This window comes from Theobroma cacao, chromosome 2 (genome assembly GCF_053813885.1).
Source record: "Theobroma cacao isolate CCN51 chromosome 2, ASM5381388v1, whole genome shotgun sequence".
NCBI classification, from domain to species: Eukaryota; Viridiplantae; Streptophyta; class Magnoliopsida; order Malvales; family Malvaceae; genus Theobroma; species Theobroma cacao.
In genome coordinates this window covers 18,368,651-18,440,739 of record NC_142640.1, presented here as the reverse complement: position 1 = coordinate 18,440,739, position 72,089 = coordinate 18,368,651, and the positions used below count along the sequence as shown (strand labels likewise).

The 72,089-nt window shown below is 34.6% G+C and overlaps 4 protein-coding genes and 1 non-coding gene across 7 annotated transcripts; 2 read left to right on the top strand and 3 right to left on the bottom strand.

Moving 5' to 3' along the window:
- Positions 1-391: 391 nt before the first annotated feature.
- LOC108660664 (uncharacterized) lies at positions 392-1,104 on the bottom strand. Its single transcript, XM_018114921.2, has 2 exons — positions 871-1,104; positions 392-616 (listed from the first exon to the last, which is right to left on the bottom strand). The coding sequence occupies exons 1-2, from the start codon at positions 1,102-1,104 to the stop codon at positions 392-394; spliced, it is 459 nt and encodes a 152-aa protein (XP_017970410.2).
- A 1,608-nt stretch (positions 1,105-2,712) lies between these two features.
- On the bottom strand, positions 2,713-4,874 carry LOC148764127 (uncharacterized). Its single transcript, XM_088803542.1, has 4 exons — positions 4,459-4,874; positions 4,024-4,362; positions 3,804-3,930; positions 2,713-3,489 (listed from the first exon to the last, which is right to left on the bottom strand). The coding sequence occupies exons 1-4, from the start codon at positions 4,872-4,874 to the stop codon at positions 2,713-2,715; spliced, it is 1,659 nt and encodes a 552-aa protein (XP_088659668.1).
- A 14,039-nt stretch (positions 4,875-18,913) lies between these two features.
- Positions 18,914-29,695, top strand: LOC18609047 (mannosyl-oligosaccharide glucosidase GCS1). Of its 3 annotated transcripts, none has more exons than XM_007044015.3 (22): positions 18,917-19,369; positions 19,496-19,569; positions 19,814-20,065; positions 20,910-21,078; positions 21,674-21,760; positions 21,885-21,953; positions 22,064-22,157; positions 22,466-22,548; positions 23,252-23,359; positions 24,111-24,232; positions 24,386-24,493; positions 24,569-24,642; positions 25,498-25,623; positions 26,294-26,361; positions 26,917-27,066; positions 27,153-27,203; positions 27,464-27,520; positions 28,345-28,494; positions 28,680-28,771; positions 28,924-29,033; positions 29,206-29,269; positions 29,360-29,695. In XM_007044015.3, the coding sequence occupies exons 1-22, from the start codon at positions 19,073-19,075 to the stop codon at positions 29,502-29,504; spliced, it is 2,550 nt and encodes an 849-aa protein (XP_007044077.3). In that variant the 5' UTR covers positions 18,917-19,072; the 3' UTR covers positions 29,505-29,695. The 3 variants fall into 3 exon arrangements, 2 of the variants coding, with proteins under 2 accessions (XP_007044077.3, XP_088659584.1); XM_088803458.1 differs by having other exon boundaries at positions 19,229-19,369; positions 19,798-20,065; XR_016024591.1 differs by lacking the exon at positions 29,360-29,695 and having other exon boundaries at positions 18,914-19,369; positions 28,892-29,033.
- A 511-nt stretch (positions 29,696-30,206) lies between these two features.
- Positions 30,207-33,786, bottom strand: LOC18609046 (nuclear pore complex protein). Its single transcript, XM_018116531.2, has 9 exons — positions 33,117-33,786; positions 32,974-33,027; positions 32,662-32,721; positions 32,436-32,546; positions 31,776-31,841; positions 31,618-31,704; positions 31,197-31,298; positions 30,960-31,109; positions 30,207-30,664 (listed from the first exon to the last, which is right to left on the bottom strand). Exons 1-9 carry the CDS (start codon positions 33,537-33,539, stop codon positions 30,548-30,550), a joined length of 1,170 nt encoding a protein of 389 aa, XP_017972020.2. The 5' UTR covers positions 33,540-33,786; the 3' UTR covers positions 30,207-30,547.
- Positions 33,787-38,975: 5,189 nt separating this feature from the next.
- On the top strand, positions 38,976-39,082 carry LOC148764126 (small nucleolar RNA R71). The gene has a single exon (XR_016024926.1). It is a non-coding gene; the product is annotated as a small nucleolar RNA R71 (small nucleolar RNA).
- Positions 39,083-72,089: the final 33,007 nt, after the last annotated feature.

The window sequence follows — 72,089 nt, the reverse complement described above, 5'->3', positions numbered from 1 at the left end:
CCTCTTTCTTGTCTTTCTTCGTCTCTTTCTTTCTTCTTTCTCATGAACGGCCCCCCATCATTTCTTCTATCTTTCTTGTCTTTTCTTCTTTCTCTTTTTTCCAATGTTGGCTTAACTTTTTTTTTCTCTCTTTTATTCTTTGTCTTTTTAGGCTAGCCCCTACTTACTTCTTTCTTTTTCTTCTTTATTTTCTCTTCTCTTTTGTCTTTTTCCTTCACTTTTTCTCTTCACATGCCGACCCCTACCTACTTCTTTAAATGAGAGGGGTGTTACAGTCTCCCCCACTTGAAAACAAATTCGTCTTCGAATTACATCAACATAGAAACACTTAACGGTACATTTAACCTTTAAATAAATATGGATATTCTGCTCGTATTTCCTTTTCCGGTTCTCAAGTCGCCTCCTCTACCGAGTGGTCTTGCCATAATATTTTCACTAAGGTGATGTCCTTTGAGCGAAGCCTTTTTACTTGATAATCCACTATAGCTACAAGTTGCTCTTGGTACTTCAACCCATCTTCCAACAGTATCGTATCATGTTGTATCACATGCGAAGGGTCTTGAACATATTTTCTAAGCATGGATACATGAAACACTGGATTAACCCCTTCAAAATCCTGTGGTAATGCCAATCAATAAGCAACAGTTCCTACGTATTCCAGTATTTCAAACAGGCCAATATATCGAGGACTAAGTTTTCCTTTCTTGCCAAATCTTCGTACTCTTTACATGGTGAGACTTTTAGAAACACATGATCACCTACTTCGAACTCTAGAGGCCTGCGTCTATTGGCGGCATACTAATTTTGTCTACTTTGAGAGGCCAACATTCGTTCTCAAATTATTTGTACTCCCTTTACTGTTGCTTGTACCATCTCCGTCCCCAACAATTTCCTTTCTCCAACTTCCAACCACCCAATGGGTGACCTACACTTTTGCCCATACAATGCCTCAAACGGCGCCATCTTGATACTCGTCTGGTAATTGTTATTGTATGCAAATTCTGGCAAAGGCAAGTATAAGTTCCAAGAAACTCCAAAATCCAACACGATTGCTCTTAACATATCTTCCAATATTTGCATCGTGCGTTCAGACTGACCATCCATCTGAGGGTGATATGCTGTACTAAAGTTCAATCGGGTCCCTAATTCATCTTGTAACCTCTTCTAAAATCGACTAGTAAATTGTGGTCTCCAGTTGGACACAATAGTCACCAGTACGCCATGGAGTCTAACAATTTCATTAATGTAAATTCGAGCATATTGTGCCCCCCCAAACCTTGTTTTGACTAGGAGAAAATGTGCTGACTTAGTCAACCGATCTACAATTACCCATATGTAATCGTATCCTCCTTTGACTCAGGGCAAGCCTGTTACGAAGTCCATGGTGATATGTTCCCATTTCCATTCAAATACCGGTAACGGTTGTAATAATCTTGAAGGTCTTTGATGCTCTACTGTCACTTGTTGTCACACCAAACATCTCGAAACATATTCCCCTACACCCTTCTTCAATCCATGCCACTAATATACAGATCTTAAATCATGATACATCTTGGTGGCTCCCGGATGTACTGCATAAGCAGCAACGTGTGCTTCCTCTAGAATTTCTTCCCTTAATCCATCCAAGTTTGGCACATAGATTCGAGATCCGTGTCTCAACAATCCATCAAACCCAAAATCAAACTCAGAAACTTGCTCACCCACACTCCCCAAAATCATCATTACAAATGTATCTCTTGCTTGGGCATCTCGAATTTAATCTATTAATATTGGTCGGACCCTAAAATGTGTCGATAGTGCATCTAACCCACTGACCTTAAATTTAACTCCCATATTACCCAGATCCTATAATTCTTGCACTATTGATCTTCTCTCCACTGCAATGTGTGCCATATTGCCCATTGACTTTCGACTCAATGCATCAGCTACAACATTCGCCTTGCTGGGATGATAGAGTATCGTACAATCATAGTCTTTCAATAATTCCATCCATCTACATTGCCTTAAATTTAGATCTCGCTGTTGAAATATATAGTTCAAACTTTTGTGATCCGTATATATTTCTCATGTTTCCCCATACAAATAATGCCTCCATATCTTTAAGGCAAACACGATCGCTGCCATCTCCAGATTATGTGTAGGATAATTCTATTCATGCCTCTTAAGTTGTCTTGAGGCATAAGCGATGACTCTACCATGCTGTATCAAGACACATCCTAATCCAACCCTCGAAGCATCACAATAAATAGTGTAGCCCCCAGACCCACATGGCAGACTTAATACGGGTGTGAAAGTCAAACAAGCTTTTAATGTTTTAAAACTGTGTTCACAAGCTTCTGACCATTGAAATGTTACTCCCTTTTGAGTTAACCTCGTTAGCGGAGAGGCTATCTTAGAGAAATCTTTCACAAATTGTCGACAATACCCAGCCAATCCTAGAAAACTCCTGATTTTCGTAACTGTCGTGGGTCTAGCCCAATTCTCAATTGCCTCAACTTTATTGGGATCTACTTGTACTCCATCCTTAGATGCAATATGTTCCAGAAAACCAACACTACTCAACCAAAACGTGCACTTAGAAAATTTCGCGTACAATCTATGCTCCCGTAGGGTCTGTAGCATAATCCTTAAATGTTGTGCGTCCTCTTCCCAACTTCTCAAGTATATTAAAATGTCATCAATGAAGACAACCATGAATCTATCTAGGTATGCTCAGAACACCCTATTCATCAAATCCATGAAAGCAGCAGGGGCATTCGTCAATCCAAAAGACATCACCAAAAATTCATAATGTCCATATCTCATACGAAATGCGGTTTTGGGCATATCCTCTTCCCTAATCCTTAATTGATGATATCTAGACCTTAAATCAAACTTCGAAAAACATTGAGCCCCTTGCAGCTGATCAAACAAATCATCAATTCTGGGAAGTGGATATTTATTTTTTATTGTAACTTTATTAAGCTGCTGGTAATCTATACATAGCTTGAGACTACCATCTTTCTTCTTTACAAACAGCACTAGCACTCCCCAAGGTGACACACTCGGGTGAATAAAGCCCTTGTTAATTAAATATTGCTGTTGTTCCCTTAACTCCTTTAACTCTGCCAGTTTCATTCGATACAAAGGCATCGATATTGGTTGCGTTTCTGAAATCAAATCAATATGAAATTCAATTTCCCTTTTGGGAGGTAATCTGGGCAGTTTTTCTGGAAACACATCTACAAATTCATTTACTACAGGTGTAGCTTTTAAATTTTCTTCTTCACTCTGTACTTCTTTAGTAATCGTAGCCATCACACTAACGACCAAATGGCTGTTGTGACCATAAATAACAAATGACGGCTCTCCAGAAAATTTAAACTTCACCAACTTACGATAACAATCTACATTAGCATAGCAAGACGTCAGCCAATCCATTCCCAGTATCAAGTCGAATCTTAGTGTTGTCATTAACACTAAGTCCACCCAAGTGTCCTTATCTTTAATCTGGACCACACAAGAACGAAACACATACTTCACAACATACGATTCTTCCAACGGGGTGGTTACTACTAACGGTTCATCCAAATATTCATAGTGCTTGCCTAATTTAGGCATGAAATTTAAAGACACAAAAGAATGGGTGGATCTTGGGTCAAATAAAACTGATGCTTCGTAACCACAAATGAAAAGATTACCTGTTACCACTGCATTTGAGACATGAGCATCTTGTGGTGTCAGAGTGAACACTCTAGCTTGTCCCATTCTAAAAGCACCTTGTTGAGTTGTCCCTGTGATTTAGCTTATGACGAGGAAGCTACCCCTTTTCCTTTATCCCTCTTGACATTTCTAGTTGGTGCGATAGCAAAATCAGGTCTTATTGAGCCACGAGCCATCTCTTGGCTATGTCTATGGGTAGGACAATCCCTCTTCACATGACCAATTCCCCTACACTCATAACAGAATGTCGTCGTCTAGTTACATGGCCCTGTATGAATCTGACCACAAAAAGTGCAGAAAGGACCCCACTGACCACTCTACCTAGGATTTGAATTAGTCATCCCACTGCTCATAGCCATTTTGTAATTAATCCCACTAAAATCATTGTTACGTGGAGGACTACGAAATTGAAAATTTCTTCTTTGATTCAGTGGTCTAGAGAATGCTGACCCTTTGAGTAAGTTACCATCGCTTCGACCTGGTTGTCCAACTATATTAGTATCTTTACCGCTACTGGGGTCTCTGTATCTGGACGATCCCTCACCTCGATTTCTTTTACTCCCTTCTCTTTCCACCCCAACCTCTCTATGTCCCGCCTCAATTTTTCTAGCGGCATCAACTACTTCAGGATAGGATGTAAATCTCTGAAAGACTAGAATTCTGTATATTGGCCCATGTAACCCCTTAATGAACCTCTTGATCCTCTCCCTTTCAGTCTAAACTAGATACGAGGCATATCTCGACAACTAAGTAAACTGGATGTCATAATCTGACATTGTCATCCCAGGCACCTGCATTAAAGTTTTAAACTCATGTGCCTTAGCGTATCTCACACTTTCAGGTAGAAATCTGTCCAAGAAAGCCTGTGTGAATTCTTCCCAAGTGAATGAAGCAGAACTAAAAGGTCTACAGCGCTTGAGCGTAGCGAACCATATCTGCGCTACCTCCGTCAATCTAAAGCCTATCAACTCAACTGCTCGGTGACTAGAACAACCCAACGTAGTATAAATTTTGTCCATCTTATCTAAAAATACTTGTGGGTCCTCTATTGATTTAGCACCCGAAAAGGAAGGGGGTTTCAATTTCATAAAATCACCTAGAGTCAACATGACATTTCCCCGATCTATTTCCTCATAAGGTTGATAATCCGAATCTTCAAAACTAGAACCCATTATTTCATTTGGTTTATACACTCCATATCTCCTAAACTCTGCAAACTCTTGGGTTAACCCTCTCAATCCAGTAGCTATCTCCTCCAGGGTGGCAGTGGGTACCTCATGATAATCATCTTACATATCCCCAGAACTGGTACCGACTCTCCTCTAACTGGAACTTTGATAGCTTTGAGGCTTGGTGATTCGACCTCTATGTCCACCTCTCCCACTGCTCCTAAAGAAAGATGCACGTGGTCCCTCCATAGTGTCATCTGGGGCATTGAACCCTTTAATTCCTCTGAAGGAGGCTCGAGACCTAGGCAGCTACCTAGACAGTAACAAACACCCTTCAAATAACTAATAAAAATTATTAATAAAGGTGGCTTACTAAGATTAGGGAGTTCGTGTAGCCTTCTATACATAATCAATGCTGCAACTATGAACCATGGATAAGACTCTACACTACACCTAACACTCCATTGACAACACAAGAAATCTTAAGACTTTTCCAAATCGTGGGCTCTGATACCAATATTGTAACGACCCCTCCTTGGTCGCTACCGACGTTCTAGACTTTCGAGGAATTTCTGCTACATCCCGAACAAGCCTCATTTAAAACTTCCGTTAGATTCATTAAATACATATAATCATGTGCGTAAGCGAATATTAATAATTAAACTACTGTCTACTCCATTCAAAATAATAACAATTCACGTTTATGAGTTAACAACATTTTTCAACATCTAGCAATTTCGTTCTGACACAACCCTAAATAGCGAAACAACTCGAAGCGCGATTAAGAGATGCCTTTACCTACTCTGCGTAGTCCATATGCACCAATGATTACACATTAGATTGATCTCTATCTGCGAAAAGAGGAAATAAAATGGGTGTGAGTCTCATAGACTCAATGATTATCATCGACCCCGTGAGCAGGCGATGAGGGAAAACAAACATAAAGATGGAATGTTTATAAATCCAAGAGTAAGCATAAAAAATACATTTCATAAAACTAAGAGATTTTAATTTTTTTATACCTTGCAAGTCTTAAAAGAAATAAATCACCAATAAACAAATATAAAATGGTTGTATTTATGATACTAGAAAATCTTTCAACTCCGACATCTTGTCAACATTAAATTCATTGACAAGTGAAAAATGAAAAGTCTCAAATATAAAAAGGCAAAATAATTAATCACCAATGAATATGTAAATTTCACTTGTCAATAAATAAAAATTTTAAGTGTTAATGCCACGCATAGTGAAAAAAAAATCCACAAGTGAGCATTCCTTAGGCTTACTCTCTCAGACATCATCACCTACTTGTGGGAACTGCCCACGTTACCATATATAAATCAAGGCTTCAGGTCCCCCTTTACCTACTCATGAAAACTGCTCACGCCACCATATATAAATCAGGGCTTCAGGTCCCCCTTTTACCTACTCGTGGGAACTGCCCACGCCACTATATATAAATCGGAGCTTCAAGTCCCCCTTTTACCTACTCGTGGGAACTGCCCATGCCACCATATATAAATCAGGACTTCAAGTCCCCTTTTATCTACTCATGGGAACTACCCATGCCACCATATACAAATCGGGGCTTCAGGTCCCCTTTTACCTACTCGTGGGAACTGCCCATGCCATCATATATAATCGGGGCTTCAAGTCTCCCTTTTTAAATCAAATATCAATAATCAAAAATTACTAATTTGTGCACAAAGACCACACTTGACTTGGTGTGGTAACAGGTCCTACTTAGCATATCTTAATCACGTTCAAATGAAAATCATTGCAATTTAATGCATTTACAAAACATAATAGTTTGTAAACAATATAATCACAAATCAGTGTTGTGCATATTTTATCTCAAAGCATGGTATATTTACCAAATCAGCATGCTAAGTGAAATAAATAATTTATCATCAAATTCTATGAATCAATACAAAGGCCATTGGCCTAAACATTACACAAGCTTGCAAGGTATGATTTTGAGGTGAAAAGCCAATCAAATGTTTGTTTCCCCATAATTAAAAGCATGTAGATATATATATATATATATATATTTATATTTATATATTATAAGGAAAAACGGATTTAAAATCCTTGTCATAAACACAAACAACCTAAGGCTATCTACCAACTCATGTTGTCCACAATTTCATTAACTATCAAATGTAACATATAAAATATGTTTTAGGGATATAGTTTTGAAATTTAGCACCCACTCACCTCACAATAACAGGACGCTACTTTGCTATTGGTTTCTACGTATATCTAGTTATTCTTTCTTTCTTTCCCGTTTCTTCCTCTCTCTTTTTTTCCTTACTGTCGGTCTTCCTTCTAGCAGGCGCTTCTCTTTCTCTTCTTCTTTCTCTTCTTCCTTCTTTTTTTCTCTTCTTCCTTTTTCTCCTTCGGCACCGTTGTTGCTTCCTCTCTCTTTCTTCTTTTTTTTCTTTCTTCTTTTTTCCCTTTCTCTCCTAGCTCTTCAAGCACTGCCGCTCCCTCTTTCTCCTTTTTTCTTCCCTTTCTTCTCTCTTTTTCTTTCCCTTTGAGACGTCGCTCCCCCTCTTTTATTTTCTTTCTTTTCTTCTTTCTCTCCCTCGAGTCCTCAGCCTCTTTCTTCTCTTTCTTCTTCTCTTTCTTTCTTTTTTCTCTTGAACGCCCCCCAATCATTTCTTCTTTCTTTCTTGTCTTTTCTCCTTCTTTCTTTTTCCAATGTTAGCTTAACTTTTCTTCTTTTTTTTTCTCTTTCATTTTTTCTTTGTCTTTTTAAGTCGGCCCTTACTTACTTCTTTATTTTTCTTCTTTATTTTCTCTTCTCTTTTGTCTTTTTCCTTCTCTTTTTCTTTTCACATGCCAGCCCCTACCTACTTCTTTAAATGAGAGGGGTGTTACATCCAAGGTGGGTTCATACTTAACTACCCTTACACAAGCCCTTAAGGCACAACGTGCCTACATACAGAACAATTTAAGTATGGAGCAGAAGCTTGTGACTAACACAATAGGGTGACATAGCGGATGGAAATTTACCAGATGCCAAAATCAATCTGTTGTTGGATGATACCACACAGCTTTGTGGCCTATTTATTTGCATATAGTATACAAATCGGTGAGTACTCAAATACTTAGTGAGTGGTGCAGATAAACAAAAGCATATATTTTCAACACATATATAAAATATATGCACCACATGTGCATCTAGTGCTAGGAATGGCATGATTAGAATATCGACACAACAAAATAACAAAAATTGAAATAAAATAAAAATCGTGCCTCCTACCTTTGGATCACCTGGGTTGTTTAATGCAAAGCTAAGCACCATATAAAATTAGAAAAAGTTTTACCTTTCCAAGTAATATCGTAATCAAATGGATTCCTTTTGGTGACAAAACGTGAACATCTTTTGTGTGGAAGAATCCTAAACACCCAATCACTTGGCCTCTAATGATGCACACACGATTGCAACGGATTCTTCTCAAGGAAAGAGCTTTATGCCATGGGCTTGTGCTAGCAAGTGGACAATAATTTGTTCTCTTTTCTTCTTTGATTTCTAGTAAAGAATCGAAAGAGAAGTTTTCAAAAAAAATAAAAAATAAACTTCTCAAAAGTGGTAGCACTTAAGAGAAAAACTTTTTTTTGTTGCCTTCCCAAAAAAAAATGGCTATAATGTGATATTTATATCTAGGTTTAACTTATTAAAATTTGCAAAATAAGTCCTTAATATCATAACAATTATAATATTTAACCAATACCTAATTAAACTCTTTTAATTAGGTCCTTAGTAGTTAAAACCTAGAATTTGATTTAAGTCTAACTTAAATCATTACACTCTCAATTTAATCCAAATTGAAACCTTTGTGTGTGACCCATTAGGTTCCTAACATGTTGGCAATGGAATTAAATTATAATTTTACTAATTAATTAACTTAAATAAATCATATTCAATTTTAAATTAACAAATTCAATATTATAGACCAAGATTGGCATCTAACAATGCATCATAGCCACCTAATTGTTAGGAGAGTCAAAGGATTCTTTGACAACCTTTTAGTGTACAATTTATCAGTGTAATTCATTCCCTCATCATATATCCTGAAGATGATAAGAGCTTAGTGCAGTGCCTACTCTTATTGATCTCTATATTTGTTCTTGCAATTAGATCAATAGCTTTGTGGAGACTTATGAAACTCATTTCATAATCTCCTAATCACCTTGGCCAAGGATTTGATTAAGCTAATGTCAACCAAGAACTAATGAGATATTTCTTCTTGAATCACTTGGGGTGATGATTCCTATCTTGACCACTCATTTGCCTTCATATGCTTCATACTATACCCAAAAACATCTTGTTTTAGCATCCTTGATTAGGCACCCGTAAGGATGAAATCAAAGCATAGTACTCCACATACAAAACAACTTGATGTCTCAAGTCTAGGGAGGAGTTCCATAACTGACACATGAGAAGTATTGCATAGACACTTGAGTGAGGTATCAAATGCACTTCTCATGGGGGGTCATGTTCAGTGTACTCACCCTTTGATGGCAAGCACCCACATGCTAGTTTCAAGTATCTCTATACTTCAACCTATGAAAGCGATTTGTTACTTCACAAGTAAGGAACATAACATGTGCTTATCTTTGAGCATTATTGATGGCATGTTTCAATAATACAATGAATAGGAAGTTTTAGAAACAATGCTTTGATGCATAAGGATCTCATAATTGTATCCCAATACCATTCCTTTGCAAGGCATACATAGTGCCATGGGCTTTATCTACATAAGTACAAAAAGTAATTAAATCACAAACTTATGGATAAAGAACTACCTCATGTTATTATGAATAACAAAATATCATACATGAATATCTCAAAATTGTAATTCCCATACAACCACAGATTGGCTTGTAGGGCTTATACTAACATCTAGATATTCAAACAAACATATCTAAATATAGGGCATATCATTACCTCTAAAGTCCCCAAGGTGAGGGCATATCATCATCCTTAATGTTTCTGAAGATTATCACATTAATCATTAGACTTACTCTTGAAGCCAATCACATCATATTCATATCATATTTATTTAATCATCTCCATGGTTATCTTACATCATATATAGATCATATCAAATCAACAAGTGGTCCTACCCTGGACATAGTCAAATCACACTAGGTGCCAATAGGTGGAGAACCAAATCATGCTCAAGGCAAAGCCACTGGTAGAGAAACAGATCATGCACGTGCCAAAGTAACTGGTAGAGAATCAGATCACGCACAACTCCAATGCAACTAATGAAGAAGCAAAGTCATCGACCAGAGAAATCTCTAGACGGTCGGCATCACCAAGAGTAATCTCAAATGGGTGGCATCGAAGCGTCACAAGCAGGAATCACAAGCCAAACTAATGCCATCATCCTTGCTTACCACCATTCTTGCAAACACATAAAGGTCACAAAGGAATGAACTCCACTCTACCAAAAGTCAAATCAACGATCGAAATTCATCCCTCAGATGAAACAAAAATCCACAGATAAGGCCATTGTGCCTTTATCATTCATGGTCCCTCATCAAACTATAAATCACATTTATCAAGCTTCAATTATCTTTAAGCTCGGTTAGTGTTCTAAGAGCCTTTATGTCTCTAAAGCATCATTAAATCAAATCCTCTTAACATCTCATTCGCCTAGGGTGATCTACTCCCAGGGGTTCATCATAGCCTTTAGACTTGCTAGCCTTTGTGCACACAACATAGGCCACCCATGTGGCTCACATCACAACACACAAACACTCAAGCCATATTTTGGTTCTTTAGACTAGGCACTTACTTCTAGGCAACTATATGTGTGTATATATATATATATATATATATATATATATATATACATACACATATTTTATTCTAATACCATGGCAACGCCTTTATCAAGGTATCATGCATCACATGCATTTTTAATCAAACCCACTTAATGACAAATTAGAGGTACTTCCAGCCAAGCTTCTTCGACCTTTAAATCGTCCTCCAGCTCACTAACGAGTTGATTGAACTCCATTTCCCCTATCAAGCACATCAGAACATCAAAATATGAATTATTCTAAGTTTTTGAAAAATTCCAACTTTTCCACAATTAACCAAATCTTAACAATCTAACTATTTAAGCTCAAATCCATCAGCAAAGAGCTAAAACTATACCTTAAAACCTAGATTACGTGAACCTTATATCCAAATTTTAGCTGAATTGGGAAGATTAACCAAAGCTCTAGAGGTGTTTCCTAAGCTCAGATTAGCTCCAAATAGCTTCAAGAATCTATTTGGGGCCTTATGGTTTTGAGGTTGTATAGAGAGAAAGAGTTTAAGGGTTTTTGTTTTAAATAGGCAAATGGCCCGAATCTCTTTTTTATTTTTGCCTTTCTTCAGTGGTTATCGATACATTACCAAATGTATCGATACATTGCCAAATATATCGATACATTTGTCCTTATTTCAATTAAATGTATCAATGCATTTCAGGTAGAATGCTCTCTATGCTAACACGTATCGATACATGAGGGGAATGTATCAATACTTTTTCACTAGATGCTTTTCTGCTTCAAATGTATTGATACATTTTGACAATCTATCAATACAAGTTTATCTTTAGCCAAATCTATCGATACATTCTTGAATGTATCAATAGAAAATCCCTTAGAGGCCTTTATTATTCATCTTGCTAAGAATGTATAGATACGTTTGGAGATGTATTGATACATTTTCTCCTATATGCAATTTTCAACTTTCCAAACTTTTAAAATTTCAAGTCTAACACCCTAGTTTCATTCCCTATTAGTATCACACCTCCAATCATTCATTTAACTTTATCCCATACACATATATTCACAATTATATCTCAAACTTAAATCAAAACCTTAAACTATGGGATTTATCACATATTTCCTCAAAATTTTTTCTTTGCTTAAGTGTCTACATATACTCCCTCAAACACTTGGCATACATAATATATCATCAAAGTCCTCAAGACTTCACATATTCATAAATAATTCTTAGTTTACTTAATTTACATAAAAAATTAAAGGTGTAACAGTTCAGTCTTCGAATGTCTACGTCCTCTCCCTTGATAGCACAAGGAGTTTGAATCCACTATCAACTTACCTTCCCAACAGGGTCAAGCATAACCTTTATAACATGCCTTTTAACAGGATCAGGCGTAACCTTCACATCATGCCCTTTCATATGATAAGGCATAACCTTAACCAAAACATTACTTTTTTTCAAGTTTAAGCACAACCTTTACACAAGATACAACTTTTTTAAAGGATCAAGCAAAACCCTTTTACCTTTTGCTTAGAGGTATAAGCAATACAATAGTAGATTCTCAAAAAGAATTAGCTTAAAACCTCTATGAAGGTTTATAGGATGTTTAGGTTTAGAAAGATGAGAGTTTTCTCAAGACAGATGAATCAAAGGAGGTTTAAGCTCAAGTAATATGAGCTAAAGATCAAATTCTAATATTTTTGGTTCTACTCTTGCTCAAAGATAGGATTTTTCTGTTCTTTGTTCTTTTACTTGTTTTCCCTCTTTTTGGCACTTCAAAATCTTTCAAAATTGTTCAAAATCAATAAAAAATCGCACCTTTAACATCCTCAAAGTGGATTTCTTACTTGTTAGAGTGAAATTTGAATAAGTTTTTGTACGTTCCAACCAGGTTACACATTTTCGTTGCATATTGAAAATCGAGTCTTTGATCATGCATTGTCAATTCTTCATAAAGTCTAGAACTTTCTGTTTTTGAAGAATTGATTTTTCTTTTTTGAAATGTCAGTTCTTTATAAAGTTTAGAATTTTCTTTTTTTGGAGAATCAATTCTTCTTTCCTAAGATATCGGTTCTTCCACAACTTGAATCAAAAGTGACACCTTTGCAGTTTTGGAGAATCGATTCTTCGGTCTCAATATTTCGGTTCTTCATTGTTGATTGACGCCAAAATTTGAATTTCACTTGACTTTTGACGCTCTAATCTTATCCATTCACACCATCTCTTTCTCGGTCACTAAGTTTTTTACTCTTGCTTTTGGTGCTTTAAGAATCGAAATCTTTTCCATGTAAAATCAATTCTTTGTCTCCAAACTTGTGCTCTTTGGTTTATTCTTCACTCAAAACCGACTTATGCTATTTGGAGAATCAATACTTTCTTTTTTACATTTCTGCCTTCTGTATTCTGTTCTCCTAAAATGAATTGTTGTTTTCTTAAGTGTCGGTTCTTTTCAATTCCAATAGCTTTTTTTTTTCCAAGAACTGACTTTTTCTTTTATCAAAATCAATTCTTCACTATTTTTGTTTGCCAAGACCTGACTTCTCTTATCTTTAGAATTTATTCTTCTTGTGATAAAGAAATAAATTTTGCTTTCTTTTCATTTATGAATTCAACTTTGCTTTTGAGAATTCGATTCCTATGCTAACACCATGAGTTTGAAAACAAATACTCTTTAGGAAAACTTAGAAGCATATGTTTAAGTTCAAGAACATTATTATTCACTTTCAAAGCATATTCAATCAATCTTGGTATTTAAAGATATCTCCCTTTTTAAGATTAGCTTTAAAACATCCATGTCGATTTTCTTCATACTTAAAAACATCTTTCATTCATTTTCAAAGCATATTTATTTCAATCAATTTTGTCATTTCAAAACAAGGATAAAGACTACCATACTCATCAAAAGTCGAGAAAAGGTCAAAAATGCTCCAAAAAGTGAATGGGTACATCTTTTTAAGTATTTTGGGTACGTAAAGTAAGCATATTTTGATGAGTTATTTGCCATTGCATGTTTAAAATGACTTTGGTAAAATATTGGTTTCGAATACCTATTCAAATGTTTTGGAAAAAGTTTGCAATATGTTATGTAGGTAAAAATATTACTATATAGTAGTTTTGAATAAGGAAACAAGCCTTATCAAATGATTTCTCTTCAAATATCCTTCCATGGTATAATAAAGGTGAAATGACATGTAAACATCAAATGATGTGTATGGATAAATGATATCCCTTGTTCATTATTGATATGGAAAATATTGATGATGATAACCATGTGCGCATTGGTATAAACTTGTGATTGTGTATGGTTATATATATATATAGCTAATGTGTGAAGGTTTATGTTGAAATATTAGAATGGATGTTGATAACTCTATGATATAGAGTTATTTGGACTTAATTTTGATAGTAATTTAGCTTAGTTCTTGTAGTAATACATAGAAATTAGTAGATTTTATTTAATTATTTTAAATTAATTAATTTATGTGATTCAATCTAATCTTAGTTAATTGTACGCTTAATTTAGTGTTAATGTGATTAAGATAGGTTGTTATTGATTTATTTGTGCTTTTGTAGGTGTTTAATGAAAGAAGAATTTTAATGGAAGAATGAGAGCAATTTCGAGGGGCAAACTTTCACTGCATATATTTCAATATTTTGACTATAACTCTCTCTACAGATCCAAATGAAGTGATTCTTGGATCATTGGAAAGATAAGTAAAAAATATACAACTTTCATATTCACCACGTTGCCCAGTTCGACATAGAAGGTGGCCAAAAGTCTTGTTAAAGTTTACACACTGCAACAGTTCGAGAATAATTACAATTTTTGCTATTTAAATGGTCCAGGCCGGGGCTTGGGAAGTAGTAAGCCATGGCCCACATAGTCTGATGAGGAAATTCTAGTTTGAATTAACTTATTTCTTCACCCAACTTGGCCTAACTTCAAAGCCTATACAAAAACCTTTTGGAGGACTTTTAAAAGGAGGAGAAAACGAAACACCAAATTGATAGCTGAGAGTCAAGCCACAAAGTCATTGAAGCAAAGAAGAATTTAAAGGATTCAAGGAGATTTGGATATCAAGAATACAATTCTTGAGTTTTTCTATCTTTTTATTTGATGATGATGTGCGATTTGATTGGGAACTAAATTGTTTATCTAAGATTATGATAAAACTCAATATGTAGTTTGATTTATTTATCTCTCTTTTACTTATGTTTGATGGATTTAAGTTGTTTATTTTATTCTGTTCTTAATGCTTCTAGTTGCTTGATCACCAATTAGATTGAATTAGAAACCTAGGTTAAACCCTGACGAAGGAGATTTAGGTAGACCTTGAATAGAATAGCGTACGATCGAATGCACTTAGTTGATTAGGTGGTTTGATTTGTATATAAGGTAGACATACACCTATAAGCCATACGTAGCCTAAATTAGAGCATGAACTTAATGAATCTTTCTTTAATATAATTTGCATAAACATATAGTAAATTAAATAAAAGAGGTATTTTTACGAGAAACTCGACTGACACTTGTAAATAATTTAGAACTTTAGATTAGCAACTTAATCCATTAAACTGAGTTAAGAGAAAAAGACAATATTCAGATGAAGTATTGAGGGATATCATAATCTTAGATCTGGTAATCATTAGAAGTTAATAAAATAATTTTGTTGATATATTTTAGATTAGTTTTAGTTATTAGTTTATTAGTTTTAGTTTTAATTTTAATTGTTTAGATAAAATTAAAGTGTGTTAATTTAGTAGTTAATAGTAATAATTAATTTAATTTTCGGTGGGATTAACACTCTACTCATCACTATAGTATCTTTGCGATACATTTACTTGCGTGGGTAGAATATTGTTGATGATGTGTGAAGAGTATGGTGTATAAGAGAGAAGTTGAATGGCCCAAAACTCAGCATGTGTGATGAGAAGATGATAAACGTGGCGGAGTCGAAAGGCCTTAGTCCATCATGACATTACCGAGGATGGTTTACAGGGTGGTGTTGAATGGTCGCAATCCATCGAGTCACGATGATTGATATGGTGTACGAGGTGGGTATGAGAGACTCAAGGCCATAGTGTTGACATCCTTGCGAGCATGGTTATATGGTGATAGGAATTCCACTTAATTATGAGACAAAGCATAGTTTATTCATTATGTGTGTACTAATGTTGTGTTGAATTGAACTCTATTATGAGAATGATTATTAGCTTATAATTTATGAATGGAAATTCTATGTTAGCTTTAAAATTGAATTATGTTTTGATTTGACAAAATTAAATTGATTTAGGCTTGCACACAAGCATTTGAAAAGATTTGATTCAATCAATGAACTCCGTAAGGTCCTTGAAAATGTTTGACAAGTCTTCAGTACTTAGAAGAAATCAAAAGGTTTCAAAACATCAGGGTTTTAGTTATGAGGATCGAGCCCTTTAGTGTGAAAGATTGATCCTAGAGAAAAAGAAAAAGTAAACATAGCTTTTGGATATAGCAAGATCGACAGCCTTAAATAGAGCAAGTTGATCCCAACAAAACACAAAAAAGAAAGAAGCCATTGGAAATTCATAGGATCAACCCTTCATTGCACCAAAGTCGGTTCCAGGTTGAGACACAAAATAAAGTAGCTATCGGAAACACTTAAAATCAAACCCCCGTGGCTTGTAGGTTGGTTCCAAGATGAAGTATAGTGTAAAAAGGCTACTGAAAGCTTGGAAGATCAACACCCCAACAAGGAGAGGTCAATCCTAAGAAGAAATAAAAGAGAAGTGAAGCTTCTAGATGTTTGGAGGATCGACACCCTTACTTCCAAAGCTCGATCCTTGAAGAAGAAAGACATAAACAATTCAAACACATGGAGCTAGGATCAACACCCATGCTTTAAAAGCTTAATCTTATAGTGTAAATTGAAGAAAAATTTCCAGCCAAGATCGACACCGCCAACAACCAAAGTCTATCCTAGAGTCGCGGCAGACCAGCATTAAATGCTTCAAATGGTAAGTTTCTACCAATTTTGGCCTCCAATGGCTCTAATTGATTAAGAGGCTATAAAAGGATGTTTCCCACCTAATTTGAAGAAGAAAAAGACTTTGAAAAATCTCTCCACACTTGAGAAAAGCTTCAAGATCATTTATTCACTTCTCATAAAGCATTTAAGTTTTTTTTCAAGCATTCATTGAGTTGAATTTTTCCAATGCTCTTGTACCCATCACTTTCAAGCTAAACCTTATAGCCTATCAACCTTTAAGAGGCATTTATAGCTCTTCATTTATTGTAAAATTCTTAAGTGGTTATATCTTAACCGATTGAAAAAGGTTATGTTGGCAGGTTATATCTTAACCTAAGTAAAAGGTAAAGAGGTTGTACTTGATCTTTCAAAGGTATTGTAAAGGCTATGCTTAAGCCTTAAAAAGTATTTTTTATAATGAATTTAAAATTCCATAATGAGTTAAGGGAGAGGACATAGGCAAGGAGACCGAACCTCTATAAATATATTGTGTTCTTGTTTTTACATCGCTTGGATTTTTATTGTTCCAATTTGTTATCTTTATTCTAATTTTGAAATGACAAAGATGATCTACTTGAAAGAGTTTTCAAATGTACAAAAAATCCCCATGGAGTTTTTTAGTTGGTTTTATATTGAAAATTATTTATAAATCTTCAAACTCTAAATTTTCAGCTATAAGAATCGACCTTTAGAAAGTGAAGAATCAATTCTCAATTGTAAAAAAGCAAAATATCTTTTTCTATTACAAGAAAAATCGATTTTCAAATAAGTACATGTCGATTATAGAGAAACAGAAGCCACTAGATAAAGTGAGAACAGACACCAAGGAGTTAACTATTGATTCCGGAAGCTTTAGAGAGAAAAGGTCAGAAACTTGGAGAAGAAGCAGAAGTTAACAAATGGATAAGAATGGAACATAGAATTTCAAATTTGAAATTTTGGATTAGCGCGAAACACACATGAATCAACCCTAAGAGCACAACATGTCGATTTTGGGAAAAGAACAAAAGGTGCAGACTTGGAGCATGTCATGAAGAACTGACACTAGATGAAGAACATGTCGATTCTCAAGAAAACCAAATAGGTGCAAATTTTCCAAAATCATGAAGAATTGACACCAAAGGTATAACATGTCGATTTAACAAGCACGATAGATAAAAATCCAATTGGTACAAAACGAAAAGATAAGTTTTAAATCTCATTCCAACAAGCAGAAAAGGTTCAGGCTTATAAATACCAACCCAAAAGACACCTTACAAAAAGAAGAAGTGAAAAAGAATCAAAAGAGAAGGAAAAAGAGAGAGAAAGCAAGAGAAAAATATTTTTGAAAAAGCTAAAACAGAAAAATCCTTTCTTTATTCTAGTAGTGCAATGACCATCTCCCAAGATCATACCTTTCGTCACTATAGAAAGTTTATAAGCTTAGACACTTCTATTTATGACCTTTATTCTTAAAAAGCTTTCACCTTTAGTACTCCCATTGCTCATCAACCTTCTTTAAAGGCAAAAAGTTCATACCTTTATACTCCCACTCGTTTGTAAGCAGTTCAAACGTGTTGTTGTCTCACAACGACATGCACTTTTTTGATCATAGAGTTGTGAAAATGAGATAATGAAATTCATTTTGATTTATTGATGTGTAACTCATACATGATGAATGTCGTCCCTAAAAAAAAGACGATGTATTTTTAAATCGCTATTACAAAAAATTGGTCCACCATATTTTTAGGATAACATCATCACAATCAACAATTAACGAAAAATTTTTGTATCTCTTCTCATCATATTTCTATGTCATCATTGCGATAAGGTGTTGTTAAATACATTCAAATTGAAAAACTATGATACAAATGGCTCAACTATAAATCAATACAATTTGTTTATTTATGTTACACATTGTTGCATTTAGTAACATTGTTACCTCAAATATTTAATCGCGACACTGAAATTATTAAAGCCAAACTATCATCCATACAATTGACCATATAAAATTTTAAATTATGTTTTGATTAAAACAGTAATATTACACCAATTTATCTTGCATTATCATTTTTTGCAAAATTTTCTTCAATAGGATTTGATATAGTATACTTTATAGTTATTGCTAAAATAAATATCACATCCGTTAAAAAAAACGTCAGATTTGTCTAAACGTCTTCTAAATAATTTTTGTTTATTTATTATGAATTAACAATTTGTGAATACAATTTAAGCAGTCCCAACTCGCACGAAGTTCACTTTGTGACATCAGAGCTTCCGTTCCACGGCCTTTGTATTTTCTGTTAAAAACTGAAAAAAGGAAGACTTCCTAAAGACCTCGATCCACTTCAGTGCAAGGAGAAACGCCGCTCTCAATGATCACTTGAACCTCCGCCCTAGTCAACCCTAATCTAAGAATGACCGGAGGCGGTCGACGGAGCGCTCGAAGCAGAGCCAAGTCATACACCGATGTCAACGAAGACGCTGTTCACAGAACTAAACCAAACTCCAACCTCCGCAGAGATAAAACTAGAGATCGCGGCAACGCGCTTCGAATCCTTAACGTTAATCTTAAAATTGTGCTTGGGTTCGGCATCCTGGCGTCCTTAATCATCTTCTTCTTAGTCAGTCATCTCATTAATCCAGCTGAAGTAGCTCGGAAACCCAGAGTCGTCACTCCATTTCCTGCTCCCAAAATTATGGACTTACCTCAGGTGCACCAAGTGATATCATTTCAATTTTTCAACTATAGAATTTTAAAATGCGACTATATGTATGCTTTAGTATTTGTTTGTTTTTTTATTTTCTTTAAACTGAGGGGGAGACTTGATTTGTGGCAGTTTCAAGGACAGCACAAAGAGAGCTTATACTGGGGAACTTATCGTCCTCATGTTTATCTTGGAATTCGTGCCAGGTAGTATGTTTTCCGTTTCATAGTATGTGATATTTTTTACTTTTATAATTTTGATTAGAGAAGAAAAAATCATGTGAATACGAATATTTATGTTGTATTCATTCTTGCCCTGAAGAGATTGTGAATAATAATGTGCTACAATTTTGCGACATTCCTTGGGTTTTGTGTACTATTTGATTCATCACTTATTCTGAGTGTTCAATCACCACTGATGGGGGTGTTAATTAGCAATTGTAAATGGCAGGAGTCCCCGGTCTTTGATTGCTGGGTTAATGTGGATTGGTATAAAGGATGGGAGGTATTTTATGCGACACATCTGCCAAGATTCTGATGAGCTAAGCACATATGGTTGGACACATCATAATGGACGTGATTTTGGACATCAACTTCTGGTTGACCAAGATATGACTTTAGCAACAAGTTTCTTGAAATCTAAGGGGGTGGGCAGTGGCTATGGAGGAGACTGGACAGTTCGGATTAATGTGCAAAGTCAGGGGTATGTTGGTTCATTTGTTATTTTAGCTTTCCATAGTTAATTGCATATGTTAAACTTGGTGCATTTATTAGTTACTTTTAGAATATGTATCTTGAAAGAGAAACAATTTTCCCTAGTAAGAATGCTGCAAGCAAACCTGATTGAGATGTGAAGGACCTGTTTGGAGTGCCTTGTGTGACAATCCTTTCTTGCACTTTGTATGAACTCACTTGATCATTTGGACTTGTCATGGTAAATTAAGAGCTTATATTGTATATTTGCTTATATTTGAATTTATTGCATTGTTATCAGTTGGTAAATTCATCATGCAGAAAGTGCAATGTTGTTCTTGGAGAAATTTTGGCTATCAGAAACAAGATAAGAAAAGCCAGAAGGAGACTGTTAAAGTTGATTTAGACAGTACAAGAAAAAGGTTGAATAAAAGAAAAATACATTTGTAAATGTATTAAACTGATGATGAGGTCTGTGGGCCTAAAATTTAAAGTGGTTTTCAGATTTCAGTTTTAAGACTAGAATTCTTTAGTTAATATAATGCATGATGTATAAATTTGCCTATATAGCTGGCCCTACACTTTGGAGAATGAGGATTAAGTTCCATATTTGGTGAGGTTAATCTAAGACCTGATCCACTATAGATGGATGAAACATTTCTCCCTCTCTCCACTCCTCTATGCACTCATACTTGCATGTTCATTTCAAGCTAGAATGACAAGATTTGCTGAAACTATCTGTAGCATTTGTTTACTTTCATGCAAAGCACAATGTTCAATTCTGAGTGTGTTCTTAGCTGAATATTCAAATTTCTAATGCAATCATTATTATCACGCTCAATTTACATATCTAGGTGGAATGACGAGATGCAGAAAAATGTGCACCTTTTCTTCTATTTGGCTGATGAAGATGGAAATTCTTTAAGTTTAGGTAGAGATATCTTGGACATTCGTGAGAATTCTCTCCTGGCATCAGGGTCACGCACAGACATTGGAGGTTGGCAGCTACATTTAAAATCAGAGGTAAATGGTGATTGAATGACAGAGTTAGAAATGACCAGACTTACTTCTATTTGTTTGAAAATTTGATGCTCGTGATTGAAATTTAGTTTATATGGTAGGAAGTTTTCTTGGCTTACTTGCCATTCATGCTATCAAAGCAACTCAGGTCTCAGAAATCATATTCCTACTGGTTAGCATTTAGGGAAGTGACTGACCTTAATTCCCCACCAGTATAATTTGTATTCTGTTGCTTCAAAATCATTAGTTGTCAAATTGCCCAATTTGACACAATGATATGCGATTTATTAGATATGTTGCAATTTTGAGTACTCTGGATACAAACAAAACAAGACATAAATTATATTAGTTAACTAGTTTGTTTTCTCTGGCTGAATGTCAGCCTCCAAATAGCTTATATACTCCTGTAATATTTGTTTGAAATAGTTAGTTGACTAATAAAACTTTCCTGCCTATATCTCTCACCAATTGCTTGTAAGGTTTCAATATATGGAATTTACTCAATAAAAATTCTAGACTTCAATATTTTTTTGTTTCTGCATAGTTTTTTCACTAGATACTGATCTGAAGCCAATTTTCATATGTTTCTCTTTTGTAGGCTGATTTGGAAGTCCATTATTCTGGTTTCAGGACACCTCATATCCACAATTTGTCTGATCTTGTTCAGGAAAACCTTGCATCCCAAGTATGTTAGATTTTCATATGTGTCCTATATTTCCCTTCAGTTGTTCGAAGCTTATACAAAGTATGTATTGTTTAGTTTTTAGGGGTTCTTTCCTTGACTTCTTTTGTTTGTTATCTCTTACCAGGTAAGAAGATTTAGTCGGCTGCAGCTGCCTGATATCTATGAGAGCTCTTCAAACATTTTAGTTTTTCAGGTATATTATGTAAACACAATTGTACTTGTCTTGAAATATTTTGCATTCTTGTAGTTAACTTTGGTTTGTCTTTCTTGTCTACCTCCTCGGTTTTCAATTGTTATGCACAGATTTCAGGGAGGATTCCACTGGAAACAGATACTGTCTTTGTATCTGGAACTGGTATAAATTCAAGAGTTGAAGAACGCATAAGCAATCTTGCCGGTATCTTTTATTCTCCATAATAAAACTATTGTTAAATTAAGAAACTTTAACAGTATTGAGGTTTTTGTCCTTACACATAAGCAGTTATCATGCTTTATTATCTTTTATCTTAACATTTGATATTTAAAATCTTTAAATCTGTTTTTCAGGTTCAAGTTTCTTTTGGAATTAGATCCTATAATATCATCTGCTGCTAATTAGATTTAAAAAAAAAAAAAAAATTCTATTTTTATTTCTGGGCCTTTCCTGACTTTACAGTGAGTTTTTCTATTTCAAGACTTATATATTCCTTTGCTTTATTAATTTAGGTGTCGCATTGACCAATCAACTAAAAGTAAAACAGAGAGAATTTGATGCCAAATTTGAGAATTGCTTTCAGCTTGCTGACAAGGTATTGATATTTCTTAAGTAGTTTCATTGTTCTGCATGTTCTTTGGTTCTTCCCATTTTATTAGTTATTTTTCAATCTCTATCATCATGCTCTGTCATAAATTGTGTGGCTGTCACTTAGATATCCTTTCTAGTCACCTTAGGTCCTGTAGAAGAAGAAATATAGTAATTGCTTATTTTTGTGCATTGGGTTATCAATGTCAGGAATTGGTTAGAATCTTTGGCCCTGATCAAAGCTGTTTTAATTTAAATTATTGAATCATATAGTACTTTTTTTGTTGAGTATGTTGTTGAATAATGAGACTCATTGTGTCTCATGTCAGACATTTCTGATGCTCCTCTCCCCCATGATTCCTAGAAATGACATACTTCTACCTCATGTATCAATCTTGATAGTTTACTTGGAGAAGGAATTCTTTCCGGTTGCTTAGCTTTTGGGCTATTATTTTAAAACTCAACAGACCAAACTATAATATCCTCTCTTATTTAGTATAAGTTTTATCGACATGGTGTCATGATACATAATTTTGGCAATTAAGAGTTCAGCAATGCTCAATAAGATGCCCTCTTGTAGGCACTTAAGGTCATATCAGTAGCCATTAAGAGTTATTTTTCTTTTCCTTCTGCAGTCTCTCATTTTGTCTGCAGTGGTGTTAATTTTGCTCTTCCAGGAAGATTCTGATGTTGTACCATTGTGCTTGCAGCTTGATTCCAAATCCATTACTGTTGGCAAGGCTGCTATTGGAAACATGTTGGGTGGCATTGGCTATTTCTTTGGCCAATCAAAAATTTCAGTTCCCAAAAATTCTAATGTGAGTGACTTGCAATTTTTTTATTTCTTTTTGTTCATGCAGTCTAATTGTCTTTTTTAGGGACATTTTACTTGCTACTTGATCATTCTAGTCATCACAGTCCTTTGTGGCATAATTCCTGTTTACCTTTGTCCTAACTCTCTGATCATGCCCCAAGAACATAGTAGAGGATATTGGCTATTGGTAGTTGACTTACTTCTCAGTTTAAGTTAACAATTTTGCAAGAGCCAGATACACAATAAACTTCAGGGAGTAAGGTTAAATTGGATTCTGAGAGCTCAATAAATGTATGTTTGCTGGGTTCCAAGTAACAACTTGTTGGCAGCAGTTTCTATGTCCAAAATCCAAAATGCTTCCAGAAGTTTCAGCTGTCATATCATATCTTTCTCTGCCAACAGTAACATGAAGTTGGTGTTATATGATGTTCAATCATTTAGTTCATCTTACTTCAGGATCTCCTGTATATTTCTTATTTGAGTAATTGCAGGGGGTTTTATTCTCAAATAGAAAGGAATAACAAAGACCAGGAAAATTGAGTGATCAGATACTAGATTCTGCTGTATATGTGTAATGTGTCTATTTGTGTGCTCCACACCACGCCCACCCCCACTCCCTTCCCCCCGGGCCTTTTCTACTTTTTCGGTTTGCACGTAACTCTACCAGAAAAAATTTCTAGAGCTTGTATTTATGATTAGCAGTCCCTTGTTTATATTGTCTGACAAAGTCATACAGTGGGGTATATCTCTTGTAGGTTAAAAGTCATGATGATTTTCTTCTATATTGGCCAGCTGAGCTATACACAGCTGTTCCAAGTCGACCTTTCTTTCCAAGGGGATTTCTCTGGGATGAAGGTTTTCATCAACTACTAATCTGGTTAGTTGCACATTTTTGTGAGATAAATATCTTGCTCCATTTTTTTTAAGTTTATTTCTGCAGTAAGCCACACAATCCAGAGTTGATTACTATGTATCATGTTTATCATGCCCGTGGCATGTGCCTGCATGTATGTCCACAAATGTTGAGCAGGCGTTGGGATCTTCATATATGCTTGGATATTCTAGGACACTGGTTGGACCTGATAAATATTGATGGTTGGATACCTCGTGAGCAAATTTTGGGTGCTGAAGCACTAAGGTAACTTGCAGTAAATTCAAAGTTCCAAGTTTATCAGGTTATATAATTCTGAGGTTTTTTATGGTTTAATTGCAGTAAGGTTCCAGCGGAATTTGTTCTGCAGCATCCAAGTAATGGAAATCCACCAACACTATTTTTGGTTTTACGTGGTAAGTTGTTTTCAAATTAAATTGTCCTATAATGCTGTTGGGAGGGTGATTTAACTCCATCAACTCATAGGACAGAGAAGGATTACTTCAGAGTCATGAAAAGCTTTGGTCCTAGGCTCTTTTGCAGTGGTATGCTTTTCAGCGCAGTGCATCACTGGATTGTTATCTACCAACACCGGTTTAAGTACCTGCAAGTCATTTTTCTTAAAGTAGATGGGAGATGTTTTAATCTAAATTCAACCAGTTATTTTCTGACCTTGGAGCAATTTTGACTGTTAGATGGATAATTCTCCTATTACCAATCGAGTGATTCTGCAAAGTACTCATATTAATATGATAAAGATTGTATCAGATGATTCAGATCTATGGTGTTAGATTGAGAAGTCAAAGTCTAGTGGTCTATGCTTTACTTTGGGAATTTGACTACCATGCTTGGACATAGGTTGATAAAATAAATTTAGATTTAGTTCCACAGCAGAGATACAATAATTGGATGAAGTGCAAGAAGATGAGCATAGATAATAAGAATTTGATTTGTGAATATATAATATTTTCTGAGGAGTTGGAGATACCCTGCCAAACAAGCAGAAATATGATAGTATTTGGTGATCATACACGTGCAGGCAACAAAAATGTGCATGGCCTAATGGACATGAAATCAGGCTCTTCCTTCGCTTGTGTTTTCTAATTTGTTTGGAGTCTTAAAATTTTTTGAATTGGTATGATTGACGGATGTTGAGTAATTTGAAATTGTAGTTCCCTTTCTTTGTACTCTGATATGCATTATTTTCCCTGCATTAAGATTCCATCATACACAATACACGATGTGAAATGTAGTATGAAATTCTCTTTCAGATCTGGTTAATGGTATAAAGAAGAACAAGTTCTCAGCCACTGAAAGCAATGAGATCATTTCCTTCCTACAGCAGGCTTTTGTTCGGCTTGAAGCATGGTTCAAGTGGTTCAACACTACCCAGTCAGGTATATTACTAGTATTTTTTTTTCAGGCAGGGTGTTGTCGAAAAGAATGTGTGTTAGCAGTGGTGATCCCCACCCCCCTCCCCTCCCTCCCCCCCTTGGGTTTGGTTGGGGTTATGTGATAAATGTGGTTGAAGTTTATCAGGCACTAGAATCGAGTCTCTGTCACATCAGTATATATATGTGCAATGGCATTATGATGTGACATTGAATATAAAGCAGGCAGAGTTTGGCAAACTTTACTGACATTCATACTCAGCATTTTCTTTACCCCCGTGTGTTGTGTCACAGTTGTAGTCATAACTGTATAAAGCAAGAAGTTCAGGGCAGGAGGATATTATTGATGTTTTACAATGTAGTTTAAATTCATACAGATATAAACAACTAAAATTCTTTAAATTTTTGTATTAAATTTGCTGGTAGAATGGCGATAATAAAGTATTAACATGTCCAGAACAACCTATGTGGCTGGGCTAAGGCTTTCTTGAGTTTGTTACTCAAGTAACTTTTTTGGAAGCACATTCTTTGAACTGATTTTTAGATCTATTAAATGCCCTTGCCATGGATACATGGAGAAGCCATTTTGAATTATTGAGAACTTGAGGTAATGAGATTTACCTTTTTTAAACCCTCCCCACTCCTTTTAATTCTGCTATTGATTTTATGATAACAGGAAAGGATATTGGTAGCTATTACTGGCATGGGAGAGACAAATCAACAATTCGTGAACTAAACCCAAAGGTTCTATGTTTCAGCATTTTGTCAAACATTGACAGTCATATGTAAACAGAAACTTTTGCTTTCTTTTGAAGCCCTTAAACAATAGTGCGTGATGTTATTAGCTTTCAAATGATTGTTGTTTCCTTTCAGAACATTCCATGGAAACAATTTTTCTGGTAAACTACATGTTTTTCTTAATGAGCTTGAGCCTTGGGGTCAAAGCAACAAAGTTTTGTCAGGGTAGGCTGCAGCTGTTTGGCCCATAATGTGTCAGAAACTTGGCTTGCAAAATCTTTTTCCTTGAACTGTTGGAAACCAAAAATCTTTTATGATGTTTGGATTTGGGGCTACTAATTGGATGTTTTAGGCACCGTTGGATTCTGACCTTGTCTGAGGCCTAAGGGCAATTGGAATCCATGGTTTTGGAGACAAGTCAGCTTATCCTAGCTTTGTTTGGAGCTTTGGTTTGCAGAGATAGTTTACCTTTTTCATTTTGCATAAGTTTTATTTTGAAAAAAACAAAGCTTCTTTTTGAAGACCTCTGTAGTAAATGGAAATGGTTTCTGCTGTCTCCAGACACTGTCATCTGGGCTAGATGATTATCCTCGTGCATCACACCCAAGTGAAGATGAACGCCACTTGGATCTTAGATGTTGGATGCTTCTTGCGGCAGATTGCTTGCATTCCATTGCAGAATTGATTGATAAGGAAAATAAACCTGGAAAGGTAGAAATGCATAATGAGAAAAAGCATTCTCCGAGTTATAAGAAGTTACCTATTAATTAATAGATCTTGGAAATGAATTGGTGCAGGAGTATGGTTCTACAGCTAAGCTGCTTTCAGACTTTGATATTCTGAATCAGGTTTGTCTTTTGTCATCAGGTTGTCTGAATTGTTTTCTTATTACTTTTTGATGCTCTTAATGGGTGATACCTGATTCATTAAAAAAAATCTTTATAGTAATGTTATTTTACACAGATTCCTCTTTCCTTTTCATTCCATCTTCTCTGCGAAGAGCACAATGTAGAAGTGTCTTAGAATTTTTTCAATGTACAAGCAATTCTAATTATTGCTCTTAAAATTCTGCTTTTTCCATGTCTCATTGGTCTTGATGCTTTACCAGATGCACTTAGACCATGCTTCTGGAGCTTATTTTGACTTTGGAAATCATACAGAAAAGGTATGCTGCTTGTATTTTGGTTTTTTACATAAACTATATTATCTAGTAATTTATTGACCAGTGAATGATTCATGTTAGACCTGTTCTCCATTTTATCTGGCAATATATGCAGATGAGGCAGATTTTTTTTTTTTTGAAAATTATGCAATTTTACTGCTGAATGCCAAAGTAAAACAACTTTGGACTTTTATGAATACAATAAGATAAAAATAAAAGTAACTGAAAAATAGAACCCCCAGAAACATTATATCCGGACTTAGGGATATCCGGATGCTCTCAATATAGAAAACAGGACAGAACTCCTAACAAAAGAAAAACTCCTAGCTCCCAACATTAGACATAAAGCTGTCTGAAGCGTGACAAGCTTGAGAATGCAGTCCGAATCATGACAACTTTATTCATCCATGCACAGCATCCTTGACTACTTAGTCCAAGCCTTACTAGTATAATAATGCTGTCCAAAGAGTACGTGTCTGAACAGAGTAGTCCTCACCAACTCAAGTTGCTGCAGCAATCAAACAAACCTTATATCCGTGTGAAAGCATATCCAATCAGCTCACTTATTTAATGCTGATGCTAACTAAGCAAACAATTATACTTTGGGCATTGAAATTTTCTGGGCTGTTCCGTGCCTGTTTTCATAACTGGAGTGTCAACTTTCTGATTCAATATGCTAAAATGCCCCAACATTATAATGTGAAAATTGAATTTGTTCAGTTAAGTAGATTGTCATGCCATTGGCTTAGATTTATGACTCTGAACTTTATTATACCTTGTTTCAAAATTTTTCATTGAAATTAGCTCTCTGCTGTTAATTATTATAGGTCCGTTTAAGTTGGAAAGAAGTGACTGTAGGAAATACTCATGCAAATCGAGAGCTTGTTCGGGAGGTATTAGAAAGGCCAGAGCTGAAATTGGTTCCTAATCTTGGTTATGTCAGCCTTTTCCCATTTATGACCAGAATTATTCCACCTGTAAGTTTCCTAGATGATCTCATGACCAAATTAATATATTATCAGTTCTGTGGTGCTTTTGCTATGTTGTCTTTGTAAACAGTTTGAAGCTCTTTTTATATGTTTTACTTTTTATTCATCATTATAGATTTCTCATGTTATGCTGTTTTTTTTTTAATAGAATTCTTATATTATACTTTGTACAGGAATCATGGATTCTGGAAAAGCAGCTAGACCTCATTTCAAACCAGAGCATCTTATGGACTAATTATGGACTCCGTTCACTTGCCAAAACCAGGTATTCCTGAGCAATGTATTGGTTATTCTGTTCAGTTTAAGGCTATGATTTACTTTTTTTTTTGAAAGGCGGCTATGATTTACTTGATCTTCTTGTTTTATTTGCTTTAATGAATCCAAGTGTCTTCTTGCATGTCTTCTTCTATGCCGTAGCTCCTTGTACATGAAACGCAACACAGAGCATGACCCACCTTATTGGAGAGGTCCAATTTGGATGAACATGAACTTCATGATTCTTTCTTCGCTCCGGCATTACTCATTGGGTAAATGATCTTCACCTCTCACACCTCTCCTCTTCCCTCTTCTTTCTAAAACCACCACCAAATTGAGAACAGGAAAAGAGAAAATGAAACATTAAAAACGAAGAAAGTTAATACTTTTCCCTTATCTTCTGATGCCTCTGGTTCTGCTGATCTACTGAGTAATTTTCTGCAGAGAAAGGACCGTACAGAGACAAAGCCAGAGCCATTTATGATGAGTTGAGACACAATTTGATAAGGTACAAATCACATCCTGCCCACCTTAGGTCTATTACTACGCTCAACCGTTTCTTAAGTTCAATTCATATACTTTTGCTACAATGTCGCAGAAATGTTGTTCAAAACTATCACAAGACTGGGTTTTTGTGGGAACAATATGATCAGAAGCAGGGCAAGGGAAAAGGTGCACGTGTATTTACTGGTTGGACATCACTTCTGCTATTAATCATGGCAGAAGCTTACAATGAAATGTAGGACATTGTGATTAAAATTAAATTTTTTTTTAGAACAAAGTAGTAATTTTAAACTGCAGGTAAGTCCTACTCCTTTAAAGCGTTTGTACGTCACAGATATGGTCATATGTAGGTATATGATATGAAGCCTTCTTAACCCCGCACATTGTTCATTCAGAGTGCCTTTTAGCCCATCGCTTATATGGGAGCCAAGCCAAGTTCCCTAAAACTTTACCTTTCTTTTTTTTTGTATTATGCGTTTTCTTTTATATGATTTAGTTTACTTTCTTAGAAACTGACCAAGTTCAAATTGGTTCCGAGTTCCTCGACCAACTTGAACCAAGTACAGAAGGGTAAAACTCTCTAAGCATTCTTTTCAATAAAACATTATAGATTAAAATGGGCACGGCTCAGAACACCTCAGAGAGCTAAGCCGAGGCCCATCCATACGTAGGAATTTTATATTCAAATATTAAAAATTTATTTTAGATATTATTTTATTAATGCAATAATAATTTGGACAGAGCGCAGGGTCAATATTGAAAACTTCAACCCAAGAGATGGAAGGGTGTTGGGGTTAAGGCTTGAGGTAACACGGCCCATAAACACCCTTGACGCTCATTTCTTGGAATAAAAAATGATATTCAAGGGGAAGGGGATAGATATATTATCCAATCAGGTTATGCACCGATAGATAATAAACTCAAGTCAGAGTTACGTCGACTTCATCAAGACCGACCAAAGAATTTGGTGTGGCTGATATTAAACAACCCATACAAGTCGTTAACACTATCATGATGTGCTCCCAGAGCTAGAAGTGAAAAACATCTAACCCCGACTTCGGAGTCCAGCTCCTTGATCCTCCTCAGGTGGAAGTTCCTATTTGTATAGGATCAATATGGAAGTTCCTAGAACTCCCAAGACCATAGAATTGATCATCACTCTCTTGCATCACTGATGAATATTGGTGAGAAAAAGTGAAAACAGCAATCTTTGAATTCCTATCTAATCCAACTATAAAACTTGAAAACAACATCAAAGAATCATCAGAGATTTATCATCATTCTAGCTCACATCTTCTGTCATATCCGTGTCTTCAGCCATTATTATCTCCATATCCCTGATATCTCGCTTCAACACATTGCCCAGCCTTGCTATGGCCTCCGTCTGCTGTTGTAATACCTGTTCCCCAATAAAATCATTCATCATCATCCAAACCGCAGATTAAGTATTGATATAAAGAAAGCTGACATGCAAGAATCTTGAACAATTGGTGCAAATCCAACAGCAGATTCTGTAAACAATTACTTGAACATAAATTATGGTTGTTAGTATAATCTATATTATCATTGCAAAATAAAATAATGATAGCGATGATAGGTTACTATCTTTCCAAATCAACTATCATAGATGTGCTAGTAATAAAACTTGTTTCAATATTTATAATGCAAGAAAGCTTAAAATTGCTAAATCTTACCTCCTGCATTTCAGCAAGACTTTGCTCATGGATTTTAGTTGATCCTGTAAGATAAAGAGAACCTCCAGCACCAATAGCATTTGCTTGAACACGAGACACGATGTGCAAGTTTTCAACCCTCCTAGAAAGTTCTGCTCCAGATCCTTTCAACTGTGATTTCATCTGCTAGTCAGTACAAACTCTTGAAAACAGCGTAGCAAACACAAAATAAGAGAATCAGAGGAAAGGAAGACTAGCCTGTCTAGTTATTGCAGCCAACTTCTCAGCCAATTCAACTTCCCCTTTCATTAAAGGCAACCGGCAACCCTTACCCTCCAATGCTTCCACTATTCTCATCATCTTTAGGCCACCATACAACGATAAAAATAAAAATAAGTACACCCAAAAGTTAATGGTTAATGCCATGTCCAGACTGACCCACACACCTGAGTCAGTTGTAATTAGCAGCCTTGAATCAAGCAGATTCTATTTTCCTTTTCCATTTTATTTATCTATTCATTTATTTGTTGGGTTCTGTGATGGGGGGCAGAGTATCGGAAAATCAGAAAACATGAAGAATGGATGTTCAGCTCAACAAAATTATGTTTCCGATAATTGCCTATGTTCATGCCAATCATTTCTAATTGATACTAAACTATATAACATAATTTGTTCCAACCTTTAAGAGGCGCCTTTGAAGGCTTTGCTCCTTCTGTCTCATTCTCTGGATCCATGGAAGAGTTTCAGCTTGAAAATGCCTTTGAAGCTGCAAAAGGAAAAGAATGTGAAAACATACTTTAAACAATGATGCACAGAGATTAATGGAGTACACATTACCATTTTTACATTGCTCCGTGTCATTCGCAATCTCTCAGCATCTGAAAGGATGACTTCATCTTGTAGCTGCCACAGCAATACAAAATTTCAAGAGTTCAGCCAACAGAGGCCACTCACAAAATACAATGAATGAAAACTGAAAATGCAGTCATAAGAAAGACCAAGCCTGGGGTATGTTTAGGTACTTGTAAAACTTCAAAAGTATGAAATCAAATGTACATTTGACCACATTCACCACCTTTTCTTCCAAATGCTACCAACAAAAATAATAACACACTAACTACAATGTCCTGCCAGAGTAGTAAGAGCTCTACTTTCTAATTTCCTTGCATATAAATCTACTTAATTTTATTCGTATTGAGTATCTTTCAAGGTTCCATGCTGTTTCTTAAATCCAGAGGTACCAACAACAAAATTCCATCAGTTTGGCCATGCAAACGGACAGCTGTACAAGAGATTCTTCTCTTTAATTAGTTATATCAGGAAAAGTTCCAACTGAATAAACATCATCATATTACTAGTGTCAAAATCTTATATCCATGCACACAATAGCTATCAGCATCCCTTACTAATGAAGATATTCTGGACCATAACAATTCAAAGTAACAAATTAATGAAGAAAAATCACTCTCCACATCTCGAACTACAACAAATAATTACCTTCAACCGCTGTGAAAGATCCTTAAAACCCTGAACAAGCTGAGGCCAGAGTCTTTCTCGATCAGCACTCTCCATACCCTCCAGTTTCGCCATAGCTTCCGCCCACATGATCTACAAATGTAAACTATCATCCAACCTTAGAGGAACTTGATAAACCCAACAAAAAAAGAAGAGAAAATTAGTGGTAAAAACCAACAATTGCAGAAGGAAATGCTAATAAACTTACATCTGATACACCAGCCGGCTTCCCCCTGGACTGCGCATCTATTACACTAAACAACAAATGCTGCACAAGATTTAATTTAACCATCAATAGATCATGCGAACCACATAAAACCCTCAATACTTTATTCGGTTGCATTGAAATGAAAAAAGAAATCAACAAAAATAATGATTTGATATACACATTTCAAACCGTTATATAACCAAAGGAAGCAATAATAATGAGGCTTCAGAATAACAAAATTACAACTGTTCTTCCTCTCAATTTGAATTAAAAACAATTAAAATTTGAATTAAGCATTGGAAGAAAACAAACCTTGAAAGCATACTTTGGGTTCCCAGGCTCCTCCTTGTAAGCATCCACAATGGCCTAACAATCAAACATAACAATCAATTATACTATAACTGAAAGTGATCTGAAGTTAGGGTTTAAATTTATATATGAGAGAGAGAGAGTACTTGAATATCACGATCAGCGAGAGAGAAAGGGAGAGGAGCGACGGGAGCCATTTGGGTTGTCAATTGAGCATTGTGGAGAGGAGTGGATGACGGAGTCTGGAATCCGAAACCACCAGAAGGTGCTGCTACGGCTGCAGTTGGTTGTTGTTGTTGAAATAACGGAGTCTGTTGCTGTTGCGTTTGAGAAGAGAACGGAGAGGAGAAAAGAGAGGAGCCGCCAAAACCTGTAGCGAAAGATGGCGTTGAAGGAGTCCCAAACGCCGGCGTCGAGGACGGAGTACCAAAACCAGGAGTCGAAGACGGAGTTCCAAACGCCGTCGTGGAAGAGGGAGTGCCGAAGGCAGGAGTGGAAGAGGGAGTGCCAAACGAGAGCGTTGAAGAAGGAGCGCCGAAGGCGGAACTGGAAGCTTGAGCTCCGAACATTTTCGATGGTTTTGATTGTTGAGTCTGTGGAGAGGGAGGTAGGGGATTTGGTGTTGTTTTTATGGTGAAGGCGCCATTAGAGTTAGAGGGTGTTTGGCTGACGACTGACGGACGCCTCTATTGCTGCCTGCTGCTGGGAGTCAGACACTCATCAGTCATCGATGGATAAAGTGAAGGGCGGCATTTGGATGCAAACGCAAAAAGATGTTCAGGTTCGGCTCAGACGAAAGTTTTGAACCTGAAACGCCAATCCCAGCGGTCGTTTTTGCTACAAAAAGCTTGCCTATTCTATTCTTTATCATGATTTTTGCTTGTTAATAATCTAAGAATGAATGACATAAAAATATCAACAGCATTTATTCACCATCTAATTTTTGTAAATGATACAATTCTACTATAAAATATGAAACATTATTAAAGGAAACTAGTAATAATAGGGTGAAATTTCCTAATCTTTTTAAGTTTTAGTTATAATTTTATACAAGTCCATTATTATCCATACCAAAAGAATATCTTTCATTGGATACACAAGTCCAACTGTTAATCAACCTTTAATATTTTTGTTAGTATGATGACTTGGTAATATTATTTGGATAAATTTTTTATTAATTTTAAAAATTACCAAACTATATAAATTATAATTTTTTATTTTAAAATTTTTTTCTCTCCTATACAAAAAAAAATCTCTACCTTTTCCTCTCGCCAGTCAACCACCTCGTGGTCAGAGGGGAGCCTAGGGAGTGCCGGCTGGCCAGAGGGTAGCGTGCTTCCCTACCCCTAAGGGAGTGTTTACCAACAGCGGAAAAGCACGACCTTAGATTGCGCTCCTTTAAGGTCAGTGCTCTTTTAGGGGCCATGCTCCCCATTGGGGAGATTCGGTTGGATCTAGCATTCCCTAGCCAGATCCTATAGCGGGGTGGCTGCGGGCGTAAGGGAGTGTTGCCAGGCAGCCTAAAAGAAAAGAAAAAGAACGATATATTGGACATTTTACTTTTATCATATTAATGTCATTTATATGTTTGGAGTAGACTGTTTATTTCAAATACTAATTGACTCGCATGGAATTATAATTAAAACTTGGGGGTTGAGGTATTTTATCTTTAATAATATTTTGAGGTGTTAGTGATGGGTTTAGCTATGAACGGCATACTCAAAATACGCAGCGGAAAGAAAATTAAAACTTTTAACTAAATAACCAAAACATGCCTCCACCCATGAATCATATTTAGCATATAAACGAACAAAATAAATTATTATTCAGAAAGTTACCTTGTCCAGTAATTTCGTAATCACAATGGCACTTCTCGAAGCAATCCCACGAACACTGCAAAGAGAAAAAACCCTAGCCAATCAAGTGTTTGGTCTCCAATGGTAATACACACGATTGCACTTGAACTTTCAACAAAGGAGGGAGTTTTTAACTATATTTTGTATTAGCAAAAAGGACAACAATTGTTCTTTTCTCTTTTTCACAATCTTAGCCGAACCTCTCTTGAAAATTGCTTCATAAGCAATTTTCTCTTTCACACAAAAGGAGTGGTGGCAAAGAGAGAAAACGCTTTTCTTTTTCTGACAAAAACTAGGTTTTCTTCAATTATGAAAAATTCTCATATGGAAAATAGTTAAAAGGTGACTTATATAATTAGGTTAAAATAACTTTAATTTTACAATTAAGCCCTCAATATTATAACACATTATAATATTGGGTCCATTACTTAATTAAACTCTTTTAATTAAGTCCTTGAAAATTAAAATCAAAATTAATTTCCTTTATGTTTTGCAATCAAGGCCTTATAATTATAACTATTTATAATTATGTCTAAAACTTAATTAAACTTTTTTAATTAAGTTTATAGAAGTTAATTACCTAGCATGTGATTTAAGTTTAACTTAAATCATCACTCTCCCAATTTAATTCAAATGCAACATTGTGTGTGACCCATTAGGTTCCCAATATGTTGGCAATGAAATTGATTAATGAATGAATTAATTAATATAAATTTCAATCAATTTATTTATAATCAATTCCATAGACCAAGATTGACATCTAGTAATACATCATGGCCACTCAATTGTTAGGAGAGTCAAAGGGTTCTTTAACAACCTTTCAGTGTACAGTCTATCGGTGTAATTTATTCCCTCATCATATATCCTAAAGATGATAAGAGCTTGGTACAGTGTCTACTCTTATTGATCACCATATTTGTTCCTGCAATTATAGCATTAGCTTTATAGAGAGTTATGAAACCTTTTTTTTCATAATCTCCATGTCACCTTGGTCAAGGACTTCAATAAACTAATGTTAACCAAGAACTGATAGGATATGTCTTATAAAACACTTGAGGTGATGATTCCTCTCTTGACCACTCATTTGCCTTCACATGTTTCATACTATACCCAAAAGCATCATGTTTTGGCATCCTTAGTTAGGCACCCGTAGGGATGAAATGAAAGCATAGCACTCCACATATAAAACAACTTGGTATCCCAAGTCTAGGAAATATTTACACGACTGACATATGAGAAGTGTTGCATAAACATTGGAGTGTATTACCAAATGCACTTCTCATGGCGAGTCATGTTTAGTGAACTTGCTCTCCAAGGTAAGCACTTATATTCTAGTTCCAAGTATCTCTATACTTCAATCTATGAGATCGATTGCTTACTTCCAAAGTAAGAAACATAGAATATACTAGTCTTTAAGCATCATTGATGTCCAGTCTCAATGATACATTAACTAGGAACATTTTGAGATTATGCTTTGATGCGTAAGGATCTCATAACTGCAACCCATTACAGTTCCTTTAAAAGCCATATTAATCTCATGGACTTCATTCAATTAGACTTATAAGTAATTATAATTGATGCCTTATTGATGAAGGAAAATCTCTAATCATTCAACATGAATGATACTATTGCATGATTGGAATCAAGCCTTAACCAATCCCAATTGGCTACAAGGCTCATCCCAACAATTAGGTGCTTTACAATGAAATGTGATTGCCAACAAAATAACATTACAGTGTTTGGTATATATGAGAAAGTACTTATTCAAATATTGAGAAAATAATATTGCAATGTTAGATTTATAAGCAGTTTACCGAGAATGTGATATTAATTTCCGAATTTACTTTTATGTATAAAAATGCAAGTTTAATATTCTTATTTTTTAATGTAAATTTTAATATGATATCATCCCTTCAATAAATCTAGCTATTCATACTCTTTAGTAATTTTTTTAATAAAAAGAATATTTCTTTTTAATAAAATAATAAATTTAATAATATAAAAATTAAAAAATTGACATGGAACTTTTTTTAATTATGAAAAATTAAAACTTATTTTTTTCTTTTCCTTTTTTTTCTAAATCTCTCATTTTTCTTTTTCTTTCTCATATTTCTCTCATTTTCTCTATCTTAAAGTTTTTCTCCATTTTTCTCTCTTTGACTTGCTTTTTTTTTGTATTGTAGTCTACAAACACTAGATTAGCATCGAAAGGCTAGATCCATCACCTCCCTTTCTTTACCTTTTCTTTTTCTCCTCCTTTCTTTTCTCTTTGTCTCTTTCGCACATCTTTCCTTTCTTTCTCCCTTTTCGAATATCTCTCTATACCACTTCTTTATGTTGGTGCAAATAGGGTTTATTTGGAATTCAAAGGAACCAACAAAATTGACTCCGAGGCGTGTTTTTGTAAATGCTATCCTTAAGACTTATTTTGCGTCCATCACTCAGTATGCAAAATGAGAGTTATGCAAATAGTCTTAAGGATACAATAAAGCCAACATCTAACTTCGTCATGCACTTATGAGAGTAGACCATGTTAACTTTACTTTTAATCCTATTTTGAAATGATAAAAATCGTGAGTTAAAAGTTTTAAAAACTCCTTAAAAATCTTTTGAACTTTCACATATAAATGGCTAAGGTTTCATTCAAGAAAAGACTTAAAAAGCTTGCAAAATTGGACTTATATATGGCACGTATCGAGACTTCTATTTAAAGTCTCGATACCTCATTTAAAAAATCATCAATATATCAAGACTTTCTTATGGAGTATGGAAACCTTGTCAAATAGAAAATAAAAATGGGAAATGCTTTAAGGCTAGTGTCAAGACTCCTTATTGAAGTATCAAGACTTAGCCAACTTGAGAGCAAACCTTTGAAACAAAGGACTAAGGTATCGAGACATGTGACCAAGGTATCAACACCTAGACAACCTAAGAGCAAAAATTCAAATACAAAAGGTCCAAGTATTGAGATGAGTGCCAAGGGTATTAAGGCATCCTGAAATAGAAGCACTTTGGCTTTTCAAGGTATCGAGACCACCAAAGGAGGTATTGAAACCTTATTCAAAGTTAGTAAGTCTACTCGTAAGAAGTATTGAGACCTCCACCAATAGTCTCGATACATAGTGAAGCCTAGAAAGAATGAATAGAGACCTTAAGCCAAGTATCGAGACCTTAAGATAGAATGTGTGAGAAAAACGAGTCTTACAGCTAGTTTTTGCATTTAATGCTCCATTACAACTCCAAATGTCTTCAAACATATGAATTGAAGTTTCCTATCTATTTTGAAGGTTGAAAAGTCTGAGATAATCATTCCAAAAGGAGAAAACAACACCAAACACTCAACATCATTAATTTATTCTTTTAAGCATTCATTAAGTCTTAAATACTTTTGATTATTTGTACCAATTTCGAAAAGCTAGTAATTGCCTTGCATTGCTCTGTTACTTCTCTTTTGGGATTGGTTTCAATGTCACTCGGTAAAGTTCCTTAAGGCCAATTGTTGGCATTAGCAAGCTGACCCATTTATGTCTCAAGATTTCAAAGGGATGTTGCTTAACTCTAGATTATTGCATCATTCTTTGTCATGTATTGCATGAACAGTTATTCAACAAATGGCTTCTTCTCAAGCATAGGAGCTTTAGCTTGTGGTGGAAATCTAAGAGGAAAAGCTAGCTTTGTTGAAGATGAAGGTCCTTGAGTGTTGCTTTATGAGAAATTAGGGTGATTTCTCTAGCTAGATTAAAATTGTTGGAATAGGGATTATTCTATTGCCCATTGTAATTTCCAACATATTGCACTGACTCAATATTAGTAGGACAATGATTACTAGCATGCCCTTCCCCATTTAGTTCACATGTTACAAATGGGCTCTGAACAACATGAACATTTATAGCGTCAAATTTCTTAGACAATGCAACTACTTGTGCAGTTAGAGCAGTAATTGCATCTAGCTCATGAACACTTGCAACCTTCCTTGGCACCAATCTCTCAAGTGGCCATTGATAGTTATTGGAAGCCATTTTTTCTAACAAATCATATGCCTCATCTATAGATTTTCCCATTAACGCTCCACCTGCTGTAGCATCAATAGTGGTTCTGATTAGACTTAACAATCCATTGTAGAAAGTTTATACTTATAGCCATTTCAGTAACCCATGGTGAAGACATCTTTTAAGTAAATCCTTGTATCTCTCCCAAGCTTCATACAATGATTTTGAATCCAATTGCACAAAAGATGTGATGTCATTCCGCATCTTCGCTGTTTTAGCTGGTGGAAAGAACTTAGCTAAAAATTTCTGAGCCAAATCATCCTAAGTAGAGATAGAACCAGCCATAAGAGAATTCAACCAAATCTTTGCCTTGTCTCACAGAGAAAAAAGAAAGAGCCTTAATCTAATAGCATCTTTTAAGACCCTATTATGCTTAAAAGTATCGTAAATCTCCAAGAAATTCACAATATGAGCATTCGGATCATCATTAGGTAACTCGCCAAATTGCACTGAAGTTTGAATCATTTGAATGATTGTGGGCTTGATCTCGAAGTTGTTTGCTTAAATAGTAGGTCTTCGGATGCTAGAGTGAAAATCCTGCACAAGAGGAACAACATATTCTCGCAAAGACTTAGCGTTTTTTTCTTCAACCACTGTTTGGTTGTGAGTTGAAGCTTGTAAATTCTCCCTTTGAAGTCTTTAAAAAGTTTACTCGATTTCTGAATCAAATGGAACAATTTCCAAATTTCTAACTCTTTGCATACAACGACCACAAACACTTGAAAATAAAGAAAAAGAAAGTTTGAATTAAGACTAAAATTGCTTGGTATTTATATTAACAAAAATTAGTACAACAATCCTCGACAACGATGTCAAAAAACTTATTGTTGAATTTATCATGCAAATGCATGTATCACTAACAAGTAATATAATGAAGAGTAGAGTATTGTTTCCACGAGGATTTATTATCAAAATTTTGCTAAGTACTAAAATTAACACAATTTAATATTATCCAAACACAAATCTTAAATTAAGGAAAAATATAAAGAAACTAAAACTAGCTAATTGGATTGGTTGCTTCCTTTATAAAAGAAAATTTTAAAATCCATGCTTTACACAATCACATCAATCCACAAAGATCTTACTCCAACAAATACTTGAATCTTAAATAAGAAGAAAGCAAATTTATTTCTTTGCCACAGGAAGGATCAATTCTGAAGATGGGATAAGTTAGTTTTTAAGCAAACATAAACAGTGAAAAATCAATTTTGAGAAAAGAAGAAGTTAGTTCTTGGAAGACAGAAGCTTCAAGAATTGGGAAGAACCGACACCTCAGAGAGCAAGAATCGATATTAAGAGAACAGAATGTAGAAGGCAGAGATGTGAAGAAGAAAAAATTGATTCTCCAAGAAGCAGAAGTCAGTTATGGGTGAAGGATGTACCAAAATACACAAGTATAAACACAAAGAATCAATTCTACATGGTAAAGATATCGGTTCTTGAAGCACTGAAAGTAAGATTCAGAAACTTGCTGACCAAGAAGGAGTTGGTACAGTTGGATAAATTGGAGAGTCAAAAATTAAGCTCAAATTCAAATTTTGGCACTAGAACATAAGAAAGAACTAACACCTTGGGGTAAAAGAATCGACTCTCCAAAAGTGCAAAGGTGTCACCTTTGAACCAAGTTGTAGAAGAACCAATATCTTAGAATTAAAGAATCAGTTCTCCAGAGATAGAAAGCTTCAAATTTTAATAAGAACTGAAAACTCATGATCAAATAAGCAATTCTCCATATGCGACAAAAATGTGCAAGCTGGTTGGAATGTACGAAAGCTGATTCAAATTTGACTCCAACAAGTAAGAAATCACAGGGCCCATATATATATATATATATATATATATATATATATATATATATATCTACCTTAAAAATGTTAAAAGAGGACTTGAACGATTTTGAATCATCTTTGAAGAGAAAGCAAGAGGAAAAACAATCAAAAGAGCTATGAGCAAAAAAATCATATCTTTGAGCAAGAGTAGAACCAAAAGATCACATTTTTATCCTTCAGCTGACACTTCTTGAGCTCAAATCTTCCTTCATCTTTCCTATCTTTTGAAAAAGCTCTCATTTTCTAAGTGCTTGTTTGGCTTGGCTTTTTTTCAGCTTATCTACCTCTTAAAAGCAAAAGCGAAGCCAAACATAAATTTTGAGAAGCTCTTAAAAAAAAGTAGCTTTTTTTTTTAACGAATAAAATTTTTTTAAAAAAAAGCTTCAGGAAAAGCTTCTATGAGAAGCTTTTTCTTATTTTCTTTTAAAAATATAAAAATTTTTTTATTTTTATTTTAAAAATATCCTCATCTGTTAAAAATAATTACAATATTACCTTATAAAAAAATACCTTCTATGATAATTTTAACAAAAATTATAACTTATAAAAAAGAACTTATAAAAAAAATTTATCAAATAATTTTAGCTTAATTTTAAAAGCTATTATTTTTTATAAGAGCTTCATAATAACTTTTAAGCTAGAAAAAAGTCAGGCTAAACAGGCTCTAAGCCTAAACTTTCTTACTAGCCTTTCTAGAGGTTTTGAGCTAGAGGCTTTTAAGAATCTATTGTTGTATTGGTTATGTGAGACCCTGTCAAGCTCGATTAAAAGACGGTATTATATCGAATGGTATAACTAAGTTAAATCGAGCCTTGAACTAGTTCAAATAGAAATTCTAAGAAAAAATTGAAAATTTTGAAACCCATAGAATGACTTAGAATAGTAATTCGGAGTTCAAGGTCCAGTTTGGAGTCCATTAAGAAAATTGACCGATTAGGGACAAAATGGTCATTTTACCATTTGATGATAAAATGGAGATTTCTAGTCAAGATTTGATCACATTTGACCAAGAATAATTATATAAAATATAATTATGATTATTGGAGTATAGAATGATGTTTAGCAGTGAAAAATTGTGATTCTCGATATTTTTAGAGCACAAGGGTAAAATGGTAATTTTTCCATTAGAGGACTAAACGAGAATTTTTATAAAATGATTTTTGCCCCATTTGGTTAATATTGATCAATATTAGTGTTATTTGAGGTTGAAAAGTAGAAATAATGTGATTCCGGTACATTTCGGAGTATAGGGGTAAAATCGTAATTTTTCTGCCTCGAGGGCAAATCGGTAAAATTTTCTCCCCAGCACTTGTCAAGACCAAGGGATTTTAATTGTGGTAGGATTGGATAAATACCAGAATATTTGTGATGGAAAATTAAGAAGAAAAAGTCAAAAAATTAAAAATTGGGCCAATAAGCATGTGACACATGGTATGCTTGATTATTTTATTATTTTCTATAGAAATCAGCCCATTAAATCCCCAATTCTCTCACGATATTCGGCCTAGACAACCAGCAACATGAAAAAAGGAAGAACAAAGGGAAAAACAAGAAAACCTAGGTGGAAATTCAAAGAAAAAGTGAAGTAATCAAGGAAACAAGAAAACCTAGGTGGAAATTCAAAGAAAAAGTGAAGTAATCAAGGAAACAAGCTAGGTAAGTTAAAATTTCTTTAATTCTCCTTGATACCTAGCTTACCCATGCTTTTGTTCTTGATTTCCATGGTTGAATATTGAGTTATCATGATGAATTCAATTCTGAAAAATGGGTATGGAAGAGGAATTGTTGTTGGAATAATTTGATTTTAGACTATGTTAGTGTTTAGGGATAGTTAAGCATGGTTATGAACAAAAACACAAAAGAAATATTCAATTTCTCTAGGATTCCTTGTTGGTCGAACCATGAGGGCTGAATATCAATGGGGGATTGTTTTTATTTCAAGGAAAATGGCTTGGAAAATGATGAATTAAGGTAAAATGGTTATGTAGAAAAAATTTCGGTGCTAGTGCACCAAATGATCGAATTTTTCTACAAGGAACTGTGAGGGTTCTAATGCTGAATTTGGCTTTATTTAAATGGTATGTGGTAAATTAAGGTATTAGAGGAGAAATGGATTTATTTGGAGGTGATTTGGACATAATCGCCAATTAATCGGGCGATCGGTCGAATTTAATCGATACCGTGATTAAGCGGTAATCGAACATATTTTTGCATTTACATATCAAACATTAGTAATTTAAATTAGTTTATATCAATTTAGGGACAATATAGTAAATTCCTCGACTTTATTATTTGACAAGGTAGTGAGACGTCCGAAAAAGGCAAAGGAATTGTGCCTGAGGACTATTACTCTGAGTGCACCCAGAATCTAGATTTTCGACACCTGTGAGTGAATTTGCATTTCAAAATTTATTTGGGAATTCTAATTAAGTTGAAATGAAATGTGTGAATGATTATATCTAATTCCCATTTAAAAATGAATCTCAGGAACAAGCCTTTAGTGAAAATATTTCTGTGATGTTAAATATGATTGCGGTGCATCTCTGTATATCTATATGATGCCTACGTGTATTATTGAGAAATTGTGTGAAATTAAGTATACTGAATCTGTGTACCCTGTATTATGCTGATATGCATTATTAATAAATTATGATGAAATTGATGCAATCGTGCATGTGCGGAGTGGGAAGTGCAATGCCAGTTGAATGACAAAGGATGTGATAATTACGACCGTGCATGTGCGGAGTGGGAAGTGCAATGCCGGTTTAATGATAAAGGTTGTGGGGACGGCGATATGTAACGCCCACAATTTCCTAAAAATTCAGAGGTGTGCAAAGAGGGATATTGAGTGATACCCCTTACCGAGTACTCCGATAGTTATTTCTTTGTACCACCAAGAATAGTGAAGACTTGGCGGTGTATATAATTGCTCATATCTTTGTGTATATATGTTTGATTGTGTGGTATGTGAAACCCTTGTTTGTGACGGTTTGTGATAAACCGTTAATTTTGCTATCTTGCTTGATAGAACAATTGGTGAATGAAATTGTACGTGATACATATGCATATATGAATCGTACGGGTTGTGAAACCTTATTGTGTGACGATTTGTAAATAACCGTCAGTTTTACTACTTTGTTAGAAGGATCGGTGTAAATTCGAGGATATTTAATCCTTGAATGCGTAATAAATTTCCAGGTAAGGGAAAAAGGGTTTGGAATAGTAGTTAGATGAAAATGGCTTTATTTTCAACCGGTGCATCATGATTGTCAAATTTCTTGGTTGAGATTGCTTGTTCCCTTTTAATATTCACTCACTGAGTATTGTACTCACGTTTTATAAAAATTCATGTTTTCAGATCAGGTGACTTTGAACCTTAGATCGAGGAGTCCCCGTAGTGCATCTCCTGGGTATGTGTCTAGCATTCGATAGTAATCCCTTTTATTGTAAATGTCTCCACTGGAAGTCATGGGTCCTTTTGTATTGTGAATACAATCTAACAATGTGAATATGTGTATGCAATGTAAATTGCTAAATACATGACTGGTATAGTGCATGTATATTATTATCGATAATGCCATTGTGTTTTGGCTATGTTCACACTCGAGAAAAGGTGTGTGTGTATGCGTGATATGATAAATTTGTTAAGCAAAGGTAAATGGATAGGCTTGCTTGGGCTTAGTGAGCTATGCTCATTGAGCTCATGCACCGGTCATGGCTCGAGAAATTGGGTCGTGACAGGTTATACCTGTAAGCAAAAGGTAGAGGGGTTTTGCTGGATCCTTTACAAGGTTGTATCTTATGTAAAGGTTTTGCCAGATTGACACATTTATTCGTGTCAACATATTTTGTGCCGAAGTTAGATCGATTTTGTTGTAATATGGAAAAGCCTTTGAGTATAACTACTCCTTTAGAGGAAGTGTTTGTGGCCAAATACATGTACAAGTCTTATGTAGTCCGCATTAAAGACAAAGACACCCTTGCAGACTTGGTGTTGTTTTTGATGTTGGACTTTGACATAATCTTAGGAATATATTGGTTAGCGTCCTGTTTTGCTAAGGTGGACTGCCACTATAAGCTAGTGAAGTTTAAATTTTTAGGAGAACCCTCATTTATGATTTATGGACATAATAGTCCAATGTTTGTGGAAGTTATGTCAACGAATGCAAAGGCAAGAAGGCCAAGGGTATCTAGCGATGACGGTAGATGTTTCAATGGATGAAAAGGAGTATCGATTCTTTTCCAGTAGTTGATGAATATCTTGATGTTTTTTTGGATGAGTTACCCGGATTGCCTCCCGAGCTAGAGATTGAATTTTGTATTGACTTAATTTTAGATATGAGACCTATTTCTATGTGTCCGTATTGTATGGCAATGGTTGAGTTAAGAGAGCTCTAGAGACAATTAAATTATTTGTTGAACAAGGGCTTTATTCACCTAAGTGTTTCACCTTGGGGAACACTAATGCTATTAGTGAAAAAGAAGGATGGTAGCCTTTGATTGTGCATTGACTACCGAGAACTTAATAAGTCACTATAAAGAATAAATATCTACTCTCAATGATAGATGATTTCTTTGACTAGATGTAGGGTGCAGTGCACTTTTCTAAGATTGATTTATGCTATATGTATCACCAATTGAGAATTCGAGAGAGTGATATACCCAACATGGCATTCCACACACACTATGGGCACTATTAATTTTTGGTGATGTTGTTTGGACTCACTAATGCCCTACAGCCTTTATGGATTTAATGAACAAAGTCTTTTGAGCATATGTGAATCTATTTGTGGTCGTAATTATAAACAACATCTTAGTGCATTTTAGGAGCCCAGAAAAGCATGCACAACACTTGTTTGTGCTTCAAATGCTCAAAGAACATAGATTGTATGCTAAGTTCCCAAAATGTGAATTTTGGTTGAATAAAGTCAGTTTCTTGGGGCACGTTGCATTTGAGAAAAGGGTACAACTTGATCCCAGTAAGATAGAAGCCGTGGAAAATTAGCCAAGGCCAATGTTTGTAATAAAAATTAGAAGTCTTATAAGATTAGTCAGATATTAAAGACATTTTGTACAAGACTTTTCTAAAATTGCATCCTTTCTAACAAGATTAACACGGAGGAGAATTATGTTTAATTAGACTTATGCTTGCAAGCCGAGTTTTTAGAGACTTAAAGCTTGTCTCGCTTCTATGCTTGTGTTAAGCATACTGTGTGGATTTAGAGGCTATACTGTGTACTATGATGTGTCACAGATTAGATTGGGCTGCATGTTGATACAACACAGGAAAGTTATAGCTTATGCCTCCCAACAACTTAAAAGACATAAACAAAATTACCCTACGCATGATTTAGAGATGGCAGCGATCATGTTCGCCTTGAAGATATGGTGATAGTATCTATATGGTGAGACTTGTGAAATATATACCAACCACAAGAGCTTGAAGTATATATTTCAACAAAGAGATTTGAACTTAAGACAACGTAGGTGGTTAGAATTATTGAAAGATTATGACTGCACCATACTTTACCATTTTGGCAAGGCCAATGTTGTGGTGGATGCCTTGAGCTAGAAATCAATAGGGAGCTTAGCACACGTGACGGTAGAGAAATAATCTTTAGTGAAGAGTTTGTACGATCTGGGCAATATAAGGATGCACTTTGAGGTTAATGATTCGAATGGCTTGTTGGCCCATTTCAGAGTTCGATCAATGATTTTAGATCGGATTAGAGATGCCCAAAAATGGGATAAATTTTTGGTGAACATCTTTGGAGATATGAGCAAAGATAAAGCTTAAGACTTTGTTTACAACACTGATGGTTTACTAAGATACCGATCACGAGTTTACGTGCCAAATTTAAATGGTTTATGAAATGAGATATTAGAAAAGGCTTATGTTGTAGTTTATGTCATACACCTAAGAGCCACCAAGATGTACCATGATTTGAAGTTTGTTTGCTGGTGGCCAAGGCTAAAAAGAGATGTAGCTAAGTATGTCTCCAAATGTTTGGCTTGTCAACAAGTGAAAGCCCAACATCAAAGGCCCTTAGAATTGCTACAACTGTTATTGATACCCTAGTGGATATGGGAACATGTAGCAATGGACTTTGTGACGGGTAATTGTTGATCGACTAACTAAATCAACGCATTTTCTACCCGTCAAGACTAAGTTTGAGGCAACTCAGTATGCCTAAATTTATATTGACGAAATTGTAAGACTACATGGTATTTTGATAACGATAGTGTCCGATAGAGGCTCGCAGTTCACTAATCAATTTTGGAAGAGATTGAAAAAAGCCTTAGGCACAAGATTGGATTTTACTATAGCTTTTCATCCACAAACAGATGGCCAATCTGAGCGTACGATACAAACACTCAAAGATATGTTGAGAGCAATCATGCTCGACTTCGGAGTCTCTTGGAATTGTTATTTGCCTTTGGCTGAGTTTGCTTATAATAATAGCTATTGGTCACAATTGAAATGGCACCATTTAAAGCTTTATATGGTGGAAGGTGTAGGTAACTTATTGGCAAGCTTGAGTTTGGATAGAGTAAACTTTTGGCATAGGAAATGGTCTAAGAAGCTGAGAATGGTGTTTGCATAATCAAAGATAGAATGTAGTCGTCTTAGAGTTGGCAAAAATCATACGACGATAATAGGTGAAAGCCTTTGGAGTTTGAGGTAGGGGACTTTGTGTTTTTGAAAGTTTCACTGACCAAGAAAATTAAAAGATTTTAGAAAAAATGAAAATTAAGTGTCACGACCCGGTACTTTCCTCGAACCCATGACAACCACCGTGATGTCCCGATAGACATTCATTATCCTGAATGCCAACCGAAACCTCGCAAGGCTTAATATCAGTTTTTGCACCTCCCTTGTGAGCAATAATTACTAAATATCATATTTTAAAAGATTATAAGCTATTTCCAAATCAAAACAATAATAAAAAAGTATTTTCTATCTCATAAGGACATTTTGATCATTTTTTTCAAAAATTTTGAAACCTGTTGAAAATATAATATATAGGGGAAAATACACATTTCATAACTAAAAACAAGTTTTTATGTCTAAAACATTCATTTAGGGTGAAATTGTAGCTAATAGAATAAAATAAAAATATGAAATGAAATATTCTATTTTCTTATAAAATAATATTTATAGAACTCTGCGTAAATAATTTTTGTAGTGTAAAAGCAAAATAAATCTATACATACAGTAACACAGATAACCAGAGTATGTAATTTAATTTACAATGACGTGTGGGCCCCTAAATGACTAAAGGTAACAAAGGCTGTGGACCTACAATTTCTGATGAGGTGAGTCCAATAATAACCCTCGACGAAATCAGCTATTTACGGACTGTCCTGATCCTGAAATGAGTGGAAAGGAGGGTGGTGAGTTTATATAAACTCAGTGAGTAAACAAACATCATCTAAAATATCTAAAGTCAAGTAAATAGAGACAACGTAAAATAGTTCATCGTATTATGATTCATAACGTTTCAAACTCATTTCAACTAAATAAAATAATTTCATTTCACTCAAATAATCAACATTGCTTATGAATTTCTTAAAAATTTAGCTCATGCCAAAACTCATTCTCGGGGATACCTTGGTCGGGGCATCCAACCAAGTTCGCCAAGGTTGTTAAAGAAAAGTTCATATACGCATAAAACACATTTTTACGTTTAAAAGCATAGTCGTTCCTTGGCGTTGGCTGAGTTCACCCTCACGTGATGGCTTAGCGTGTAGTGAACTCTAAAGCTTTACCTCAGGAGATACCCTCTGCGCCTCTCGTACCGAGGTAAAATATAACTGGATTTACCGTGCCCCTCTTTAATAGGCTGGTCCATGAAAATCCGCCACTGCAGTGACTAATCAATATCCCACCAAATCAATAAAAGTTTCGACAGCATAACATGGCAATTATATTACTACCTAGCCTGTTAAGGCAAAACAAATAGTTCATACCATTTCAACACAATTTCCAATTCAGCCATTCATGTCAATATCACCATAAGCCATTCAATTCAAACCATAAATTTACAACACAATCAAACAGTCTCTAATTACTCAATTTCTAAAATCATCATTCAATTTCAAAATGATATTATAAAACTCATTTCATTTAATCACATTTTACTTATAAAACATAAGGATTTACCATTTAAACTCATTTTTCTATAAAATCACAAAAACGAATAAAAACTACTCTAGATAATTAAGACGATAATAAGGTTACTCACAATATCGGGAGTCGAAGTACTCCTAGTCTTGGTCTTCAAATACAATCTCCTTACCCTTATCGGAAGTTTCACCACCTAAACATAATGCACAATAAGCAATTTACTATATTTGTACTAAACCGTTATAAAACTAATTTAGGCTCTATATGAATGCATGAAATGGGATGCGAAATGTTCTGATTATTATCTAAATATGGTGTTCTACGTAGCTTTAATTATGTATCGAAATAAAATGGTATTGGCCTAATTCGATCTATACACCGGTTAATTGGCCAATACATCCAATTCAACTCCAATTAACTTGATTCCACTTCCAACACTCCAAGTCATCAATTACAAGTTAAATAATATGTAATATCACAAAAATCCATCATCAATATCTTCCTTGTAAAATTCGACCATTGAAGGTTTAGTGTAGAACATGTAATTTTCATGCTTGATTTTTACACCTTACATCATAAAACAACTAAAAACACCTAAATAGCATGAAATTCATCAAAGTCCATTATCCAATTTCTCTCTTGAAAATTTCAGCCAAGGAGTGTGGGTGAAGGGCATGAAATTTCTTGCTTGTTTTTCATGCTAAACATCACCAAACAACTAAAAACACTAAGATACCTTGAAATCTAACCAAATAAATCATCAAATCTTCTCTCCTTAAATTCGTTCAGCCATGAATCCTTCATGAGATCTTGAATTGTAACCATGGTAATTGAAAAAGAATGCATAAGAAAGGTAGATCACAAGCTAAAATTAAGAAATTCTACATTTACTTGCTTAATTCCTTGAAATCCAATGAATTTTCTCTTGATTTTCTTCTCTAGGGTTTGTTCTATGCTTTTTCCCTTTTGTTCTTGCCTTGGTCGGCCAAGACAAATGAGATGGGAGAGTTTTAGTTGTGTTTATAAAGGAAAATATAATAATATTAAAGCTTGACACTTGTCACCATGTGATTGGTCCATGCACAAAACTTAATAATTAAGCATTTCTTCTCCACCACATAAAATCCCTCAATTATCTAAAGTGTAAAATGAATTTCATGGGTTTGACAAGTGTCAAGGTGGTGTAAAATTCAAAAAATTTTAATTACGTCCTTGTGGACACTTGAAATGATCTTTTTGCTCTTATGTTAAAAAAATTATCGAAATTAAAATTTTTCACTTCTCAAGCTCAAATTATGTTCCAAATAGTCAAACTTGATCAAAATTTCATCCACCATCCCAAATTTGCCCTCGGGTGGAAAAATGACCATTTTACCCTTACGTTATGGAAATTCCAATTTAACTCCAAATCAATCGCCGAACTTCGAATCACCTTTTCAAGTCATTCTAAGATTCAATAACTCGTAATTGCATTTTAAAATCTTTATTTGAACTAGTTCGAGGCTTAAATCAACCTAGTTGTACCACTTGGTACACTACCGACTTTTGACTACTTTTTTGAGGTATTCAAGTATGCAAGCATGTTGTCAAATACATGAATGACATGGCAAACATATTATAGGGCTGGGCTTGACATTAAGCCCAAGATACATTAGACCATTTGAGGTTTTGGAAGGCGTAAGCACATTTTCTTATCACTTGGTATTACAGCCAAATTTGTCTAATGTTCATCCGGTTTTCCATGTATCCATGCTTAAGAAATATGTTTATGATCTTTCGCATGTGATTTAATACGATAAGGTCCAGTTGCAAGATGGACTTAATTATGGTGAGTAGCCCATAGCCATATTTGATTGACAAGTAAAACAGCTCCGTTCCAAGGACATTGCTTTAATAAAAGTGTTGTGACAAAATCATTTGATTAAGGAAGCAACATGGGAACTTGACTAGTTAATGTAAGCAAAATATTCCCATCTCTTTGGAGTTTAAGATATGACTTAAATTGTGGTGTTTGAATTAAATTCGAGGATGAATTTCTATAAAAAAAAGGGAGAATTCAACACCCTTGACTTTGCTTTGGGCTATATGTGGTGTTAACTAGACTATTTAAGGAGTTAATTTAAACTTTTTGTGTAAATGCTTGAAAGACTTATCAACTATGCCTATGTGTATAGAAAATAACTTTGAAATTTGATGGTGTACTTGAGGATTTTTGGTGATTTTTGAAATCAAAATGCATTGGGGACTTAGAAGAATGAATTTGGAGGCTTGGAGTTGTGAAAAATTTGGACCCTGAACATGATTTATCGATATATGTTCTAAATCTATTGATAAATAAAAGTTAAAAAGCAATTTACAATAGACTGAAGAACATCTATTGATAGATTCACTCAATTATCAATAGATGTCGACCCTTGAGTGAAAAAAAAAAGCAAACTAAATAACAGCTATCGATAGTGTAATACTCTGCACTTTGATATGATGACTAACAAAGCTTATCGGATGCCAATTGAGGTATAATAAGGTATTTTCGGTACCAAGGAGACAAGTGAAAAAATTTAGAATAAAATAATATTAAAATATTAAAATTTAACTGAATGTCGAAATCAGTCATGAAGAAGGATCATATGGTTGATCCAAGTAGGGGAGAAGAAGTACAAATGAATTTTGGAGATAAATGACATAAGTGAAATACGTGTGTTTTGTTAAGTCGAGCCAGCGCGGATAAGTAAATATTTAAATATTATGGTGATACCGCGTTGAAGTGTAATTTTCATATTTTGGTGGTGCACGTGCAGAGGAAGAAAGATAGATGAAAATTGGAATTTTTAAACGTGTCGGAAAGATCAAATTTTAATTATGAACATTGAAAGATTATGTAGTAAAATTAAATGGGAGAAGTAAATAAACAAATAATAGAATAATAATAAAAGTATATATATATATATATATATATAAAAGAAGAGAAAGACTAACATGGGTAGCCGCCCATGTGGTCAATTAAAGAGTCAACAAATTTTTTTTTATGGTGGTAGGGGTCGGCCAAATTGATAAGTGAAGTGAAAAAAAAAAGGAGGAAATGAATGAAAGATGGAAGGAGAGAAAAGAAAAGTCAAAGTTAGTTGTGAGGGAAAAATCGACTATTTAAAGAAGAAAGAGAAAAGTCGGTGTAAGAGAGCAAAGGGAAAGTTGAAGAAGAAAGAGAAAAGTCGGTGTGAGAGAGAGAGCAAAGGGGAAAACTGTCGACCAAGGGAGAAAAAGAGGGCTGGAAGAGAGCAGAAAAATGGCAGCTGCAGCCACTTAGAGGAGTAAAGAGAGAGGCCTTGTGTTGCAAATTTTTAGAAGGAAATAGAAAGAGTTTTGCTATAAATTTTTAAAAGGAAATAGAAAAAGTTTTGTTGCAAATTTTGAGAGGAAAAAGAAAGAGTTTTGCTGTAAATTTGAGAAAGAAAACAAGAGCTGGTGCTGTTGGGTTTGTGAAGGAGTAAACAAAAGCTTGAGTTGCCGGTTTGTGAGTGAAAGGAGGGAGAAGGAAGGAAAAGAAAGAAAAAAAAAAGAGAAAAAAAAGTTACTGTTGACCGGCGAGGAAGAGGAGCAAAAAAAAAGAGAAAGAGAAAAAGAAACGGGAAAGAAAGAAAGAAAGAAAAAAAAAAGGAAGAAAAAAAAATAAAAATAAATAATAATTATTTCTTTGGGCCTCCAAGAAGGCATTTGGCAAAGTTGGTCTGGTGGGCTGCAATATTTTACTTGGATTAGCATCTGAGCCCAAATGAGGTAAAAATTAAAACCAAGCCTTTTCTTGATGGATCTATTATGAAGTATGTTGTTGGGTTTAGTCCAATTCATTGGGTTGAATGCGTGATATAATAACATAGAATAAGTTGAATTATTTGGTATAAATGTCCTAGAATTGTTAGATAATATTTAAAAATATGAAAATTTGTGTAAGTACAATATATAAAGGTAAATGTCAATAGTAAGAAAATCAATAATAGATTTAGCTAGTTTTAAAATAATAATGATAATAGTAATAATAAGTGAATGGTGAGGATGACAAATGTGAATTAGATTAAGGATTAATTGATTGAGGTGCTGTCTCGCACGTGTATAATTAAATATATTGAGTTTGAATTGTTGCTAAGAAATGCCAAGTAAAGATAGTACACTATAGTGGCGTGTCGAAAGAAATAGGGAGCTACCGGCAAGTAGAGATAGTTAGAGACACCTCCAAACAAATAGCAACTTGATATCTCGTTGTTACAAGGTGAGTGAACTTGCATTTCAAAAAAATGTTTTGGGGAGTGTCCACATGTTTAAATAAATCATTTGAAAGTTTTATTTGTTTGTGCTTCAAAAATATACTTGGGGAACAATCCCTTGATGAAATGTTTCTATATTGTGAAATATGCAATATGAATAGTTCATCGGTTATCACATTATATTGATATGTGTATTATGCTTTGGATGCTCCTTTGTGTGATAATGATGACTTGGCTATGTGCGATGTGGGAGTGCACATGAGCTGATGATGACTTGGCTATGTGCGAGTAGGGAATGCACATAAGCCAATGATGACTCGACTATGTGCGAGTAGGGAGTGCGCATAAGTCGATGATGACTCGGCTATGTGGGAGTAGGAAGTGAACATAAGCCAATGATGACCTGGCTATGTTGGAGTAGGGCGTGCACATGACGATGAATGAAGTGGGGTGGTGTACATGTTTATATATGCTTATATATGTATATGTGATAGAAAGTTTATGATTATAAGATGTGATTGAAATGAATAATGAGAAACTTGATTATTATCAATGTGTTCAATTTAATGTACAATGTGGCATGAATGGATCTCCCTTGTGGCGGTGAAAACCCTTTAGATTTTATCTGGCCAGAATTTAGCTGCAACGAGAATCAATCCATTATGCTTGACTTGCTTGAATTCTACTAAAGTTTTCACTCTTCAATTTTTTGTGGTTCATGGATCCTTCATCATTGCGTGATTAAACAACCAAGGGTTTGAAATGAGGGGTTTTAATAAGAGTTAAACTAAATTGCATTGTTTTTGAACTTAAGTGCATCATGATTTCTAAACCTTCCTTAACGTTGCTTGTTCCCTTCTTATGTTCACTCACTGAGTTTGTACTCACGTTTTTAAACTTCATGTTTTATGTTTCCTGAGTTAAAGGTGATTGGATCCTAGGATGAGGTGCTCCTTCCTATCCATTGCTTGGTAGGTTTACCATGACATTAGATGTTAGCAACCATGCCTAAAGTCACTTCGCTGACGGTCAAGGTCTAATTATGTGTATATGGATACTTGATGTGAAATATTAAGATTCATTTGTTAATCTATATATGTATATAATGGTTGATGATGCCATTATGAATGCATGATTGGGTTTTATGAATTGTTTTCAAAGGAACTATACTTGAACACTACGAAATTTTGGATTTTAATGAAATGTGGATTAATGTATAAGATTATATAATAGGCTTGCTTGGGCTTAGTGGGCTGAGCCCATTGGGCCTTTACGTCGGTCATGGCCCGAGAATTGGGCTGTGACAATGTTGGTATCAGAGCTCTAGGTTTAGTTGAGTCTTAGGGATTCCTGTGTCCGTCAGCGGAGTTGTTGGAGTCTGTGTAGAGTCTTGTCCTTGGATTATGGGTGCGCAACGCAAGTTAAGGACGGGAGGCTACCTGGGCTCCTCCTTCATTAGAAACCTACCTGATCTTATGATGTATAAATGGATAAGTAATCAATGCTTGGTTGCGTATAGGTTGGAAGGTGTGCCTTTTGCACGCGCCATGTCTAGAAGAGACGATAGTCCTGACACCCCTCATAGTACTAGTGAGGAATCATTAGATTCCACTGCCAGGAGCCAATGGCGCCCTGATTTAGGTAATCCGGAAGGTGGCCCATCCCAAATTCCTATTAATTGGATTCCCTCGGAATTAAAAGAATGGTTTCGTGATAAGGAAAACCTTGAGAGTAACGAGAGTCTTGAAAGTGAGGACAGCTCTGACATTTAGGAAGCTATAAGAAATTTCCTTTTGAAAAGATCTGAGGAATGGCATAGGGAAAATACGAAAGATGCAATTGCAAAGGGGAATATTCGTCTTAGGAAAGTATCTGCTGTCCGACACTTTCCTCCTGGTTATGGAATAGGTGCTGCACCTGTGAGTAGTGAGGAATGCAGGAGGATACAGCAAGCTTGGATTGAGAATAAAATGAGAAAATCTCAAGAGGAAGAAGAGGACCCGAAAGAGGATCCGTCGATGTGTTAGGATCAAGGCGACGAAGATCCTAAGGATGCTTAGTATTTTCATTGAATTTTGTATCACTTTAAGTTTAGGCAGATGCGGTGTAAAGGAAATAGTAGTAGTTATCTATACAAAGGAGTTAAGAGTTAGCTTTTATTTTTATGACTCGAATGGATTATAAAGTAGCTATTTAAATGACTAGATGTGTATGGGAATCTTTTGATATGACGGAAGTATACTAGCAATATAATTATTGAGGAAGGATATTCACCTTAGTAACGTGGTTGGTTGCCTTAGATAATTATTAAAGATCGACGTAGAAAGTCATTAATGGTACAAACAACTACGAGACCTGACAAATGATTACCAATTAATCATGGAAAGGTGAAATTTGAAATCCCAGTTGCAGTTACAATTCGGAAAGGATATGGGAGAAATTAATGAGGCTATAGGTGACACTTAGAATGGATGATGTGATTAAGTCGAGGATTGTAATTTAAGTATGGAAGGAACTACAAAATGATGCCATAACATTATAAGATGATAATTTGGCACAAATATGGATTAAATGAGGCAAATTATGGAACTTGGAAAAGTGAAACCTTGATTTAATAAAAATTGTGAATGTTAAGATTTTGTGGAATGTCATAAATGGTGAATAATTTTTTTTGTGGTTGTCACAACCCAAATCTTGGGCCATGACCAGCGCGAGGGCTCAATGGACATAGCCCACGAAGCCCAAGCAAGCCTAGCTATATCATCATGCTCATTATTCCATTAAATTACTAAAGTGACATTTCATAATTTAGAATCCAGTTAATGCTATTCATTGCCAACTTATAATGGCATTACCAACTAATATACATGTGTTGTCTAAACATATGTCTTAATAATTTACATTGGGTCTATCTATACACAACAAAAGAGTACTCGACTTCCAGCGGAGAGACTCGGACGAATGTACAGCTACTGAATGCCGAGACACCTACCAAGGGTCGAATATATGAAGACACTTCGACCTAGTTACCAGCTGCCTCGTGATCTGAAAACATGAAGTTGAAAACGGTGAGTATAAACCTAGTGAGTGAACAAGGAAGGAAATAAGCAACAGTAAGGAAGAATTTAAAAATCATGATGCACTTATTTCAAAACAATGCAATTTAATTTAGTGCTTATCAAAACTGTTCAGGAAAACCCCAATTGATTAAATCACTTAATGTAAAGGGTCCATGCTCAACAAAAGATTTGAAGAATGAAATCTTTAATAACTTTCATGCAATTCAAGTCAAGTAGACGATGGGTCCTCGCTGCAGCGAGAATGAATTTTTGCTGCAGCGACATTTGACTTAAATTATCAACTAGCCGAGGGTTTCTCACCAAACCCCTCATTTTAAACTTAATTTGTTTATTCCTTAATGTTGGAAGGCCATGCTCAACTATGGTACCAAAGAAGTGGAAAATAGCACAGCAATCGATCAAGATATTAAGCGAAATAGAAAGTTTTTCGCTGTAGGGAGATTCAAGCCATAAAACACAAACTTTCTTGCTACAACGAGAACCATGTCTGGTGAAACCCTCGAAAACCAGAGAGTTTCTCATTGCAGCGAGAATGAATCTCACTACAACGAGAAACAGGGTACCAGCAAAAATTCTCCATTTCCTCAAGAAAAGGCCACCCTGTTCACATGACAAATGCAACATGAAACACATATAAATTCCCAAAGCTTAACATGTCAAATTTCACATGCATTTCAACCATATACATATTCATGAACTTTCCATGACACACATATCTATATATGTATATATATATATATCCATCATCATGCACACTCTCCCATCGTCATCAGCTCATGTGCACTCCTCACTAGCACATGGCTAGGTCAGCATCGGCTTATGCGCACTTCTACTCGCACATAACCGAGTCATCATCGGTGTATGAACACTCCTACTTGCACATAGCTGGGTCATCATCGATGTATGCACACTCCTACTTGCACATAGCCGGGTCCACATTAACATACGAATGAAACACCCAATGCATATTATACATATCATTATATTGTGATAACACATAAACCCTTTATATAGCACATTTTCACAAGATAAAAACACTTCACCAAAGGCTTGTTCCCAAGGTACATTTTTAAAGAAAAGCTAGATAAAATCTTTCAAATGTTTGTACAATTACATTCACATTCCCAAAACAAATTTTGAAATGCAAGTCCACTCACCGATATTATTTGAGCCTTTAGCCGATCCTAACTTCCCTAATTGTCCAAATGGGATGATGGGGCTTTGTTGGAACCTATCATCACATTAGCATCACCAATTTGTCAATTCACATATTTATAAAGTCTAAAGCTTTCTCTTAGCTAGCTTTCAATTGCCATTTAAATGGCTATCTATTTTCACTAACCTAATCACTCTAAAATGAATGGATAACCTCAACTACAAACATTCACAATTCCCTAAAATATCTACCAGCACATGTTATCCATAATTTTCACAATTAAAATAAATCATACTTATAGATATATATTTATGAAAATTTTTAAAATTGACCACCCCTACTCACATTGGTAGCTTGAAACTTTGAAATTCTTTTCAATAAATTTTCCAAGCTATTATGGGAGCTTTCTCTCTCTAAACACCTAACTAGTGAGAGAAAGTATGAAAGTGGGATTTTCAAGGGTTTTAAAGTGAGAGAGTGAAAGAGCACAATAATTTCATGAAAAGGTGCACTGAGGCATGAAAATTGGAGCTAGAGAGAGAAAGTTATGGAAGCTTGAAGAGGACTCCCATGGAGGATGAAGAAATGTGAGAGGGATGAAGGAAGAAGAAGAAGAAAAGCTGCTGGAAGAAAGATATTTATAGCTCATACTTATCCAATTCCCCTTGAAATTATGAAAATGCCCTTTAGCAAGTTAACTTGTTCTTCTACAATCCTTTGTGCAATTTTTTTATTCTTTTGATACTGGGACAAGGTCCACAATGATCTAAACTACTCGGGTTTACGAAAACTTAAAATTTTGACTCGGGGTGCAAAATGACCATTTTGCCCCTATTGTGAAAATTATCGAAACTTCTAGTTTTCTTCGTGTTTTCATCATTACACATTATTTTTTTGGTCTTATGCTTATTTAGACATTAAAATATCATAAAACCTTCTTCTAGGATCTTTTTAGAGGAAATGATTAAACTACCCCTGGCCCGTGTCATTGCGTTTAGGCGTAGTTATGAGCCTATAGGGGTTGAGGTCTCACAGTGGTATTATATATTGAGAATTTGTTGCACAATATGGCAAGATTGTCCTAAGGTGAGACTTATTGGTTGAAGATAAGTGTTAAAGGATGAAATGAGATTGAAAATATTGACTCGGCTTAGTGCATATGATAAGCAAAAGAAAAGATACAAATGGTCATGAAAATTGTGGGATAGGCCTAGAAGAAGGGCAAATGGTTGAGCATGATCCCTGTAGTAACTTTAAGGATGGAAGAATTTACTCGTTGAAGAAATTTCCACCAGCCACAGTACTGCAGCACTAACTCTTTAGCGTTGCAATGTTGAAACTATTCCATGTCCAACAGCCGCGACGCTACAGCACTAACTGTCCAGCACCGCAGCGCTAGGGACACCTCATGTCTAAGATGCATGAGCAAGATGGGAGTGGCACGATAATGAGCTTACAAGCTGAATTATGGTCATTGGTCATTGAGCTTTGTTATTTGGGAGTTTTAAATGTTCCAGAGAATGTTTACATGAATGAATTGAAAAGTTTCTTTATTGCCTTGTATATGGGCATATAATTGAAAGAAAAGTTGAAAGATTCTTGAGATGGCTACATTGAGATAAGATACCATGTGAAGTATTAGGATGAATAATATGTTGACCAAAGTCAAATCCTAAGAAATAAAGGAGATGAGAGATTAAGCCTTGTTAAAGGCTAAGGAAAAAGTGAATGAAGAGTTAGATGAATATATGAGATATGGGCAAGGGATGTAAATACCAAGTGATGAAAGTGTGAATGAAGGATTAAAAGGGTGGTATAGTAAATGGGTTTAACCAGAATATCGTTATGAGAATTTGTAATTCTTGTCTTGACTCAGCTAAATGAAAAGGGTTAGTAACAACACAAGGCTAATTGTGTGGCACACTAGAAACCTATGAAGATGAATTGGGGATTGAATGGATGAGGATGTATTTATATATCTTTAAGAATAAGTACATGTCTATAGGATGATATGCTTAGGATGTTAAGGAGCAAATAAGAGACTAAGTGTTTCAGGAATGCACAAACATCTTTGAGAAGGAATTACCAATCATACACGGCGAGTATAAAAAGTGGGATTTTTGAAACTTGCTGAGGAGCCTAACGGCTAAGTTACAAGTTAAGTGATCACATGCGGTGAGACATAAGTTTAAGATAGGTATCCCTAAGGAAATACTTGAGGAGTTCTGCTAGGGATCTTGTGAAAGCAAGCATTAATTTATGTGGTTATAAAGAGAAAGCTGTAAGCTGAAAGTGATATTCATATTGACATTGAAAAGAACTTGAGGAGGATCTTATTTCAAGTCTTATGGTTTCAAGAACAAACTGCAGATTGGTCCAGGGAGATTGATGTCACATTAGTATGGGAGAATAGAACAAAGGATGATTGAAGATAATCTGGATAATGAAGTCCGATAACAAAAACTTTCTAATGTAGTATGGAAATTGAAATTCGAAAATGCTTAAGGCATGCACGATGCAAATGAGTCTAAGTTTTAAGTGACTCATTAAAGTCAAAATGCAACAAGGATATAATACTTATATGTTAGAGGTATGAAGAATAATTGAGAAATAAGGATGACTTTTAGGGATTGTGGTATTGCATTGTTGGTCTCAATAATATGTGCTAGAAGGGGGGTGAATAGCACAAATCGGCTCTTGATAAGATGAGGAACTAATTTCTAGCACAAAGAAAATAAAAATAGAATAGACAATGCACAACAATTTAGAGTGGTTCGGTCCAAAATCTACATCTACTACCTTGATTGTTCAACCAAGGATTTTTCAAACCAAATCACTAAAAATAGTGGAATTCACAAGCTTCCACCAAGCTTTTACAATGGCTTTTTGCAAGCTCAGCCACAACCTTTAGCAATGGTTTTTCACGGGATCAACCAAAACTCAAAGAGGTTTTTCAAAGGCTCAACCACAACCTACAACAATGATTTTTACTGGGATCAACCAAAACCCAACAACCAACTTTTCAAGGCTAAGTTAGAACCTTAACACATTCAAGCAATCCTACCTTGAAATAAACACTGAGAGTGACTCCCTCACTCTAAGAATACAAGAAGAGAAGAAATAAAGAAGTACCTATGATCACTTACTTGATCTAGATGGTACAAGATGAAGTGCTGAACTCTATTACAAAGATTAGTGTTTAAGTGCAGTAAGGTGTAGAGAGGATTTTTTGGTTTTTTAGCTTTATATCACTTGGAAGCCTTAAATTCTCTCAAAAAACTGATTTCTAATCATTGAAGACCCTTTTATACTTAAAGAAACAACTCTGATGGCAATTTGATAGTTTATGGCCGTTGGAAACAGTTGAGGATGAGTTCTAGCCGTTAATCTGTCTTATAGTGCTCTGGTTCAAATTGCAGATAGAGAGCTCTTAGTCGACTGACTTGGTCGACTAAGCTGATTCTGTTTCTGGTTTGCAGTTCTTGGTAGAGAGCACTTAGTCGACTGTCTTGGTCGACTAAGTTGATTCTGTTTCTCAAACTCTTCAGCCTGCCATTTCTCCAATTTGAAACTTTGATCAACCAACATTCTTCTTTGTTTTACCAATAAGCTTCCTCTTTGTTAGATAGTTGCATTTTGTTGATTTTATCCCTATTTTTCTTTCAAAAATACTCTTTGAAGAGTTAATAAATTAATTTCATATATTAATTTCCTACACACTCAAGTAAAGGTATTAGACACAAATGAATGGGAATATTTTGCTACCATAAAAAACATATAGAGTCAACATTCTCTTTCTCTTATTTTTGGTGATGACAAAACACTTCTAGATTAAAAGTGCAAAGTCTATGTTTAATATGAATGTTTTAAATCTTTATGCATAATGAGTTACTCTCCTTTAGTCAATGCATCTAGTTTTCTTTAAATATTTGCAATAAACTATTTATCATATCCATAACAGCTAAACAAGATATATAATGCCCATAGTAGCTAAGCAAGATATATTGAATATCCATAATAACTAGCACATAATATTCAATAAAATCCTAACTAGGCATCACACACATAAATTAAACAAGAAGACCTATTTAACTCTATTTGATTTAGTCTTTCTTCTCTCCTTTTTCTTTTTCATCATTAAACAAGATATTCAAAACTCCTCTTTAATGAGTGCATCAAGATTTTCCTTTAATCTTTAAATCAAACTTTAATGAATGAGAATCATAAGCAGTCATACACTTAAGTCATACAAGCTTATAGATATAGTTCAATAACTTCAAGAGTCAAGCTTGTGTCTATGTAAGAACAAATGTATGGGAGTTAAATCATTTCAAGAATTTGTCAAAGATTACTCAAATAATATTCAAGCAAATTTCATCATTTTGTCACAATCAAAACTATAATAATTTTAAAGCTAAAATGCATAAGATGCAATGATCCAATAAAGATAAACCTTTGAAAGATCAATGAGATTATAAAGCATATACAAATACCGGATTGCAATTTAATGCAAATGACATTTAGCAAGTGAGATGTGATTAATGACATTGTGATGCAAGGATATATAGTATGGTAACACTCAAGCATATAATTGGAAATGAAATAAATGATATGAAGTTATGCATAGGCATAACAAGAATGTTGACATGCACTATAAGGATTATTATATTGAATCTTGGATAGGGATGGGGATGAATAAAGGAAAATGTAGTCCAAGGCACGCGAACACATGGATCCCTAAGCGTAACGAGGGATGTTAACATTTGAAAATGCATGTGCATGCATATATGTGAAATTGATGACTTGACCAACTGAGGTGAAGAAATGTTCTCAGTAATTTGAGATTTACACTTTATGTATTTGATGAGTTGTATAGATGGTACAACGGAAAAAAGTCCCATTAGCAGTTGAACTATGATGATATAAGAAAGTTTGGGAAAAATAGTCAAGGAAATGAGATTAAAGAAATGCAATCCATAACGTGGAAATAATTGAAGTATGTGGCGTAAATGCAAGATAAACCTGAAGTATGTAGGAATAATTGAAGGCATTAACCTTTCTCAACATTGAGACTATGTATAGAAATGAATATGGCATGTTTATAAGGCTGCAGGTTACATAATAGCATATGGGGATAAGATGAATGGATGAATGTCGAGAAGTTTGGCCATGAGCGAAATAATAGAATGGTGATTAGATATACACAAGTAAGTATAATATGTGATCGAAATTGGTATGATTGAGATGAAGTTATGGTTCAAATTTAATGATAGTGATAGAGGCATGGTTGGTGTCTTGATATAACAGATCATGATTGTGAAAGGTACTGTTGATCTGGTTCTAAAGGATAATGTTGACATAAATGAAGTATTCAAATTGAACTGAAGGTGAACGAGGTGAATAAATCGAATGTCCCTATAAAGGGGGAAAAGGAATAAGATCATAGAGTGAGATTGATAACTCGACACCGACATGAATTCGAGGATGAATTCTATTTAAGTGGGGGAGATTGTAATACTCTGCACTTTGATATGATGACTAACAAAGCTTATCGGATGCCAATTGAGGCATAATAAGGTATTTTGGGTACTAAGGAGACAAGTGAAAAATTTTAGAATAAAATAATATTAATATATTAATATTTAACCAGATGTCGAAATCAGTCATGAAGAAGGATCATATAGTTGATCCAAGTGGGGGAGAAGTAGTATAAATGAATTTTAGAGATAAATGACGTAAGTAAAATACGAGTGTTTTGTTAAGCCGAGCCAGCCCGGATATGCATAAAGATGTTCAATAAGCACATAAGCAATATTTCTACTCCAATACCAAGTGTTAAAGCTCAACAAACCAATTGATAGATGTAAGTAAAATCTCCTCATTTGTAAAAGCACAATATCAATTATGAGAGATGGAATCATTGTAAAGCTCATTATATCAATCGGTAAAGCACTCGTAAAGACTTCCCATATCACTAAGCATTTCAAGTATATCAACTTCAAGGCTCAAAACATTTAATAAAGATAAGATGATTTTAAAGCTCAAGAGAGAAGAGACAATTATAAACCTTGATGCTAATTTTAAAGCTAGATAATTATTGAGAAAACTTAAGGCTTGATACCCATTATGCATTTCAACGTTCAAGTTTAAGTGAGAAGCGATATAAGGCACAATATCTATTTTGGTGTTTAGAAAGATGTTACCGATAGCGAAGAACACCAAATGTTGAATTCTCACCAAACCTTGTCGTTGAAGATCTTAATTCGTTATGATATCAATGACAATGATTGACTCCCCCTTAGGAAATCATAAGCTCAACACAAAATGTTAAAGATACTCAATAAATCAAATATTAGAAGAGAAATCATAAGCCTAGAATAAATGAGCATTTATATGGATATTCAATTTATTTCCCTAATACTCAAGTATTCGTGGAACCAAAAAAAATTATGAGCATTTGAATAGATGTTCAACATATGCATCACATACTCATATTTTTAAGAAGTATTTGCCAAGTAGTTCGTAGGCATGTCTAAGGTATCATTAGTCTTCAAGCACTATTCTCAATTATCATCAAGTATTATCAATCATCATCAAACATTCATTATTTATTCTCAATATCAATCAGCCAAGTAGTATATCAATCAAACATTTTTAGGAAATTCCCTAAAAATAGCAAATCAAGGAGAAATTAAAAAATATCATCATTAAGCATTTTTAGTGAGTATTCTTCCAAATTTTTTCAAGTGTTCATTCATTTAAGTCCTTTTAACGCAAGCATTGCAAGATGTATTCTCCAAATTATATATGAAATTGTCAATGCAAAGAGAACTTTTTTAAAAAAAGGCATATCATTATTAATGAAGCATGACTAAGGCATTTTGCATTTATTGCAATCATGTATGAGAGTTATGATCAAATAAGCACAAACATGGTTACAAGAAATAACATGGCTATCTTCCTTAATCATGATTCCGATTTTGTTCATCAAAATGCAAGCATGAGTTCAATATAGACATATACCCATTGAAAAAATATGCAACCATTAAAGTTCAAGGTACATGCAATTTCTCAATAATTCATAATTCATGAGTGAAATCAATTATTATAGAATATTGAAAGTAAAGCACTTAACTCTTGAATATATTCAAAGTGAACATTCAATCATCAATGAATACCAATTATCAAGAAAAAAAAAGGTATATTTAATCAAAGCACATTAGGCATTCATTGCTGACTAAAGCTATAGGCCATATTTTATTTGACATGTCAAGTTGTTTATGGTGACCTATAAGCTAAAGTTGGATGCACACAAAATTTTTAGATCATGTAAACATTAAGGCTCAATGAAGACATCGTTAACATTTAAATGCATATTCAAAGTAAATTTCAACTATGTCAACTCACAATATATGCCATGATCAAACTTGACAATTAAATTCGTATTCAAATGCATAGCTCAAGTCAAGTTTTAGATTTCAAACCTTAAGGTCAAGCATAAAGAAAAATCATATAAGCATGTGTCTTGACCAATATAGTAGATGAACCAAGAATATTTTCATTAAGTTTAATGAGTTCATCTTAATCAAGTTTGTATGCATAATCAAGAAATCAATTTTGAAACAATCATTTAAGTACAAACGTAAAATATGTTTCAAAAATTGTGTGAGACCTCAACCCCTATAGGCTCATAACGAGGCATAGGCGTAATAACCCGAGCCAGGGGTAGTTTCGTTATTTCCTCTAATAAGTTTTCAGAAGAAAGTTTTCTGATATTTAAGGTCTAAATAAGCATAAGGACCAAATAAATGATGTATAATGATGAAAACACGAAGAAAACTAGATGTGGCAATAATTTTCGCAATAGGGGCAAAACGGTCATTTTGCACCCTGAGTCAAAATTTTAAGTTTTTGTAAACCCGAGTAGTTTAGATCATTGTGGACCTTGTCCCAGTGTCAAAAGAATAAAAGGATTTCACAAAGGATTGGAGAAGAACAAGTTAACTTGCTAAAGGGCATTTTCATAATTTCTAAGGAAATTGGATAAGTTTGAGCTATAATTATCTTCTCCTTCTAGCAACTTCTTTAATTTCCAGCAGCTTCTTCTTCTTCCTCTTTCCATCTCACGTTTGTTTTCCCCTCCATGGAAGCATGGTATGAAAACTTCATAACTTTCTCTCTCTAGCTCCAAATTTCATGCTTTTGCCCACTCTTTCATACGGTTTTTCTTGCACTTCCACTTTTACACCTTAAAACCCTCAAAAAGTCTTTGTTCAGCACTTTCTCTCACTAGTTGAAAGTTTTAGAGAGAGAAAGACGGAGCTTCCATAGTAGCTTGACAATTTTTGGAAAGAATTTCAATTATAAAGCTACCAAGGTGAGTAGTGAACTATAGTTGTTTTTTAAGTGTTGAGAATGTCTCGTAATTAGAATTGTGAGAGTTTATTTATTGGCATTATTATTCATTTTAGTGTGACTAGAGAATTGCAAACAATAGCCATTTAATGGTGGTTGAAAACTATTTAGGAATGACTAGTAGAACCCAATTTAGAAAATAGTTTTGGAATGGTATTAATGCCAATTTGGGTTGGTTGTGATGTTATGTGTGTATAGGTTCCAAGAAGGCCTCACATGTCCATTTGGAGCATTAGTTGAGATTAGAGTCAAGCAAGAGAATCAACAAGACCGGTGAGTGAACTTGCATTAAAAAGGTTTTGGGATGTGTATACAAGTATGTTTGATTGAATCCCTAAAGTGTTTTATTTGGTTTATCTTGAAAATTGGTGCCTTGGGACAAGCCTTTGATAAATTATTTCTATATGTGACATGTGGCTGTTATGGATTGTTGTATTACTACATTACTACATATATATATATATATATATATATGAATAATGTTGTGTAATGATATTGACCCGGTTATGTGCGAGTAGGAGTGCGCATAAGTTGTTGCTGACCCGACTATGTGCGAGTGGGAGTGCGCATAAGCCATTGCTGACCTAGCTATGTATGAGTAAGAGTGTGCATAAGCCGTTGCATATGAGCTGATGATGATGGGAGGGTGCGCATAGAAAGAAACATTCTGTTTTGGCAGTAGAAAACTCGCTGCAGCGAAAATAAATCTTGCTGCAACGAGAAACTCTTGAGTTCTGGTGCAGTGTGTTCAATTCGATAAAGATTTTGACCACCTTCCCTTTCGAACTGGAAAAAGTGGTAAACATCAAAGTTATAGCCCTGCCTCTTAGCTTTCTAATGGTAAAAAAATCAGATCAATTGGACTTTTTTATCTGGAGATATTGTAGAAAAAATGAAATATATGCAAACTGATACTGTTTCTCACTGCAGCGAGAATGAACTTCGCTGCAGCGAGAAACATTCTGTCCTACATGCTACCCTATTCAGTTTTTGACATATTTTTCACCCATTTAACTTCATGGATTGATTATGGGTTGTTTCAACACTATGAGGTTATTAATCAAAGTTTGAAATGAGGGATTTTTAGTAAGAAATTAAATCAATTGCATTGTTTTTTAAACAAGTGCATCATGATTTCCAAATTCTTCATATTGATTGCTTGTTCCCTTCTTACGTTCACTCACTGAGTTTTATATTCATGTTTTCAAATTTGGAGGCAGTTGGGACTTAGATTGAGTTGCACACATGTGCTCGCTTTCTTGGTAGGTATTAGGGCATCTCAATAGCCGTATCTTCACTGTGGTCACTCCGTTGGAAGTCAAGAGTCATTTTGTTTTATAAGTACGTTCATGTGATGTAAAATACTAAGATACGAGTCTTAGACGAAATATGTATATCTTAACTGTTAATACCACCATGTGTTGAAATGTAACATCATTTTGGGTTTATATTAATGAAATTCTTGATTGCTATAGCCCATTATTAAAGTGATTATAAGTTGGAATTATGAAAGGTGACTTGAGAATAGTTGATGGGATGTTAAGCAAGATTACATAATAGGCTTGCTTGGGCTTGGTGGGCTATGCCCATTGGGCCCATGTGCTAGTCATGGCTCAAGAATTTGGGCTGTGACAAATTGTTCCTAGATTAGCATTTGAACCTTTTAATTTTCATGAGAAGATATTTTCTATATAAGCACATGAAAATCCAATCAAATTAACAAATTCAAGAATTGATGAATAATTTCTCATTTTTCTATTTTGTCATTGCAACTACATGAGAATTTATGGAATCAATATGAGTGTCATGCTTGGGAATAGATAGATTTATTTCATTAAAAAGGATTTCCCATTTTTCAGCAAGTTTTGCAATTTCAAGAACATGTACTTGCACCAAATGATCATGAGAGTATTCATAATGCATGTTTTTAAGAGTCAAGGATCATCTTTGAAAAGGAAATTCAGAGAAGAGAATATTGTAACGGACAAGAAGTAAAGTAAAAAGATATTTTGGAACACAAAACTTGTCCATTTTTGCTTTAAAGCACTCAAGAGTCGACTACTTATCCCTTGGGTCCATTTTTTATCATTCTAGTAGCATTTGCATTTTGTTCTTCAATAGTCGACTAGCTATGCTAAGGAGTCAATTGTGCTAGATTCCTGCACATTGAAAAGCTAGAAAAAGGTACCAAACATGCAATGTTCCTAGGTATAATGATCTCAAAACATGGATTAGTGTGAGAACAATTTAGAATTTCATTTCAACCATGTTAAAACATCATTTTAGACATGTATGATCAAAGATTCTTCAAGAAAAACATGTGAACTCAAATTTTGGTTTTTATTGCTCATTGTTCACAAGTGCTAAAAAGTTAAAATGCTCATTTGAAGAATCATGCCTTTAATATGCTCAAACATATTCAATTTACATCATGATGCGTGATTATGACTTATAACATGTATAACAAGTATTTAAACAATGTTTAAGCATAATAAGCATCAAATTTAGCATTTTCTATAATTTTTCAGTATATGGACAAAAATGCCCTTGAGGTTATTCAAGCAATCATTTGTAACAAGAACAAGATACAATGGCATTTTCAACACAAGGTATGCTTGTTCAAGTTATATATCATTGAAATCATTATAATCTCAAGGATGCCAAACATATGTTCTTTTGCTTGAAAAATTCCATCAATGTTAAATTATCACACTTAAAATCATGCTTAAGAAATCCCTTTCGATCAATTTCACCAATCATAAGAGAAATACCAATCAACATCGAATTTGTGCAATTTATATAAATATATCAAATCAAATTTGCTCAATCATGCTATGTCATTAAAAATAAAGAATTATTTTCAATCAAAGAGAATAAAAAGATTTCGCAAGAAAATCAATTGATAAAGATTTAATCTTTCTTTGCAAACTTTTAACTTAAAACATTCAAGATTAGGCTTGCTTTGTGAAAAATCATGAGCTCAATGTCACTCAATTTTGTTCAATTATGCTTTAAATGATTTATGAAATGTGTAATGAGCATAATGAATCATGTTTATGCATGTCAACAGTCATTTGCAAATATCTTACAATTATGTTCCAAAAATGCCTTTATGACCATTCAAGCTAACAAGCAAGCATGCACATCCAATAAGAACAAGTCATGAGTATTTTCATTATGAAACACATTTATTCAATTCATAAATCATTCTAAACAAAAAGGATGGCAACATTTTTCTCATTTAAGCTCATTTTGCTTTAAAAGACCAATCAAAGTAGTTAAAACTTTCAAGTTCATTGTCAACCATCTTGAACTATTCAAGCAAGTTCTAGAATGTAAATCAAGATTGTTCAAATGGTCAACTTATGTTAAGCACAAGAAAATCAAAGACAAATTTTTTAACTCAATTTTCCTTGTCTTATGCTACTTGAATTGGTGTGAGTGTAAGTCATCAAATATGCTCATATTTCTATCACATTATCTAACTTTTCATGTTTCAAAATTATCCACAAAAATCATTTTTCCTCAAAGAAGTAGTATAGAAACAATGTCATAAATCATGAGGAAATTTTATAGAAACAATTTTCCATAATCAATCAATCTTAATAGAACAATTTTCTCAAAATAAGGTTGATGACATATTCAAGATCAAATATAACTACATACTCCATCTTTAGATTCATACTTCCTTGCAAATTATAACATGTATCATATCAAATCAAGTTGCATAGCCAAGATTTATCAATAAAGCTCAAAGAATTATGTACTTAATATTCAAGCAAGAATAGGCAATCAAAGTTTTCAATTAAGAAAAGCAAACAATTTTAGAAATCAAGCTAAATCAATGAAACATCAATAAATAAGCAATCAAAATTCTCATTTAAACAAACGAAAGGCTTTTAGCTTAGAGATCACCCATTTTCCTTTATGTGTAACTAGAGAGCTTTCATTTTTCAAGAATTGTTCTTCCTTGCTATAGCACACCTACAAGAGACATTTTTCATTTAATCTTTGGTATTCAAATTGCTTTGGATCCTTGAAAGTTAGTCTCATCACATAAAAGTCCTTTTGGAACTCACACTTGTCTAAATTTGTAAGGTACACATTTTTTAATTGGGCAAGTGTATGACCAATAACTATAAAATGTGCAATGATTGTATTTGGTCATTTTGGAAGATGAGGAATTCATGAAAGCCTTTTGTTTCTCATTTAATGAATCTTCAAATTTTCTTTTCACATCAAATTTTCCTTTTTCCAAAATATCAATTTTCTTTTGGTAAGCTTCAAAATCCTTTTCCAAATTTTCATTTTCTTTTGCCAAGTCAATTTTTGCTTTCATCAAAAATTCATTTTCAACATCGAGTATGGAAATAATTTTCTAGTGCTTCATATTCATTTTCTCAAACTCAAATGCTAAATCCTCAAAAACATCATGTAATTCATCAAAAGCATATGAATTAAGTTCACAAGACGAAGAAATTACCTTTATGTCTTCAAGAGCCATGAAGCATAATTCAATTTGATTTGAGTATTCATCTTCACTTGATTCCTTGTTTGCATTTGCCATGTTGCTTGTTGAGCATTGATTCTCGCAAGAGTTGTCTTCCAATTCCTTTTCTGTATTTGCTTTTCCATATTAATCTTCTAATTTTTGCCAAATTTCTTTGGCACTTTTGCACATGAACACTCTATCGTATTCTCTATAATCAAGTGCACAAATGAGAGTGTCCATGGCCTTAGAGTTCATTTGTACTCTTCTCCTTTCAGCTCTAGTCCATTTATTTCTATCTTTGGGACTTTTTTCACCATTTATCGAATTTGTAATCATTGGAATGAAAGGATCATCGGTAATGGCATCCCACATCTCATAGTCATAAGCCCTAACATAAATAGATATTTTAGTACTCCAATAATGATAGTTTGATCCATTAAATAGAGGAGGCATATTTATGCATTGACCTTCAACATCAACAAAATTTTCTAAAGCCATTAGGATCTACCTTAAGGATGTTAGGCCTTAAAAATGAGGGTTAGACTTTGATACCACTTGTTGGTCCCAATAATATGTGCTAGAGGGGGGTGAATAGCACAAATCGGCTCTTGATAAGATGAGGAATTAATTTCTAGCACAAAGAAAATAAAAATAGAATAGACAATGCACAACAATTTAGAGTAGTTCGATCCAAGACCTACATCCACTACCTTGATTGTTCAACCAAGGATTTTTCAAACCAAATCACTAAAAATAGTGGAATTCACAAGCTTCCACCAAGCTTTTACAATGGCTTTTCGCAGGCTCAGCCACAACCTTTAGCATTGGTTTTTCACGGGATCAACCAAAACCTAAAGTGGCTTTTCAAAGGCTCAACCACAACCTACAACAATGATTTTTACCGGGATCAACCAAAACCCAACAACCAACTTTTGAAGGCTAAGTTAGAACCTCAACACATTCAAGCAATCCTAGCTTGAAATAAATACTTAGAGTGACTCCCTCACTCAAAAAATACAAGAAGAGAAGAAATAAAGAAGTACCTATGATCACTTACTTGATTTAGATGGTACAAGATGAAGTGCTGAACTCTATTACAAAGATTGGAATTTAAGTTCAGTAAGGTGCAAAGAGGATTTTTTGGTTTTTCAGCTTTATATCACTTGGAAGCCTTCAATTCTTTCAAAAAACTGATTTCTAACCATTGAAGACCTTTTTTGTCACGACCCAATTTCCAGGGCCATGACCGGCGCATGAGCTCAATGAGCATAGCTCACTAAGCCCAAGCAAACCTATCCATTTACCTTTGCTTAACAAATTTATCATATCATGCATACACACACACCTTTTCTCGGGTGTGAACATAGCCAAAACATAATGGCATTATTGATAATAATATACATGCGCTATACCAGTCATGTATTTAGCAACTTACATTGCATACACATATTCACATTGTTAGATTGTATTCATAATACAAAAGGACCCATGACTTCCAGCGGAGACATTTATAATAAAAGGGATTACTATCGAATGCCAGACACATACCCAGGAGATGCACTACGGGGACTCCTCGATCTAGGGTCCAACAGTCACCTGATCTGAAAACATGAATTTTTATAAAATGTGAGTACAATACTCAGTGAGTGAACAAGAAGGGAACAAGCATACCATAAGGAATGTTTATCGAAATCATGATGCATTCATTTTCTCAAAAGCATTCAATTGTTTTAGCTCCTTTAAACCTCTCATGTAAACCCCACATGAGTAAATCACTTTACAAAAATCCATGCTCAACTATGGTACAAAAGAAATGGGAAATATGGCAAAAACCCACAAGTTAGCAAAATGGACA

Bases quoted from the DNA above. Each gene is read 5' to 3' on its own strand.
- LOC148764127 (XM_088803542.1), bottom strand. From the start codon at position 4,874: ATGGGTTCTAGTTTTGAAGATTCGGATTATCAACCTTATGAGGAAATA. The intron at 4,363-4,458 runs GTTTACTTAGTT...GCCAATATACAG, and splicing joins ATGTCAGATTATGACATCCA to AATTCTAGTCTTTCAGAGAT. The intron at 3,490-3,803 runs GTAGCTTCCTCG...TGTGTGGTCCAG, and splicing joins AGAGGGATAAAGGAAAAGGG to ATTAAAGATAAGGACACTTG.
- LOC18609046 (XM_018116531.2), bottom strand. From the start codon at position 33,539: ATGTTCGGAGCTCAAGCTTCCAGTTCCGCCTTCGGCGCTCCTTCTTCA. The intron at 32,547-32,661 runs GTAAGTTTATTA...TTACATTTGTAG, and splicing joins AGCCGGCTGGTGTATCAGAT to ATCATGTGGGCGGAAGCTAT. The intron at 31,705-31,775 runs GTAATGTGTACT...TTCCTTTTGCAG, and splicing joins CACGGAGCAATGTAAAAATG to CTTCAAAGGCATTTTCAAGC.
- LOC108660664 (XM_018114921.2), bottom strand. From the start codon at position 1,104: ATGGATGGTCAGTCTGAACGCACGATGCAAATATTGGAAGATATGTTA. The intron at 617-870 runs GTACAAGCAACA...GCATTACCACAG, and splicing joins AATTGTTGGGGACGGAGATG to GATTTTGAAGGGGTTAATCC.
- LOC18609047 (XM_007044015.3), top strand. From the start codon at position 19,073: ATGACCGGAGGCGGTCGACGGAGCGCTCGAAGCAGAGCCAAGTCATAC. The intron at 23,360-24,110 runs GTGAGTGACTTG...TATCTCTTGTAG, and splicing joins CAGTTCCCAAAAATTCTAAT to GTTAAAAGTCATGATGATTT. The intron at 28,495-28,679 runs GTAAGTTTCCTA...TACTTTGTACAG, and splicing joins TGACCAGAATTATTCCACCT to GAATCATGGATTCTGGAAAA.